The sequence below is a fragment of the Melanotaenia boesemani genome, chromosome 17 (genome assembly GCF_017639745.1).
Source record: "Melanotaenia boesemani isolate fMelBoe1 chromosome 17, fMelBoe1.pri, whole genome shotgun sequence".
Classification (NCBI taxonomy): domain Eukaryota; kingdom Metazoa; phylum Chordata; class Actinopteri; order Atheriniformes; family Melanotaeniidae; genus Melanotaenia; species Melanotaenia boesemani.
This window is the reverse complement of record NC_055698.1, coordinates 5,618,900-5,690,988: the sequence shown is the minus strand read 5'-3', so window position 1 is coordinate 5,690,988 and position 72,089 is coordinate 5,618,900. Positions and strand designations below refer to the sequence as shown.

Sequence of the window (72,089 nt, the reverse complement as noted above, 5' to 3'; positions counted from 1 at the left end):
TATTAGCGAGATTTGCGCCAGTGCTGTCTTGACTAATTTTACTGTTGCCATGTACATTGTTGCATATATTTCTAACAGAGCACTTCACTCTCAGACTGCAGGTTTGCTTGTTGTTCCTAGAATTTCTAAGAGTAAAACAGGGGGCAGACCCTTCGGCTATCAGGCCTTTCTCTTACGGAACCAGCTCCCAGTTTTGGTTCGTGAAGCAGACACTGTCTCTACCTTTAACATCAGGCTTAAAACCATCCTTTTAGATAAATCTTATATTTAGAGGTGGTTGGCCATCCCTTAGTTATGCCACCATGGGCTTAGACTGCTGATGGACGGCTTACGATGCACTGAACATTTCCCTTTCATCTCTCTGCTCCTTATCTTCCCTCTAAGAATGAATATTTTCATCATTAACATATTTCTCCTCTCTCAGCAGGTCTCTCTTGCTAAAAATTGGTCTCCCTGTTGGTCTCTCTTTCCTGTTCTCTCCACCCAACTGATAGAGGCAGATGGCCTCCCTCCCTGGGCCGGGTTGCACCAGTGGTTTTTCCTTCCTGTTAAAAGGGAGTTTTTCCTTTCCACTGTCGCCTCTTGCATGCTCAGGATGGGGGACTGGATCGAAGTCCAGATTCGATGCAATCTATTGGTTTTCCTTAACTAGTCTATTATTTATTATAAACCGGCTTGAATTTATTGTCTGTAAAATGCCCTAAGATGACGTTCTTGTGAATTGGCGCTATACAAATAAAGCTGATTTAAAGTTAATTAAATTGAATTGAAGGGAAGATAGACATTTACACCAAACCAAGGAGATAGTGATGTACAGTTTGATGTTGTACTCCAGAAACTCTGGTTTTCCAGTCCACACATAAACATTACAGTTGGAGTCAATGGAAGTCTTCCCCCAGGAAGGAGTTTCCACATTTAACTGTTTAAAGGGGCAATTGGGGGAAATTCACCATTTTCAAAGTGAAAAGGAGGGGAGTAGATCAAAATGATCACCTGCAGACGACTTGAAGCCAACATTACCTCTTAAAAGACAACAGTCATTGGCAAAAAAGTTGTTGGAGAAAGAAAGGGACAGAACCTCAGTTAACATTGACCTTGTATATCCAAGATGGAGAGCACTGTGAGAGCTAAAGGGGCTACAATTTAACTCAGAGTTAGCTTTTCTTCTCCTGGACAGGTAAGTAACAATATAAATGGTATAGGTTACTTCAACATGTTCCACAAAGTGGACATATTGTTTTGCTCAGTGTGTTTGCACTTCGCTTGTTCGTTCCCAGACGAGGCGATTGGGGATTGATGGAAAGAGGTAGAGTGAGGTGTGGCTCTTGACACACTTTGTTTTGGTCTAGAGGCAGTGCACAAAAGCAAACCTTGTGGTAAAAAAATTTCACTTGCACCTTTAAGGACCAACAAATTTCTTTGTATGTGCAATCTGGGAACAAACATACAGCAAAATCTGCAGTTGTCGAGATATGTGTCTGTGTACAAGATCTTGAGAGAAAAATAAATTAATTAGACTGAGCTCATTCATTTTTGATGAGTGCGCTGATTTAATTGGTAAAATCAGGGGTTGGATTGGGATTTGCTATGAGAAGGGCTCTGATGCAGGTGGTGGGTGTGCAGAGAAACAATTTACAGACTATTAGATACAAAAACAATTTCTTTGCAGTAACAATACTGACAAAGATGATCATTTGTTATTTCTAATTGATACAGTTTATGTTTTGTGATTGCAAAAGATGCCAACATGCAAGAGAATGCGGCAGGTAATGTATTTTTTTATGTTTTTCTATATGAAGTTCAACATCAACACAAGGATATTTTTTATCATGACGCAGTAATTACGCTGTATCATGTCACTATCTACTTAGGTGATAATATTTGTCTGTACAAAGTATTTACATCTTATGAAAACGATGTAACGTCATACAAAAACTGCCATGGATCCATGCTTTAATTTTGTTTCCACCAAATTCTGAGCCTGCCATCTGAATATTGCAACTGAAAAGGGAGACTCATCAGACCAGGCAACGTTTTTCCATCTTCTATTGCCCAGTATTGGTGAGTCTGTGTGAACTGTAGCCTCAGCTTGCTATTCTTAGCTGACAGGAGTGGTCTTCTGCGCTGTAGCCCATCTGCTTGTTGGAACCATAGACTAAAAGATGGACGGAGCCTCCGTGACATCACCCGTAGGTTTCTGAAGAGATGAGCTGAAGGTCATTGGGCAGTTTCCAACATCACCATCTTGGCAGTGTCCCGTGTGTTGTCATTCCTAGAAAATCCAAAAATGGGCAAAGAGGTGGAGTTGAGAGGGGGACTTTGAAGGTGGAGGTGGATGATTGACACCCACCAAACACCGAATTGCCTGTAGCTAAGAGCTAACTGAGCTAACCCAGAGCTAACAGTAGCTAACCAGTTAACGGAGGTAGGCAGGCTAAAGCTAAGGTGCACTGTTAGCCGGCGAAAAACCGTGTTTGTACTACTCCCTGCACATATTGGATACCTGTCAATCAAAACGATACACCCCTAATTATGCCGAATTTCAAGATTAAATAACATTTAAAACAGATGAGTTAGAAAAAATTCACCCCCCTCAGAGTTGTCATGAAGGTGAACTTGATCTATTAATCCTAAAATGTTTTTTGTACCAGGCTTTAAACATGTTTTTTTCTTATGTCTATGGGGATTGACTCTGTTTTAGAGCCAGCCTGTAGCAGATAAGGGGTGAACTGCAATTTTTTGCACTTCCGCATTGGAACCAGTGCTTATTTCACTTCCTGTTTCCTTTCCATCATCTCCAACCAGTCTGCCCATTCTCCTCTGACCTCTGATATTAACAAGACATTTTGGTCCAGACAACTGCTGCTCACTGGATTATTTAAGAATTTCAAACCATTCTCCACAGAGATTAAACCACAGTGATGGTTGTTTGTGAAAATCCCAGCAGATCAGCAGTTTCTGAAATACTAGGACCATCCCATGTGGTACCAACAACTATGCCATGTTTAAAGTCACTTCCCTCTTCATTCTGATGCTCAGTTTGAAATTTAGCAAGTTGTCTTGACCATGTCAACATAACTAAATGCACTGTGTTGCTGTTATTTGATTGGCTGTTTGTATTAACAACCAATTGAACAGCTGGACCTGATAAAGTGGCAGGTGAATATAGGCTTCCGACTTCATGAAATTAAAGATGCGCCAATCCACTGTTTGAGGGTCACGATCCGATTCCGATATATCTGCCCCTGCCAATATTTTCCGATACCAAATCAGTTTATGTGAATTTTATTGTGATTATAATCATTATTGTCTTTGTTGTTATTGTGTACAATTTCATCAAGCTGTAGTAAACTACACATCACTTCCTAATAAGAGAGAAACAGATCAACAAATCAATCCAATTTACATGCTGTCGAAAATTATTTATATAAAAAAAAACCTTCTTAAGTAAAACACAGGCAATGTCTGTTGTTGCTTCATAATCTCAATAAAAATTAAATCTGAATATATGTGAATATTCTGGTAACACTAGTGAGTCTGACAGCATTGCAAGACTTCTGATCATTGAAGCTTATTGAAGCCACGAACCTGGGTTTTCCAGACCCAAGTCCACCTCCAGACTACCATTCCATTAAAATCAGGTCACTGTCGAAGCTCAATACAGATATTGGATTGGTGTCTGTCCCAGCTCAACATAAAATCAAAGCTAATAACGTGTTTATTATTAGGAGTCGTGTTTCCCTTCAACTGTTGGCCACCACATTCTGTAGTAATCGCTGTAATTCCATCCCTTCCTGCTGTGTTTGCTTCCAGAGTTAGCATCTGTGGGTGTTTACAACACAAGGCATTTACTACAAGACAGTGTTTCAGAAGAAGGCTCATCATTTTTATTCAAGTGTGTTATGGCTTCGCCCAGGCCGTTTAACCCAGTGAGTCATCCACACCAAATCATGCACACACACCCATAAAATAATAATAATAAAAAAAGGACAGAAAAAAAAGGAAGAAAAAAAAAACATACAAATGTAAAATGTTTTTCGAAAATGTTCAATCCATTCTGAACAAATCTGAACAATCTCTGGCCAACCCATACTGGAGTGAACTGTACAGACATCATTTTCAAAATTTTGACAGAGGATGCAAGCTGGCCCAACATTACCATCAAACTTCATGGATGCCAACAAGATGGAATATAGTGACCTGTATGGCATATGGTACATGGTATTATTTGTTCATCAGACCTACAGAACCTATTGCAAAAGTATATTTTACAAAGAGAATCAATAAAACAGCTTTCCTATTATATTGTTTTACACAGATAGTAGTGCAATTTGTTTGTCTGTCCGTGTCATAGGAAAACATGGCACTGTTGACAGAGAGATGGCCTGCGCATACTGCCGCATGCAGTAAATGATGCCTGGAAGTCAAGCATGGCTACGTACGAAACATTGCAAAGCAACAACTGCAAGTAACCAAGAGGAATCAATTCACTTTTGTGTTATCCGACGTCACGTAGCAGAGCACACAATGCAGCACTGTTCGTCTGTTGTGTGTCTGACTCTATTTGCTCTTAATGTTGGAGAGCAGCCTTCAGTTAGACAGGCATTGGTATGACGTGGCATGATTGCCGACAGATCTGAGTAATATGTACTCGTGGGAGAGGTATGAAAAACCATCTGGCTAGCAGATAAAGAAGAGTTCCTTTGTTTGCCTCTATTGGAGATATTTTGAAAAAAAAAAAAAGAATAACAATGAGAAGATCAGTTATGGCTGATACATTCCACCAAAATACAGCTTGGAAAGTGTCACTGTGAAGTGAGTTGAAAGCAGATAATATTTATTACATATTGCTAAAACAAAACAGCTACTCAACTTTATCAATCTTGTTTAAAGTATAATTTCAGTTAATCACAACTTGGTACTTTCATCTCACATTTTTAATATTATTAACGTACAACCTCGAGATGTGGCAATGTTAAAACATCACAGATTACAACAGTGTGGCATGAAATGAACAACCAGATGACTGGAGGAACCAGCTTTATGAACCAATTACTTTTTAAAAGAGATTAGACAAAATTAGGCATTTTTTAATGGATAAGTATTTTCATATTGGCAAAAAATCCCATGTGGAGATTAAAACTTCCTTTCTTTTAAATGAATTGACGTAATATGACGCTAAAATAAACTGGACTAATGTGAATGATATAATCAAGTTGATGTAAATGTTTAAAGCTTGGCCCAAGAAAAAACAGGCTGAAAATATTTGAGTATTTAACAAAATGTTACATAAATTTAAAATAAACATAAACTTGCATATATGTACCGATTATTACCATGTGATTTGTCAGAATAAATATAGTGCAAACTGTATTTATTAGGGGGCAGCAATCAAGTACCAGATTGTATGTAACAGGCTTTAAGCAAACATTTACCATAAAGTGATGCAATATGTCTCAGAAAGACTACTTATCAAATATAATAAGGTGTTGAAGGGTAATTGAATAATATTTTTACAATGAATTAGTTTCTGCTGACTTATACTTGGATTGGATGGCATCCTTTAAGTTCCTTGTGGTAAATTTGTCATAAATCGGTGCTACACAAATAAAGCTAATTTGATATTCGGTGTTTTCTGATTTCTGAACACTGAAAATGAGCCCATTTATAACCTAAATATTAATTGCTGAAAGTTGTTTCCTAGTTCTTTTCTGTTCAAGTGCTGGAAATAAGTTGAGTTTTTTGTGTTTTATTTAGTTTATGTTAAGTTTAGGCATCAACAATTAAGTTTATATTTTAGTGTTTAAATATTGGTTAAGGTCAGGTATTTAAAGTTTTTTGGTCAGTGTTTGTGTAAAATAGATATGCTTGTAATGTACTAGATTAAAATCCTGCTTTTCTCACTGTATCTACAAAAACAGAAAACATGAAAATGAAATAATCAAAACTGCCAGACTTACAATAGTGTAAAAATCACAATTTGCACAATTTAAATTAGTAGAAATATTTTAATTAAAATTTTTTTAGGTTATTTACATAAATAAAAACTTCGGAGGCCAAGAGCTTCGATTTCCATAATTATTTATTTTTCATGGCCAATCACCAATTTCTTTTAATGCAATCCAGACTGCAAGGTGATCAAAGTGACCTCAAAAATGAGCCATTAGCATCTTGTTTACTTGGTAATTGTTGCAAAGGGTCATAATCTGTAACAGTAAATTGAGGCAAGCATGTTCTCTGTTCACTTCCTGTCAATGATTTTCCTCAATTTTAACAAAAAAAGATCTAATTTCTACATTCATTATATTTTAAAAAAATAATAAATCTGTTATCTCAAGATAACAACAAATTATTGTGCTAACTTATGAAAAACAGTGCTTGTTATCTCAAGATAACAAATTACTTAACAGCAGGTAGCTCAATGCTTTTTTTTTATTTGCAGGCAATGCAGATCAAATAATCACATCTGATTTGTATGTTCATTTATCAAACCAGCATAAATTGCAGTTACAGTTGTGTATGTGGCTAACTACCTTGCAACACCAGGTGCATTTCAGCAGTACAAAGGTATCCCTCTCAAGTACCAGCCCAGTTTAGTTTGGCATCTCTTCATCGATGCCTATTATCTATGTTATCTTCCATAGTGATCTGCTGGAATCGTGGCAGCATTAACGGCAGAGCAGAACTCTGGCTGTGATATTGGTCTTCCATGTCATTTTGCAAACATACTGAAATGCATTTGCAATAATCAAACTGAGTGAAATGGAATCGCCCTGTCTTGTAGGGATGGGCGTATTAATATTCTGGAAACAATACTTTGATATCTGATAGTCAAAATATTGGATTCAATATGTTTTTCTCGATACTGCTGTGTTAATACAAAATGTGCAATTTGTTTTTACTTTTTAAGACTTTTTAAGTATAAAAAAAGTTACACGTGAAACTCGACGGTGAATTTGTTCTGTTTTCCATGTCACATGATTATGTTGGCCTATCAAATGTCATGATAATGAAAACGTTATTGTTAATGACACTGTGTTTTAATATTTTGCTTGTTTCATGCTGGTTCTTACATGTTATGTTTTATTTTACTTGTGATATTACTATTATATTATATTACAATAAATTATTTCATAGTTTTAAAAAGTAGTTTTCATCCTATTTTATTAAATATATTTATGAAAATATTTGATTATAACTTCAATAACTGTTCATGAGTTTTATTCATGCTTCATATTGCTCTTGCAACAGAGATATTAATGCACATTGTACAGTAGTCTGGGCCAATAAGTATTGCATTGATATTGATGGAAAAGTACCACAAACCAATGGTATCATATTGACAGGAAAAATTATATCAATACCTACTGTGTGGTTTGGATCCTATTTGCAGAAAATCACATTCTGTGCTGTGATTTTTAAAGTTTTGTTGTGCATACTCTTCAAACCGAATGCAATTTAGATTTATTCATAAAGTTTGGGAAAAAGTTTATGACAAGCAACTGGACACAGCAAAGCAATTAGCGACTCTAATATTGGTCTCAGTAAATGGTGACTTCTGTTAGTGTGTGTTTTCACGCATGGGTTCATTCTGGGTATTCTGGCTTCCTCCCACAACTCAAAACCACCCACATTAGTTTAAATAGTGATTCTTAGTTGATGCAAGGAATAAGTGTAAAAATGCATGATTTTTGTTGTTTTTTTTTTGTTTGTTTTTTTTTGTAATAGAAAGTACCCTGTCTGGAGCTAGGAATACTTTCAGCTCCTCTGTGACCAGAAAAAGAATGACGTTAAGGACTATCATCAGGTAGGTACAATAATTAATTGTTGTGCTCTATTAATAAAAATAGGAGTATAATAACATGAATTGCCTAATTATTTAGTTTTACGTGGAACTTGTTGCCTAGTTTTAGTCTTTTCATGGGATTTGTTGTCGTAATACTGCATGACTTACCTTTTACACCAGCCTAATAATCTGACTGCTTCTCTTTCTTCTACTGTTGGACTTCATGGTAAATTGAGGTTGTGGCTCCTCCATAGTTTACCAGTCACCACTGCAGGTACAATTTTGTTTTCCCAGTCCAAACTATGAAAAAAATACCCAAGTTGTTATAAACTGGAATTATATTTTGGGCTACCATGACATAGTATAAAAACATAAGATCATAAGATAAATTTACTGAATATCATTTAAAATAAAGTGATTCCATCTGCTTCTACACTGGGTGTGTAGACTGCTGTAGAAGGTAGAAGACTGTATGTTGAGTTTCATGATGTATTTTGAGCTTGTTTAACAGGACTTTTATCTCACTGTCCATGTGTTTACCACATCTCCTCCATTGTTAGCCCCCCCCCGAAAAAAGCCACCTAGCATAGGTTTTCAAAATCACAGATGGACCTGCAGCCATCATATTTAAATGTGCCCACTTCACTAGAAACACTGTTTCTTCAAGGCACATATGCTAATGTGTAAAAATACATATGCATTTCAGCCATGAAAAGGCCTTTTTATTCCAAAGGTTGTTATAAACATATTGTACAGGATATCTAAGATAAGCCAGTATAGTTCCGATAATGAAACAATGCCTTTAGGGCTTATCTGGGACTGCACACCAGGTTATATTTGTCACAACTGAGTGGGATTCGTGGCATTTCACCATTTGCACAAAACAGAGTGCCATTCAACTTGTGCAGCGTGCTCATCGAACCAGGAAATTAATGAATGCCTGTTAAACAATAGGCTGCAAAGAATACTGTAGATAACACTTTGACTTAAAAGTTGATTTCCAGATGGTCACTTCCCTAAAACCAAACTAGTTTTTCCAGAACAAATTATTATTTTTTAAAGATAAAACTTGCATTTTCAAGTAACTATTAAAAGACACTTTCCTTATACCCCAAGTCCTTATTAGTATATAGTTTGAAAGAGTTTTGGAAATCATTGTTTTTATCATTTCATTCATTTAGGTGGTAAAAGTTTTGGTAACTGTTACCAGGTAAATGTGGATCTAATTGTATAGTTTAATTGATGAGCTTTGAACAAACAGGACTGTGTTCCATATTGGAGCAAACCAAGAAAAAGGTGTTTCATTCAAACCTGAGGACATTATTGTACATTAAGTTTGAATGGAAAATCAAAAAAAAAAAAAAGGTAGGTACACAATTCCTGGACTTTGGCAAATGGAACAGCTAATATTGTAAATCATTCTGAACTGTTTGCCATTAAGAAACTTATTTATAATGACATTATTTCCCCCTTCAACATATTAAGTTCATGCACTTTCATCTCTTTCAAACATAAAAGAACTACCCATGTCCCTTATCTTCTTCTGATATTTTACTGAAACTAACAGGATCATCCTGATGTTATTAACTTTTCCTTATCTGTAATCTTCAGCCATCCCCTCATATTAACTCACACACAACTTTAGCTTGTTTCAGTGTTGACGTGTTTATCACGTTTCCCTAAAGGCTCTAAAGAGCATCCAGACGTTTAGCTGTCAGCTCGTATCTGCATGCTTCCCCTTCGCTGCCAACAGCTCTGCTGTTAGCACAGTGTGGTTAGATATGAGCAGGTTTCAGCAGAAGACTTCAGGTCACTTCCTCCAGAGGGAGGTTGTGTGATTAAAGCTTAAACTGCTTTTAAACACATTTGGAGAGATGTAATTGCACTTTGGTATGAAAAGAGTTTGATCTCCCTTCAAAGACTTTACAGCATGACACCCTGATCTCCTTTGCATTAACTTGAGTGAGTTTATTTTCCATGAACATGTATATTCACATCCCTTCAGCCGTGCTCTTTGACCTCAATTAGCTGGTGCTGGCCAAAATTTTGCAATTACATTTCAGTTTACATCATAGATTTATTAAAACTCTGCTGATGTCAGTGATGTCATCCGCGTTAAGTTTCCTTGAACTTCAAACTTAACATTTTAAACAAAAACCTTCAGCAAGATTTCTGCATTTAGATTTCCATCAGTACATTTAGCTCTCATTTTAAAGTCAAGACAGGGATGAGAACAGCAAATTTTGAAAAGTACTTTCTTAAATTTAGCAAAAATCATGATCTTTTTAACAAAAGATTGTATGTGTAATGAATAATGTGTTACATGTGACCCAGACCAGCCATTTAAAATACCTGCTTTTCCACTAGGTTTTGCTGGTAAGTGATTTCTGTTTATTGCAGCCATGTGTGCCATAGCTGATGCTACTTTTCATTTGAAATCATGATCTCGTAATTATATTACTATTATAGAAAAAAAAAGCCTGTCTCTAGCTCTACAAAACAGCACCAGCACCTGGGTCCAACTGGACTCACAGCAGTCTGACTACCACTTAATGATGACGTCCCCTCCTGTTTGAATTCTTTCTTGTGTTGTTCTTACTCTCAGATGTAAGTCGCTTTGGAGAAAAGCGTCTGCTAAATGACTGTAGGATTTGCATCTGAAGTCAGAACTCGTTGCCAGGAAGGACGTCACACGTGAGCGGAACATATTCCAGTTGTAAATTGAATTACCAGTAAAATTCACTGCTTTGCAAATTGCCTGCAAGACCAGCCACTGCTAGCAAAACAAGCTAGGATTAGCTATCAAAACAAAGCACTACATTCTCTTGTGCACATATAAACACAGTTAGCAATATGTTCACTGAAGGAGGCTTAATACTATGTGTGCAACTGATTTAACTAAAAGCCGACAGATATGTAAAAAGTTTGAGTCTGAGCTCAGGTTTAGTGAGCTTTTTGAATGCATAAATTAGACTTAAAAGGCTTTCTAAGTGACTTTTGTTAGTACACTGTCCTCTACTGACACAATGCAGCTTAGCTAGCTAAGCTAGGTTAGCTTAGAACCATGTCTAGTGTGTCTCTGCAATCATGTTTACTTTAAAAAGTTAACTTAAAATTAAAACTAAAATCTGCTTTGATCCTGAGTTCAATTTCCCTTAGGGGAATTATAGACATACTTTTAATTCAATTTAATTTCAAACTAAGTTACTGTTGGTTTAATTAAAGACACTTTAGCCTTCTAGAAATTGAAGGACTCAGTTGTTTCTCATAACTAATCTAGAGTAGAGACTAAAATTCAACCAATATTCACCTCTTTATTAACTGTTTCTATCCCCCCCCAAAGTTTACTAAAAGTAAATCATGGATGTTTGCTGCAGCATCAGCTGCACTGCAGTTTGTTCATTTTCCTGTCACCAGATTTATCCTTTGACAGCTGAATATCTCTTTAAAGAAAACATGTACACTTTATTTAAATTCCAATCCAATTTGAAAGAATATACAATAAACCTATTGTAATGGTTTGTAATGAAAAATCTTTTGTAATTGGGTAGCGTAGTGTAGTGTATGCTTGAATTAAGCATAAAATGAAAGCTTTTGCAACCAAACTGGATCCTTCTTAATGAGCAGGAATTACCAATAACATCAGAATGATCCTTTGAATCAAAGACAAATAGAAACTTATACATCTGCTATAAAAAACAGAGTAAACAAAATCACAAAACCATGGCATACTAGTAAATGACATCTAATTCACATGCTAATATTGGCAGCAACATTTTGGCTTATGTGAGGTGAAACCTTTGAAATTAATGATTGCTTATAGAAAACAATACCTGATGCTTTAAGTCATTTTAAACTCTCTGCAGTGAGGCAATGGAATAATATCTAATAATAAATGCTTCTTCAAGTTCAGGTGAAACGAGCATACCCTCTTTTAAAAATAGCATATCTTCCAGTGTGCATCATTTAGTATGAAACCAAAGTTAATATATCAATTTTGTAGTGTAAATCTGTAATAAGGAAGTTTTGTAGTACGTAGTTTTTTAATGGAGCAATCCCTTGAAAAAATAGACATCCATGCTTCATGCTTTGCATCTCATTGTGTCCTTGCTTGCTGTTCTCTAAATGTTCATCATGGGTTCCCAGAAATACTTATATTACAACCAAACTGCGAAAAAAACAAGTGCTAAAATAAAATCTAGTGAGGAGCAGCATTGAAACTGTTTGACCTTGTATATAAAACATGAAAACTCATTTGTCCTGTGAATGTTTTAGATTGATTTCCTTCTCCTCATGAGCTGGTGATTGTCTGTGAAGCTGTGAAGGCCTGGAGACACCGAGCTGATGGGCGAAGGAAAGAAGCTGTTTTTTAAGGTGCTGGGTGAGATCTCCTCGATCCTGTAGGAAACCGAATGAAAGTACTGATTGGGGTTTAACTGTGAGCTGAACGAGTTCTGATGGGAGAAGGCACAGCCCAGGCCTCCGATCCCTGCAACGGAGCTGCCGTAGTCGTGCGAGTGATAGTGCATGCAGGAGCACACCGACTGGAGGTCAGTCACCTCTGGCCTGTAGGGCTCCCGCCGCCGTCGACCTCGCTGCAGCGATTCATCCTGGATGTGGATAATCATGCTGTTCCGATTGCCAGCGAGTGAGGCTCGTTCCTCTGCATCCCGCCGCTCATCTTCGCTGTTCATAGTCAGGAAGCGGAGCACCACCAGGTTGAGGAAGGCCCCGATAACCGTCAAGCCCACCAGGATATACATGAAGCTAAATGCCACATACAGGGGCTTCTTCTGGAGGGCTCGGTTATTTTGTAGGGCCACAAAGTCCCCAAAGCCTATAGTTGTTAATGTGATGAAGCAGTAATAGTAAGACTGGAAGAAGCTCCACTCCTCACAATGGGAGAAGGCAGCTGCCCCGATACACAGCGTGCCAATGCAAGAGAAAAACCCCACGGTCACCATGTTCTCCATGGACACGTCAGTTATGCTCATGCCGCAGCACTTCTTGATGCGTTTCAGGAGGTACTTGACGAAAGTGTTCATCCTCTCACCCAGACTCTGGAACATGACGAGAGTCAAAGGAATTCCCAGGACGGCATAAAACATGCAGAAGGCCTTTCCTGCATCAGTTCCTGGTGCTGCATGGCCATAGCCTGAGAAGAGAAGACAGACAGCAAAAATCAGTTATGCAGAAAGATTTCCCTGAAGTGCTTGTGAAGCGCCAGCTGCCGCTAGCACTACAGTAACTGCTGCTTAAAAAAAAGCCCAAGATCAGCTTTTGTTTACAAACATGACCAAGCAAGAAATCTCACTAAGAGTCTGCGACTGCTGCCAAAAGAGGTATTGAATAGGTGCATGCCACAGAAATGTGCCTGCTCATTAATCTTATTTGGTCTCAAAGATTATGGCAGGAGGGGCTTCCAATTAGTCAGAAGTTTCCGGTGAGGTAAAGGAGTTTGGAGGAGGGATTGGAGTTATGTGGGAGCCAGTGAAGCTTTTAGCTTAATTGGACTTTATCTTTAGACTACAAGCTGCTGACTCACACAAAAAAAAACATACTTTTAAAAATCAACCTGTAACAATCAACCTGTCCTAACAATAGGATCCAAACTATGAACCAAGATTCATTTTTTAAATGTTGTGTGAATGTCCTTATGTGCATTGCATTATATTTTCTAAAGTTACTTAAGATTTTTAAACATGAATGAAGCTGACTGCTCCAGAGCATGCAGGGGCTTAAAACGGAGAGTCATATTGATTATCTCTCCTCTCAAACAGGCCATAGCTACAAGTATTAAAAGCCAAATCATAGCCAAGAAACACCCACCATCAGTTTGCAAAGCATCAATTCAGAAACTGCCCTCCAAAGGAGACATCATATATTTGGTGTAAAAAAAAAAAAAAAATTACTCATTTATTCATATGGCCTGAATAAGTTGTGTTTTTCACTCTCAAATATTGATTCTGTCTTTTCCCATTTGGCTTTCCGCCCACTCAAGCATGTATTTTAGTTATGCCCTTAAAAGAAAAAAAAAAGACCTGGGTTGAGGAGCACTGGGAAAAGAACACATGTATTTGCATGTGCACTACATGAATCTGAAGCTTCATTAGTGGAATTAATCGGTAATGTAAACACTTGCATAGTTAAGTTTTAAATTCAGATTAGATTTAAATGGTCTGAATTTTTTGCATGTTTGTTGACATGCATACAGTATGTTATCAGACATTACAGTATTTGTTAAACAAATCCACTATATTGGTAAGAGGCACCTGAATAAGCCAATAAAATAAAAATGTAATACGTGACCCTCAATTTTCCTGAGTAAAGGGATCCATTATTACATATTATTAAGCCTGTTTACATGTACACCAATAATGTGATAATTATCTGATTTCTGGAGTTATCAAATTATTCAAGTGACCATATAAGCAACATAATGTAATGCTTTGTCAGGCAATTTAACAGTAGTTACGTGATTATGAGAAATGAGATTGGCACACCTCGATTTTTCCCCAGTAATCTGATGTCTTCTTGCATCAGATTTCTTTCTCGTGCAATGTATACAATGGTTTTTCGAATATTGAAATTCTGTAGTCCATGAAAAGTTTACGCGCAGATCAGATTATTGGAATTATTTAATAACTCAAAATGTGTTTCTTTTGAACAACACTCTGATGTTGTTTGAATTTCCACACAAGAACTTTGAACCTTAACCTGGTTCATAAATTGCCTGTTTTTGGAGTTAGAAAGTGATTGCTGTTTTGCTGTATGACCAACTTTCAGACAGATGTTCTAACATTTACTGGTGCAATTTGATAAAAGAAGAATTTATGTTCCGTCAATGTCCTGGCCCAGATGTGGCTAAAAGGAGCCCAAATCATGATACTTCCACCACCACATTTTATGAATTGAAAAGGGTTATTATGGAGCAATGTACTTTTTATTGACAGAATTTACAAACTATTGTCCTTGAGTTGATGTTTGTTGGTTGACCACTCATGTGGCAGTCAATAAAAGTCTTGAATCCATTTAAATACAAGCTGTGGGACTGGATTGGTAAGGACCAACTTTTTTTTCTTTTTCCTTCAGCCTTACGAGAATCTATTCATCCATACATTGTATATGTCTACTTATTTCATTGCATGGTCATAGTCAGACTGGAGACTGACAGACTATCTCAGGAGTCATTGGACTAGAAATATGGTACAGCCTGGGCAATTCATCCATACAGTCCATTACAGACCTAACACAAAAACCAATGATGCCATGACACTCCCATTCCTTGGATCAATTTAGAATCATGAGATATCCTAATCATTTATTTTGGATGATTGGTGGTAGTCAGAATACCCAAAGAAAACAAACTATGGCAAGAAAAGAATATGTAACTTCAAAGAGAAAGGTCCTAGTCAGAATTTAAACTGGGATTTTCCACAAGCTGTCATGACTTTGAACACTGCACTTTGAAATGCCTTAGACATGCATTTTACTGTTTTAGTTATTTTTACTGCTATTTATTTATACAGCGTTTTATACAGTGTTTTTTTTTATTATTAATTTAGTGTTTTTATTGTTCTTAGTATTATGCGTTTTAGGATGTGTCTATGTGTTGTATTCTTAGGCTTGTGGTCGTTTGTTGTTTTGTCTGTTAAATGTGACAATGCACTTTGAGTTCCTTGCTGTTTTTTTCCAACATGGTTTCCTTCTGCAAATGGCAAATAAACTAAACTTGAAACTTGAAACTACTTCTAACCACCGTGCTACAATGCATCCCAAGTCAAGAAATTGATTCTTTACATACAACAGGAATCTCACTCACATCCATTTGTCATTACATCAACTAATAATGTTCATATACTTTTACCATTTACAGATACTTCATATCATATTATAACCATCATTCATTGAGTCAGTAGTTTCTTATTTTTTGCGGTAGTAAACCCTTAATATCTTGTACGTGCAGGTTCTCATCGTACCATGTCACCTATTTGACAATGTTTTAGCTTGTTTTACCATAAGTGGATTTGGTTTAGGTATTCAATACAAAGACTTTGATCAATTAAACCAAAATAGTGCTAATATGTGGATGGACAAAGTCAAAAACGTTAAGAACCCTGGTTGCATATTAAACATCAATGCTGTTTTTCTTCTTTTTTTTTTAGCAAAGAAGTTCACATTAATAGTTCACTTTTTCTTTTTTTTTTCTTTTTTTTTTTGCATAGGTAGCTTGAAGCAGTGCCAGACCTTTCTATGATACAATCAAAACAGAAAAACCAACATGAGAATTAGTTTGCTCTACAGCCTTCTCCAGGAAAAAGACAATTACAATTACAGATCATATCTTAGCCTGAGCTTTGGTATTGCTTGTTTACTACTAAGAGAATAAATGAAAATGGCAGAAAAATCAAACCCTTATCTCCATGACAGAACAAGTTGATAGTAATCTTGCTCATGCTGTTTGCACTGAACTTGATTTGACTCAAAATGAACAATGCAAAATGTTAATGACAGTCCTTAAACCTGAATTCCTTGTCTCGATTTCCCATAGATCATTATTTAGGGATCCAAGCCTCCGGGAGCAGCACACAGCAGTTTCCAGCACTCCAGCGTGCTGGAATCCTAATGTATTACACACACACAGGCAGGTCTCACACACAGTCTTGCCCACAATATGTTCATCAAAGCATCAGTGTACAAGATTTTTTTTCAATTTTGCCATAAACCGCAAATTACACGTAATAATTTTAGCAGAAATCAATCTGAGGCTCATCCAAAAAGCCACAGCATTTGGAACGGTGGGTATCATTTGTGAATATTTTCTAGTAATTTTGATAAACTTTGTATTTTTCATGAATATTTATTTACATTCAAAATGGCATTTTTTGAAATCAAGTTTCTTTCTTACGAAGTCATACCTGGGATGAGGGCCGCATGGGGCGATGGCGGTCAGAGACAGCCGGGGGAAGCGAGTGCTTCGGGGGCTTAGACCCGGTTATAACTGCTTGCAGTTCTAGTTTTATTTGTGTTTCTTTGGAACAACTTCTCTTTTTGGTACTGCACAGTGTTTTTACCAAGCTAGACAAGTACTGCAACAGCTTGGTTGTGTTTGTTTCTGTCTTCAATAGAGTGCAAAAAATCAGTTTTCCTTCAAATTCTGCAATGAGGCATATTTTATTAACAACTGTATTTTAACAGATTCCTTTGCTTTTTCATACTTCTGCTTTTGTTTTAGTTTTTTTGTTTGTTTTGGCTGTTTTTTTTTTGTTTGTTTGTTTTTTTTTTTTTTCAAAATACAAAAAAAAAAAAGAAAAAAAAAACCCACAGTGGACAAAAAATTTGAAACTGCTGAAACTGGACCCATGTACCCATTAAGGTGAAAACTGCAGTACGGAACTAAAGTAATGTTTTATCATGATTAATAATTTTTTGCCCTGGATATTTCGTAGATTGGTTCCTTGTAGTTTCCACTGGGTACGAAATCTCCTGCAAACATCAACGCTGTGTGACACTGGACCATCTTTTGAAAAAAAAAAAAAAATGATACCATCCCACAAATCTTTATGGCTACAGCTTTCAAAGCAGTGCTTGATTATATTCAACCAATTCATGTTTTTTTCTTTCCATTCTTAGACCCACACTGCAGTCAAGAGCAGGGATCGCCAACTCAGGACCCATTAGGCCAGTGTCCTGCAGGTTTTAGATGCAACGCACCTGATTCAAATTAAATGGATTGACAATAGTTTGTTAAGTTCTGCACAAGCCTCTTAATAACCCATTCATTTGAATAAGGTGTGATTTAGCAGAATTGGTGACCCCTGACAATTGACAATTTGCAGCTGGATAGTATATTCCAGGATATAAATGCCTGGAAAACCTCTGTAGATCACATAAAGCACAAGCTATCCATCACAATTTACACCACCGTTACACACTACCGTTCCTGATAAATTGTTGACAATATTAGCGATAGCACCAGAGATCTAGCGACATTTTAAATGTTATATCATGTAGATTTAAAGATGCTGATCTTTAAGTTTGCAGGAAATGTTTCAAATGGCTGCTGAAAACAGATAAAATCATTTCATTCCTTTAATCAGTTGAATTTTGCACACTATTTAGTTATGCAAGGCAGAAAATAATTTATCTTCAAGCTGAGGTTTTACATATTGGGACATTATACCAAAAATAAAAATAAAAATCATCTGATCCTTACCACATCTTAATATTAAAATCTAAGTATTCTCCATGATTCAACAGCTTGTAGAACTACTTTCAGCTGACTCTTGCATCATTTGAGGGGGAATTTTAGCCACATTTATAAATATTGTTTCAATTTCTCAAGGTTTGCAGACTTGTGTCTTTGCAGCCTTGATTCAGTCATCGTGTATAGATGTGCGGCTGTGTTTGGGATGATTGTCCTGCTCTATGAACCAGTTTCAGACAAGTTTTAGCTGTCAGACAAATAGCCACACATTTGACTTTGGAATGTTGGGCAATCAGAGGAGTTCATGATTAAGTTGTCTGGAAGGTGTTTGATGGAAAAATCTTGTAAATTGAATCTAGTCATTTAATGATTGTGACCAGAACTGTTTTCACAGGACAGTTATCTTTTGTGGCCCTGGGAGTGAAAACAATAGTAAAACACACCTTATTGCCATCTCCTGTCAACGTGAACCTCACTCCAGGGGTTCGGTACCAGTGGAAGAAAGACAACTTTCCCAGTGGGGATGGGGTATGTAAAGAAGTGTCCTGAGTTAGGAGCTAGTTTCAACATTGTCGGCTAGCCTGTGTTCAACTTGTCTGCTGGCAGTGTTGTGAACTCCAGCAATTGCAGTAAACAGCTGTGTCTCCTCCCCGATCTGAGTGTCTGTCGTTCATTGAGAATTTTTCTAACAGTGTTCAATTTATGTCTGTAAAATGTTAGTCCTCATCCGTCCACTGCAGTGCTTGACTGTTAGTGTGCGATCTTCGTGCTGATGTAATGCCCAATTTTAAAAGTTGGTAAGAATTAGATTATTTTGCTTTTTTTTCTTTATGTTTTGAGACATTAAACTTTAGAATTTTGATAAAGTAGCATGCCTGCACAGAGAATCATTAACAGAAATGTCCAACCTTATAGGAAGAGTTAAACCTACAAATATCTGCTGCTAATGCAACACAAACAGACTATTTATAGATTTTATAGAAATCAGATAAATATGCTGCGCTCTGGTACTAGAGGCTCAGTGGTAGCTGCAAATATCACTGAAATCCCTCTTACACATTTCCACAGATTTTCTTCTAATTTATGCATTAAAAAAGTATCTTAAGAAAAAAGTAAATATAATTATAAAAAATATTTGTGGTAAAACTTGCTTTAGGCTTTTTGAAAGGCAGACATAATCACATGTACAAACAAATTTGTATAATGAGCCGTCTGTCTTCTTCCCATTTTTCTCCAAATTAGCAAATTAATTGATATAGATGCTTATTGCCTGAATTATTTTCCAGGAGAGTAATTAGAACATAATGAATTACTGTGGCAGCTGTAAAGAGATGAGAGCTGTCACTTGATTGGTGCTACGACTCAACTCTGTGGACAAATTATCGCTGATTTAGTCAGCAAATCTTCCCGTGTCAAGTTTCCCTATTCAAAAACATTACACTAAGAAATTCTGGATATTTGAGCCTCGTCTCAGCAGGCCTAGAGTGTACGGCAACGACTCAGATACAGTGAGAAGCATCACTTCCACATGCAGGCATCTTTAAAACTGGACAGGGGATTCCTCAAGCCTGGTAAACACATAAGGATTTTTTAAATCTGATGAGATTTCTTATCTGTCCGAGACTTGACACGTGCAGATAAAAAGTCAGGCATTTAACAGTTTTGATTGTACTGTGTGTGGTGTGCTCCGATGATGTCATCACAGAATAACACACACAATCCTGTCCTGCAACCAATCTAGAATCTAGTCCTCCAAGCCAGAAGTCACACGTAAACAAACATGATATAATAAAAACGAAGAAGAAACATAGCAGCAACTAGAAAAACGAAGAAAAACAACCATGGCAACAACTGGAAAACACAACACCCAGCATGGAAGAGGACAAGATGGGGGAATGATGGTGGTCTTGTGACTACTATTAACAGAAAAAGACAGAACTGAAAAAACAACAGACTGGAGACTTCATGAACACGGACTTTATGTCCTTCCTTGCTCCCCTGTCAGCTCGCTCTCTGATTGGCTACATTCCGTTCCATGTCACCATCTACACAGTCACAACTCAGGAGTCGCTGGTTTTCCACACACACATGAAGTTTTTTGGTCGTAAATATTGAACATGTCCAATAATTCCGATTGTCGGCCACGACCCGTTTCAGAGCCAGTTGTCGGAACGAAGTCGCTCCTAACACACCTCAGACCAAATGATATGTTACAAATGGCATTAAATCTTATAAGACTTAAGATAATCGGGTTTTTGCCATCCTTGCTCGGAAAAATCGGGACAAAAACAGCCCGATAATCTTTATGTGTACCAGCTTTAGTTGTCTGTCATTGTGAAGTCCTAAGTCTTTATCTGTATGTGATAAGACACACGAAGTCATAAAAACACTACAGTACATTACAAGGAGAAAAAAAAGGTCTCACCTTGTCAGTCTGACCTTTCATGCGCCAACTTTTGACCTTACGTTTCCAGACCAGATAATACCAGATAATTACAGCGGCTGTTTGGGGACTCAGACAGATGACCGGCAGAGTCATCAACGGTGACATTTATGGAATCGAACAATGTCCACTTGGGTGCTGTCTGTTATCAATCTAACAGACTTAAAAATATAGCATGTTCACAAAGCTTCTGTTTATTTTTCTTTATCTAGGGAGACAAAAACCATCTACTAAAGAAATTCTGGTGCATTTTAACAATATCTTCAAGAAAAATCATTTTCATTGTCACCAAAAAATATAGTCTTTTTTAATTTAATTTGTCTTTCTTTGATGTTATTGATGGGATGCGTTTGTGCCACAGCGCTGAACTGTGTCATCTGTTTGCCTTGTTATTAATGCCTCTATTATCTGCTGTTGTCTTGGGAACAGACATATTTGCACCTCCACACAGAGCCCTGCCACACACAGGTGTGTGCACAGGCGAATGCTAGTGTTTGTGTGCCACAGCACAAAGAGAATTACACTCATTAATGAATGATAATAGCACAAGAAAGGTCCGGTCACTTAAGACACATTTTGAAAATGGAGGGTCATGTTCTGCGGGAATCTCGAAGGGTGTGTGTGTGTGTGTGTGTGTGGTGGGGGGGGCTTCTACAAACAGACTGCAGCAGTCTGTAAAACGCTGCTTGTAAAACACACCAGTCTTATCAGCTAGAAACACAAAGTATGTCTGTGAAAGAAATGAGCTCACACCTTATTACTTGTGGAAATTTTACTTATATTTGACTTATATGCCCAAATAAAAATCTGATGTAAGTGGGTTCACAGAAGTTTTTGAGACTTTAACTCCTAAGCAGCTCCTGGAAAAGTTTTCATTTTATATCATTGTAGGCACAAATTTAGTGCAACAGCTTCTCCCACAGATATTCCACTGTGACCAAGTTTAGCTTTTCAGTGCAGATTTGTTGAGTCATTCTTCATATATTTGAAAAACCATAGTAGGAAGTGGGATAACATGGTGACTCAAAGATGGTCCCTGACAAAAATGCTTACACAGCCCATAAATGTTGACTTATGAGCTTTCTGGTGGTACTGTAAGAAGTTAAGGAGCATTGCAAGTATTTCCTCTAATGTTTTGAACTGGTTTCATTGTGAGTTCATATCTGCTTTGAGATATCATTGTGATATCCTGAAGCCCTGGGAGTCGGTGAGGTGTCCTGATAGGAGGTGCATTTCTCAAGTTGTCTGTTGGTGGGGATGGGGAAGTGAAGCCTCATGAAGATTTGATGTTTTCTTCTTAAATGTGCTGGGAAAAGTGTGAAGCTTCAGGGCTTCAGTTAAACTACCAATGGTGACATCTGAGGGAAGTCAAAGCAAATTAACAGCAATTTGCTGTTTTTAAATAATGTCAGCAATAACAGTTAAAAAAAAGGCTATGACCAATGTCCTGGTTATAGAAGAATGTTGTTGTTAATCTATTCTGGCAAAAGAATTTGTAAATAAAGATTTGTTTTATGAAAAAAGTTACAACTGTGTTGGCTAGGTTGTGTATGGTATTTATTAAAGGATTGCTTGTGCACAAGCAAAAGTAACAAGGGACAAACAAGTTTTATTCTAACATATTATTTATATGTGTGTGTGTGTATATCACATTTACATGCGTGTCATTTCTTTAATCCGGTTAAAATTCTGATCAGACCTACACTGTTAACATGACCCTGAAAACGTTATTCCAATCATGACGTGTTTTCATGCATCAAATGTTTAAACAGAATAAATGTTTTTGATATGCGTAGGATAACCTTTTTGGAAACAGCAGTAGAAGAAACAAAGATTTCCGTTGTAAAGAAAGAAGTACGAGATGACGTTGCGTTGACCTACAGCTGATGTAAGAGGCATGTTCAGTACGATAATTTCTACCTGAATTTCAGAATCTTCTGATTATGTTTATATAAAGCATTTTTATTCCTGTCAGTCTTTTCATTGGAAAACTTGTCCATGTAAGCATACTGACGCTTCTCATATTCGATTTCGAACCACCCAGACATATTGTGGATGGCTGTGAATCAGCTGAGGTAGCAGTGACATATGAAGCTTTGAAGGTCATGGGTAGCATGACATTTGCAGATATACCAGCTCCAACCCTTTGATGCGAAGCAGTGTCCTTCAGGAAAGTTGACAAACTTCAAAGCTTTAATATCATCTGCTCATCTCTTATTAGGGTGCTCTGCCAGTTCCTAACACACCTTTGAATTAGTAGAGATAACTTAAATTAACTTTAAGACAAACCTTTTAGCGAATCCTACCTTCTGAAACTAAAACCTTCTACTTCTAAACCACAGCCATGTTTGTTGTCCTGGGAATCCAGGGGCAGGGTTGCTGAGCTGGATGATGTGGGAGCACTACCAGGCTGAAGCTGCCAGAGTAAATGGAGTTCAAGTTCAGGTTGATCAAACTATTGTTCCCTTCATGAAACCAGTCTTATTCACCTTTGCTATGTTTCCTTCTGTTTACAGGAAGGTTGAAGCATCACAGTTACAGTAGTGAGCTGTGCCACGTGATATCAGTACACTGTGGTATCTGGCAAAATGCTGTCAGTAACAGATATTTTAAGTCATGTGACCTGTAAGATGGAACCTCTTTGGATCTAACTTGTTTGTCTAGTACATCCCAGAGATGCTTGAATAGATCAAGATCTGATGGAGAACTGATTTTCTGTCCATGATGCCAAGATGTTCTGGCCCAAATGCAGCAAAATAAGCCCAAACCATAATACATCCACCTCAAACTTGCTGTGTTTCTTTATTCCTGTGGCAGGATAGGACACATTGTCCTGCTGAAAGAGGTCGTGAACATTAGAGAATATATCTCCATGAAGGGCTGAATTTTACCTGCAACGTTTTTTCACACGTGACTTTCAGCTGTGAATGATGCACGTGCTCTAGGCAATGTGTAGAAAGTAGCTCTAGATCCTTTTTTCATTGCAGTTGTATGTGGTCTTTGTATTTGATGTTTTCTGTTCCCACCGCAGCTGATAAAAGCTGATATTTTTTAAGATTCTGTGTATATGGAATTTACTAATTGAATGAAATGCGTTTTGTTTTGTGGGCTGCTCATCTTTTGCAGTTTTATTGGTCTAGTCTTGAATGAAATAAAGCACAAAACATTTGATTGATCCCCGAGCGATAATCATTCCCAGAAGTTTATCTTTATTTTGTGTGAAGTCATTTGAATTTTTGGTTTTTCAATTAAATTTGGGGGATTTTTATTGGTTGGTTTACAGTTATGAGAATTGTCTGCCTGATGAAGGTATTGTGTTGAGATCAGATGGTTTTAGTAATTCGGAACAGTGAGTAGGAGTCCTTTTTGCTTACTTTGAGGGAAATTTGTGCTTTCAAAGTTTCATAAATGTGTCCTCTTTATTGAACTGTTTTCCCTTTAAAATATAACCTGGAGCTTTATATTAAAAAATTACAGCTCTATTTGCAATTGGATTGCAAGCATAAAATAAAACATACATGTGAAAGAGTTTATAATATTAGTACAGTTAAATAATACAAGTGATAAATGAAAATAGACCCATTGTTCAAATCATTTCATTCTTTATATACTCACTTAACTAACATTCTCATATCACACACTGAAGCAGCAGCATAATGGAAAGCTCCAAATGTGCCTAATTTAATTTCTACATTTGCAATTTGCATCATCCATAATTCATAACCCTATCAACGTAGTTCCTCATTAGCACCACACACAGACTGAACGTTACTCAAGTGTTGAGCAGTTGCTTAAACTGACGCCTTTGCTTGTTTGATCCGCAGGTTAATCTGCCTGTCAGGGGCCCCGGTGGCAAAAACTGCCACAGGTCAAGGCATTTTAATGAAGGTTTGTTAGAACAGGCAGTACAGAGGTGAAAACACCTTGTCTGACTGAGTCTCAATCCCATCAACAAGGGTTTCATGTGTCTGGAAAAGGGAAAAAAAAACAAAAACAAAACACATGTTTACCTACAGGGAACTGTTTGCTACCATTGCTTCTTTAAACACTAAATCTATTCTTTGCTATGGTACAATGACGGTCTTTAAGCTGCTAGTTATTTTAACTCCTCTGTTAAAGGAAAAATGTCAAAGGCACAAGTGTATTCTGACAATAAGACAATTCCAACATCAGAGCTGCCTGCCAGCATTGTAGAAAGATCACATTTACATTTTAAGTGTTTTACCTATTGCTTTTATTCATACACTCGTGATAAGTGACTGGCATAGCAGGATTCCACAGAATAACTTAAAACATGCAGGCAAAAAAGCTTCATTCAGGTTTGCATATGTCTTATGTTTCATACAGGAATGTTTGTTTGACTCCTGGTAGAAAACAGCAGATTTCCTGTTTTCCTGCTTGTTATGAGTGAAAGTATTTTCCAGAATCAAAAGTTTATTAGGACCAAACGAAAGCTATGAAATCATAACTTGCAGAATGATGCAAAAAGGCCAATTATTGCCTGACTGCTCTGATGCAACAAGACTTCTGCTGAAGGTCCATTTAACTACATTTTGAAACCAATATTATGTTATTGCAGACATACATATATGTTTAACCCCTTAACACCTGGTGTTGCAAATTTGCATCAAATCACTTCTGGCTTTTGTTTATTTTATTTTGTTTATTTTATTTCTCTATATCTAGTTATCGGTGTTGGGAATAAGGCGTTACAAAGTAACGCGTTACAGTACCGATATTACTTTTTTGGGTAACAAAGTAAAGTAGTGCGTTACACTTAAAATTTTGGTAATGAAATTACTGGACTACAGTAACGTGTTTTTCTGCGTTACTCGAGCCGTGTTTATGTGTAAAGTTCTGAGTGGTACACGCATGCTGCCTGTGTGTGTACTTGCCTGGACACGTTGCCATAGAGATCGATTTGCATGACGTAGCTGATTGTGCGCCAGCTAAGGAGAAAAATGGAGCTGAAGTCGAAGATACGGGCTTTTGGTTAGTGGCGATATTCGCATTATTTTCAGTTCAGTCCCGTTTAAGTCCAAAATTGTGGAGAAAGATCCTGCTCGCCGGTCAGTGGAAGTAGTCCTTCAGCAGCCGACCCGCCTAAACAAGCAGCCGACCCGCCTACAGAAGCTAAGCTTTTTTCAACATTTCCTGGAGCGCAGCAGCCGGTAAGACAAAAGCTAGTTGCAGGGTTCACTGTAGGAGACATGCTCCCCCTGTCGACTACTGAATTGCCCACGTTTAGAAAAATACTGGATAAAATGATTATGAGACAAGTGTGTCCATTTCTTCCCACAGACAGGGATGTTGTTCTTCTGGTTTCAAAGCCATTTCTTTTCAAATTTACAGTAACAACACTACGCAGACAGGCAGTAAGATTCAGCTATGACGTTTGACCATGTCCACGCGGTGAATTAAGAAATGGTAAAGTGATAAGTAGTGAAGCTACTTTTCAAATGCAGTAACAAGTCATTTCATTACAATTTACAGAAGTAAAGAGTAAGTAGTACCTAATTACTTTAGAGTAACTACCCCAACACTGTTAATTATTCTATTTATTTGTGTATTTGCTTTTATTCACTATTATTCATGTATTTATTTCTATATTATTTATTTATATCCAGTATTTATTCATTTATTTATTTATTTATAAGAGCTCAATGATAACGATGATTGTAATTTAATTCATCCAGGTTGTAGATAAAACCTGAACTGTTGCTTTTTCCCTTCAGATCCTGCAATTTGGATCAGTTTACCTCACAGCTGATCTGTTTGAAAAACTAGCTTGCTAGCTTGTTTTGCTCCTGTTAATGACCATTTAAATAAAGAAATTAAAGCACAACTGAACTAGTAAGCTAGCAGTTTATATGTGTTGTGCTAGCTACCATTTGTGCCACACTCACCATTCCGTATTTCTTCTGAAACAGTTCTGATATAATATCAAGGTCACTATGTTAGCAGGCATGGAGCTACCAGCAATGACAAATGAAAAAGGAGAATATCTTGATGTCAGTTCTTTTTTTTTTTTTTTTTTTTTTTTGTCTAGTGAGCAGAAAGTGTAAAACCTGCTGGATTTATAAATTTAAGTGGAACCTTGCAAAGTCAGCTTTTAGTAAGGACGGTCCTGCTTCGAATTTGTAGCCCTTGAATCATCTCTTTAGGTGAGGCAAGATAAACATGATATAAAAAGGGTGTGTGAGCAAGAGGCTGAGCAGCCTAAACAATAAAGCCAGTAATCCCAAAGGATGCATGTCGAAGTTAAATGCTGAAGCTCCCCAGAGAATTTGAGATTCCCTAAATCTCAAGGTAGCCTATGTAAGTCCAATTTTCTGTCCTAAATATAATTCTGTCACTGAGCACATCAGCGGAGCTCTTCTGTATTCCATGAATTGTTATACTGTCATTTTTGTTAAGTAGTCTCCTCCTATAAGTGTTTTTCCTGATAAATTTGAGCAGGAATGCAGTATGTTCTTCAAGAAGCCCAGCAAACCCCCCTGAAGCCATTTGGAACAGAAGCCAACAAACACACATAGCTAACATATGGGATACACCACATGTGCAAATTGAGATATGCTACTGCCAAGTTTGGTAATGAGGGAGAGGCTGAAGAAGCTGGTATGACAGAGGGAGGATTGTTGGATGGAATTAAGCAACTAGCAGGTGAACATACTGGGAAATTTAGCAGCTAATGAGCCACATGCTTATCTCAGGAGTTGGCTGAGATCAAAATAAAGTCAGCTTGCAGGTTGGAATTTTTTTACCAAATATATCTATATCTATCTATATATATATCTATATATATATATATATATGTGTGTGTGTATATATAATATATATACATATATATATACAGAAAATGTTCCCATGTAAAAATCACTGCTTGAGGTAAAATAGTTCATGAACAAGGTGCAAGGTGCTCCATCATGCTGGAAAACGCAACATTTGTCACCCTGCTGTTCTTAGACAGTTGGGAGAAGTTGTCTGAGGATTATCTGGTATCATTCTTTATTCATGGCTGTGTTCTTTGGCAGAATTGTGAGCCCACTCCCTTGGCTGAAAACCCCTCACATGATTGGTCTCAGGATGCTTTCCTGTTGGCATGACAGTGGATTGATGGTAGCGCTCACCTTGTCTTCTCCAAACAAGCATTCCAAACATTCGGAAAGGGGATTCATCAGTTCTCCAGCCTTGTCCTCATCAACACTCACACCTGTGTCAATTGTATGTGTGTGTGTGTGTGTGTGTGTGTGTGTGGGGGGGGGGGGGGGGGGGGGGGGGGGTCTAAGAGGGACTGACTGAATTTGCAGGACTGAATCCCTTCAATTAGAAAATTTATCATTTTAAACAAAAAGGTGTGTATTTAGTTTTACATATAATTCTAAAAATGTTATTGTTCAGTTTGCAGCCCTGATTCATTGTTACTGAAATAAACGACCACACCTGATTCCAGGTTAGAGCTTACAAAGTGAACAACTTATTTTTAGCTCATTAATGATAAAGGGTTAGTTTAATTCCTTTATTATGATAATTACAAGTTTTTACATCTTTGATGCCATTTATAAAGTAGGTATTATTTCTGTGTCATTCCCACTTTTATGTCAGCCTGCTGCCAGCGGAGCTACCACCAGAGACAATTATATCAGTACTTACTTGTAATTACCTGCTTATTTCATTGTTGTTATAAGCCCACTACACAACTATTAGCATCTTATTAGCTAAGACGTAAACTGCTACAATTATACTTCTCTTACATTATTATGTTGGTTGTTTTCTATGTACTTTAATGAATCAACTCACTGTTGACTAGAGAGCTTTTGGGAATATTTCAAAGCTAAAATAAATGCCTTAAGTAGAGTTTTAAATTGAGAGATGAAGTGTTGTGTTAAGAACTTTAGTGATGTTGGGTTTCTTTCCTTTACTAAATGACATATATCATGCTCCATATTTCCTATAAAATATACAGTAACATATTAGCCAACAGTATCTGTCCGAGGTCAGACAGAACCTGCACAGCTGGGTGATTTCACTATTACATTATAACACCTTGCTCAGACCGATAATTACCCACAACTGCTGCTTGTTTTTACCTAGATCCACAGAGCAGGAATCTTCACTTATTGCTCAGACTCAGTGATATGCAGCTGTTCTGACTGAAATATTGATTGTTCTTTCTTTCTTTTGTTATGTTAGGTTTTTCTCTGGTGAGTGACCCATTGGCTCAGCAGAGGTCTGCGCTCTGAGTGCTTCTAGTTACTGATTTCTTTCTTCCTTGGCACACAGAGTTCATAGTGACAGGTTGAGCAAATAACAGATAGTAGCAGAAACACAGACTTAGTTCAGAGCAAATCACATGCAGAGATTAAAAAAGAGGCAAAAGAAAAGCACATTAGCTTACATCCAGACATCATCAGGGCTCCTCACACAGACCCACGAAACCTGAAGCTGCCTCAGCTGTGACAGTCTGACTGAACCCGAAATTAAGGAATATCTCTATATATTCCCTCTCTTCCTGAAGTTGCAACCAGAATCTTCCAGCGATAACAAATCCACCACTACAATTAAAATAGAGAAACAATAAAACCCTTAAATGTCCTCCATGTAATCGACTTTTGAGGGGTCAAAATCTACGTAGGCTGCTAGCAGAGACTGATGGACTTTTACACAAAATGAAGGTTTTTTTTACAAATTCTACTTGGGTTCAAAACTGTGCCCACTTTTTCTATCAAAGAACGTTAAGTCTGTTGATGTTTTTGTCAAATAACTTATATCAGTATGGATATTATATTATGGCTATTATATATTAATATCATTGTTAGATAAGTTTTATCTTTATCTGGGAAAAACAAGGATTTTAACAAGGATTTTTTTATCTTCAGATGTCAAAAAATATGTATTCGTCTTCCTCAAGATATGCTATGTTTAGTACTTTTAGAAAAGTATAAAAAAGAAAGAGGATTTTATATGTCAGAGTTTAGTAAAGCCATTTCCAGGAAGCAGAATAACACACTTTTTGTGCTTCAAGTGCTCCCGAAGCTCCCAAATTATGTGTCTCTTACTAATTATGACATATATGTCCCCCCAGGGTTACCATAGTATTCACGCTGTGGCCCATTTTTGTGAAATTTGTAGTTGTTTTTGTTTGTTTTGTTTTGTTTTTGGTTGTTGTTGTTTTATGTAGGGAACAATAAAGCAGCAGAAATGCTGTTGAATGATGTACTTTCCTTGACATGGAGTTAACACCCACGTGAATTCTTCTGACAATCAAACTGGTAAAGCTCCTGCGTTTATAGAGTTGCTCAGACTGATGTTGATCAGTTAATCCAGTGGATAGGTCGGACTTACTTTCCCATACAAGCTTCTGCATTCAGGCTCAGTTTTGTTAAATAAATAATGTCAGTTTAACAGAATCATTTTAAGACATGGTCCTAATTAAAAATATACCAAGAAGATAGTTGCTGCAGGAAAGATTGTCTGAAATTCATCAGACAGAAGTGTTTCAATATAGTCTTGCATTTCCAGTTAGGGAGATGATTGTTCCCTCTGTGAAGTCTACATCCACTTGAACTTGAAAAAGTTTTGATAGTAACTGCAGCATAGACTGATTTATTTCTGATACTTTGCAACCAAACTCCTAAATCTTGAGATTGGTTGCAATAACAGAGTATCTAAGATAAATCAGAGTAAACCACGCTGTCTGTCTCATATGCATTCACACACACACACGCATACTTTTACAGACCCAGAGGCCATCCCTTCCCTTGAAAACTACTAATCAACAATGAGTCATCCAGCAGCTTATCAGGTAGTCTTTGTAGCACTGCTGTTCAGTCTTTTGTTTTTCACTTCATCTCCCAGCACAGCTCTGCCTGGGAATAGCTTCAATGATAAAACACCCTGGAGGAGATAAGTATTAACAAAGGTGACTCATGTTTCTGCAACCTTCAAGGCAAATCAAAATTGAGTATTTCATTTGAAAGGATGTTTCACTAATTTCTTCCTGTTTAACTCCATCAGCTGTCTGTGAAGTTCCTCCTCTGATGATTGCCTTGTTCCCTGCCAGCAATCTCACACTTAGGATGAGGAGCAGCAACAATGATAAACACAAACTCACAGAAGTGAAAGTATTTATTTTTAGTAGTATTACTCAGACCAAATTTGTATCTTTTTCCCCAAATCATGGATTTGGGGATGAAACTATTTAACATGAGGGAGCTGGTGCGATCAACTACTGTCAGCCTGAAGTTGTTTTCTCACTTTATGTGCAAAGTTCTCATAAAAATAAAATGAAGTAATATTGTGTCAAACAAACAAAAAACACTCTGCTGTCCTGCAAAGTTTGCAATCAATATTTTTTTTCTCTTAATAATAAATATGGTGCTGCGAGGTGGTGCGCTGGTTAGCGCCATCACCTCGCAGCAGGAAGGTTCCTGGTTCAGGCCTCTGCTGGGGTCTTTCTGTGTGGAGGTTGCATGTGTTTTCCAAGTACTTTGGCTTCCTGCTAGAGTTCAAAAACATTCACTGATGATTCTAAATTTGACCCGTGAGATCTTTGTGTAGATCCTGTGATGGACTGATGGCCTGTCTAGGGTGTATGTTGGATGGGCTCCAGCCATCCCTTGTGGAACTGGCCCAGTGTGAACTCTCTGTATTTGGTATATTTGGTGCATAGGTGCAGTGCTTAAAGTAATACTAGACAAGTTTCCAACTATAAAGGTACAGTGAGTCAGAATTACTGACACCTTGTGGTAAAGATGAGCAGAGAAATTAACTTAAATTCCAAGAACAGGTTTGAATGTACAGTGGCCAAAGTCTTTCCACACGTTTTCATCTGTGAGTGGATCCAGTGGCCTCAGGTGCAGCAACGCCTGAACTACATGCAAATACTTCAGCATTACTTCCGTGTACATGTGTACTGTCTTCATCTATTTGCCTTTTAAGGCCATGCTTATGCCATCAAAACTAAACAAAGCTGGCACTGCAATTTTGAAGCTCAGAGGTTCTCACTTCACACACTATGGCAGCTTCCATGTATGTGCACAAGTAGAGATAAATGTTTCATTCAATAACAACATAACTGTTATTTTAGTAAGTAATAACATACCAACAAAAACAGTTTTTAGTGATATATACCATTTTTCTGTCAATGACCTTTAATTTTGTTACATGCTGCACTTTTAAAACTCTGTTTCTGACTCATTTTGGAACCAATCCTGCCCTGCAGCGATTTTGAATGCGCATCAAGGCTGATTCCGCAAAAAAAAAAAAAAAAAGAAAAAAAAGAGGGGAGTATTGGAAGAAGAGAAAAAAAGAAAGACAAATTTGCAGAGCAAGAGATGAGACAACATCAAACTGACTTTTACTGGCTGGAAAGAGCTCAGAAAAGACAGGATGCAAGGTGGATGCATTTGTTAAGGGGCATGAAAGTCTGAAAATCTGCCAAAGTTTTACTACTTTAATGGGCACAGGCTCAAAATGGATATTTTATTTAGGGTCCACCTTGGTTAATCACATGGTTGAACCCAGGTGAGCTTCTAATGTGGGTCCTAACTGGATCAGTAATGGAAAAATTTGTTTAAAAATTGATAGGGTAGCACATGTTGGGGCCATCCTGACTCCAGTGAAACTGGGAGGCCTTAAAGAGTTAATACATCATTAACAGAATTTTGAATCAGATGTATTAGAGCAAGGAAACATCTAAGGCCTGCAGGATAGTGGCCCTTGAGGACCGGAACTGCACTTACCATTAGGGCAGTACAGAACAGTCACATATCAGGCTATGTTTTCAAGCCTCTTCATATAGTCCTCCACTTATGTTTCTGGGTAAACGTTTAGCATCATAAAAGGCAGGTAAAAAGAACAGAAAAACAGCAGCATCTGTGATGGGATGTGGGGGTATCAGTGCCCCCTGGATGTGTGACTTGCATATGTATAAAAGTACTGTTGATTCAGGGGCATATGTCTGAATTTTATAAAAGGTAGCATCTTTAGGGTTATGTCTTCCCATCTCCCAACTAATTTCATTCATCAAACTGTCTGGTAAATAAAGATTCAAGCAAGTTTGTGTTCAAACTTCCAGTTCTTATGGAAATGATATTTGTAAATCAAGAATTTTAGATTACAAGAAAAGATAGAAAATATCATTGCACCATCTAATGCTCTGTGTAAATCCAGCCTCTTCTATTGTTTTATGTTATTTTTAGCTCTGTTTAGTGTTGATGGCTGTCATTACTTCAGAACATAATCTTCTTGTGCCTCCCATGAAATGTCAATTAAACATCTGCAGAGAGCATTACTGTGAATGCGTTCAGCAGCAGCCGGAGCCCACTGTGATCATCACAGTCCCCCCAGAGCAGAATCATTACAATTTCTCCAGACATTTAAAGTCGTGTCGCAGCTACATCCTGCAGCCGGCTTCTGGCAGAGCTCTGAGTTGTCCCAGGTGTCGCTCCACATCCCCCTGTCAGGCGTCTCATAATGAAGTTCACTGCCCGGCATCGGGAAACAGGGCTACTGAGTGCTGCTAAGCAACAGGCGCCCGTGCTGTGCTCACTTAAACCTCCTCCCCAGAGAAACTGGCACCACTTGGCCTGCTGTGGCCCTGCTGCCTCACTGCCCACAGACTTGTAACATGGATGTGTTTTCGCATAGACAGAAGGTCACCTCAAATTGATGTCTCCAGGATTTTTTATTTTCTTTTGTCTTTTGTTTTGCTTTTTGTAAAAAGGAGACATGATGTTCGTCCCAGTAGGTTTGTGATTATGTTGAACTGCAGAAGCCAGACAAACTTCACTAACGATCAGTCGGTCGCCTCTTGTCTCCATATTACAGTTTGTCTCTCATGTGGCTGAAACACAGTGCTCCATGCTGCTTTCCAGCTTTTCCTGTTTTTCCACCTTTATTTCTGTTTGAAGATTTTATGTTTGATTCCCAAAAACTTTCTGAGAATTTATTCTGTTTATCATGATTGTGCACAATTAAAATATCAAATACCATGATGTACTATAGTCAGATAAACAAAGGAGTTCAGATTGGTCCTGGATTTATTCTGTGAAATAATAAGGGGGCCAAGCTTTCAGATTTTTACATGAAATCAGCTACAGAAGCCTGAAGGAGTCAGTTGGCCGTAACATGAAGAGACTCTGTGCTGATGTTCACACTCAGCATCAGTTTAGGATAATCAATAATTATTCAGATTTAAATAAAAATAAAAAGAAAGTACACACAGTGGTCACTGCAGTGGACAGCAATTCAAACTGCATAAAAACATCCTCTTTCAATTCCGGTGCCCAAAATGTTTTTTGTTGTTGTTTGTTTGTTTGTTTGTTTGATTTTTCGCTGTAGGTTAAGTGAACAATTTTGATTAAAGTTGTTTTAATCGCAATCATTTAATCTTCAATATGTTAATAAAAAGAAAAACTAAAAAACATGTAAAAATGAATTGTTTCTTCTTCAAAATGCAATGGGAAAAAAATAAAAATAAAACAATAATAAACTGTAAAATTGAAAAAGCAGTTTCTGATTGTACCAGAGATAAGAATAGTAAAGAAAAATTATAACTGAATGTCAAATTACTGCAAATTTATTTAATACTGACCACCAGTTAAAAACAAACAAGCCCACAGTTTTACATTTCTCATGAGTCAAGTCAAATGACTTAAAGAAAAAAAATTATATGCACTGCCTCTAGCACTAAATGACAGCATCTGGGTCCAACTGGACTCAAAGCGGTCTGACTATCACTTAATCATGACATCCCATCTTGTTTGAATTCATGCTTGTGTTGTTCTTACTCGCAAATGTAAGTCGCTTTGGATAAAAGCGTCTGCTAAATGACTGTAGAATAGAATAGAATAGGTTGCTGTTGCAGCTGTAAATCAAGATCTTTGACCTCGAGTGTAAAAAGCCTTCAATGTCTTTAGAGAACATTTGGGGGAAAATATGAGACCACGAGCAAAATGCACAAACTTCTTAGTAGCTTCATGACTGAATGTGTAAGTGTGCAACATAATTGTTCTTGTTGATCGGACAATAAACTGCGTAAAGTGAGGCAGACAGGACTTTGCCGCATGTGAGCTGGCGGGTGCTTGTTGCTACTGTGCTAAAGTGTTAGCTAAAGTCAGCAGGTCATGTGGTACAGCAGTTTGTTTATTTTCTGCTCTGCGTTGTCTGACTCCCCAGATAGAGGATTATATACCTAAAGTGAAATGAAAAATTGAAAACAAACATACAGGTGAAATAAGACAGATCAATAAAGATTTTCTTCTCTGGCTATCATCTCTTTAGAGAGATCTTTTCGTGGAGCATAGACTTCATATACAAATACAGGTAAGGCCACAAATGAATGTCTTCATTTTAAAAGATAGATAAAATAAAACGAATATTTAAAAACTAAAACGTGACCTTATGTAAATTATTCTGCTTTTTCTACTTATCCTCTTCATGAGGAACCTGTAAACTTGATGAAATCACCAGATTTTCAAGTTTTAAAAACAACTGAATTTAACTGAGGATCAAGATTGAATTTGTGTTCACATCTCTATATTTTAATTTCTTTAGAATGAATATAAAATGTTTAGAACATAAAAAGGGAGCAAATTTGCTCTATTCATCGTCTTTCTAGATCAAATATGTTCCTGTGTGTGTGTTTGTGTTGGTGTGAGATCGAGGAATGCTGATGAGATATGCAACATTACCAGTGGTCAATATGTTGCCAGTTGAATAGATATTAAGTTCTTACCATTGTAAATCAGAGTCTAAGGAAGTCAGTGCCTCACCAGCCATGAGACTCATCACACGTCACTTTCACACTGAACGAAAGAGAGAACAGCTGAACCAAATATGACATTTGCTTGAATTTGTAACAAAAAATTAAATTAAGTTTATCCAGCTATTAGGTTCTTATCCAGCATTATTTCTACACCCAGTGAAACACATGCCAGATGGTGGTGGTGCTGGAAGAAGTTCTTGTTCCCAAGATGCAATGTGCACTATAAAAACATACAAGTCAAACTATTGTGAAAAGTTAAAACGGAAAATTCCTTCAAATTTTTGAGTGTAGAAAAACTAAGCTGAGCCGACCTAGACTGAACCAGAATAGCTCCAAATACAAGGAATACAAATAAACACACAGAAACACAGAAAATAAAACAAAAGCAGACTGGCAATCAGCAGAGCTGCCCGGTTTTTGCTGTGACGCTGCTCACTGAAGTGTGCCTTACCTGTTAAAACAAAAGTATTATTGTGTTTATATTGCGTCTAAGGTTATTAATTAAGGTTAATGCACTTGTTCATTTCTTGAGCAAATGGAAATTCATTTAATTTAATTGTGCTGTTAAGTGATAAAAAAATCATTCTGTATCGTTCAAAATGTGTAAGGAAAAACTAAATCTAGAGTTGCAGATATTCTTGTTGGGAATTATACCAAAAACTGTGTTAATCAAAAATAAGAAAATAATTCAAATACTGATTACAATTGCAAAAACATTCATAACAGTCTCTTGGCTAAAACCACAATCCCCCAGCAAAGATCTTTGGTGGGAAAGGGTGAAAGATGTGATGGGAATGGAAAAAATAACAGCAAAATTACAGTTTAAAGATAAAACATTTCAAGAGACATGGGCACTAGTACTTCAGGAAATAGAAAATTTGTTGTTTATGTAAATAAATAAATAAATGTTATGTTCTGAAAATTAAATAAAACGAAATTGAAGAAAAACACTTGTTTACATTACTTTTGTTTTTATAGAACAGTAATTTTACTGTACACTACACTGTCACTTTAATTTCTTTTGCTTTATTTTTTCTTTTCCTGTACATATATATATTAATACAAGGCACCTGTCTAATGTGTGTTTTCTTAATTATTGCAACTACCTCTACCTCCCTAGTCGAGTCAAGTATCTTCTGATTGAGGCCAAGAATAAATCTAAGTTCCCATTGTAAGCGCTAACCATATTACTGCACTTACCCATTGCATGTAGGACTGGGGAACATGCGCTATAGAAGCATGAATTCATCCGATTTATAAAACTATGTGTTCCTTATTAAACATCAGGCACCTGTTTTCCATTCCCAACCAATGCTATGAATAGATGTAGACATTCCCCAAATTAATCATTTGAACATAAAAACAGGTTCTTCCTCAGCTAAAAGACATGACCGTAGAAGCAACAACAAAGAAGAGGTGCAGTTTTACCAAATGAAGAAAAAATACAATGTTCATCTTTAGTCACAACCAGAAAAAAAACAGCATGAAAAAGTAACAAAAACAGCAAACTTTAAGCCCAGAGCAAAGCATCCTGCAGAGTTAAAAGAGTTGCCCACAATACAAACGAGGCAAGAAACAAAAACAAAACATCAGCTCACATCCAGACATCACGAACTCTCACACAGACCTACGAAACCTGAAGCTGCACCAGCCATTTATAGTGTGATTGATCAAGAAATAAGAAACATTTCTGAGTATCCTGAAGTCCCAAAAAGTTTCCAGTGATAACAAATCCGCCATCCTGACACACAACCATAACTCAGCTGCAGTTATTTCTACAACCTACAATTAAATTAGAGAAACAATAATCCCGAAAACATCCTGCAAGTAAAGGACTTTTGCATGAAAGAGGTCAAAATCTGAGTAATTTCAGTAGGCTGATGTCAGAGACTGATGAACTTTTACACAAAACGCAAACAAGAAGTTATTTCTGCCAATTCTACTGGGGCTCAAGGGTGTGCCCACTTTTTCTATCAAAAAACATTAAATCTATTGATGTTTTTGTCAAATAAATGATATAATATCAGTATGGATACACAGTTTCAAAGAGGATCAACAAGGTTTTTCAGAAATGCCAAACTACAGAAACCAAACATTCATTTAAATGTCATTTTCTCCAGATAACGAGTTAAATACAGAACGTTGTTAACTCAACATGACAAGGATTGTTTCCTAAAAGCCTGGTACACACATAATGATATTTGGACTGTTTTTGTCCCGATTTTGCCTCATCCCGACCTCGGACAGCAAAATGCCCTATCATCGTGAGATTTCCCTGTCCAGTCATCATGGTCTGTGGTGTGTTACGAGCTGATTTGTCCCGATAATCCGCTCCGAAATGGGTTGTAGCCGACAATTAGGAACACTGAACATGTTTAATATTTCAGTGCCGATTTCTGAGGAACGCCGACGACTTGTGTATTCTGACTGCGTGAATGGTGACGTGGTACGAAATGTAGCCAATCAGAGATCGAGCTGGCTGGGGAACAAGGAAGTAAATAAAGTCCGTGTTTACGCCATCTCCAGTCTGTTATTTTTTTCAGTTCTGGCTTTTTCTGTTAACAATAATCCCAAGACCACCATCATTCCCTCGTCCTATAAATCCCCTTCCATGATGTGTTGTGTTTTCCGATTGTTACTATGATTCTTCTTCTTCGTTTTTTGCCGGTTGTTGCTATGGCTCTTCTACGTTTCGACGTTTGTCTGGCTCGTAGGAATAGATTGTAGTTGTTGGACAGCATCGTTATGTGTGTGTTGTTCTGTGATTACATTTTCGGAGCACACCACACACAGTACGATCAAAACTGACTTTTTTATCTCCACATGTGAGGTCTCGACCAGATAAAAAAATCTCATAAGGTTAAAAAAATCCTTGTGTGCGTACCAGGCCTAAGACGGTTCTGTATCTGTTTCTCTTTACCTTTAATTATTTCACATCTACAAAAAAGAAAAAGGTTTTTCTTTGTTGGAGTTTAGTAAAATCTTTTACAGGAAGCAAACAGAACAGCCCATGCATGCTTTAACTTTATGTTGTAGATGTGACATTTATCTATTAAATGAGGTTCAAACCTAAAGAATCTGTCTGGTGACATCGACTGAAAATATGTCAACCTACACAATGTTCGCATAATGATTTTGTTTAAAACCATGTACCTTAAGCCACCTAATAAAGTGTCTTTTACTAATTATTATGCATATGTCCCTCTAGTGTTACTAAAGAGAATCCAGACTGCCTGTTTTGAGGGAGTTCGTAGTTCTTGGGAGACAATAAAACGGAGAAGCTACCATTGGATAGTTCATCTCTCTGGGAACAGTCTCCTCAAGATTGTTGCACTGAAAGAACGAGATTGCAGATAGAAGCGGCCGAAGTGAGTTTCCTTGGCAGGGTGTCTGAGCTTTCTCCTACGCTGGGCTCACATCAGACGACTGAAAAGATTTGCAGAAGACTCTAGAAAACTACCAGCTCACACCTGCTCACATCTAAAGACTAATGTTCAGAGTTTTAAGTCTTAGTCGCAGACTGAGATTTGAGAAAGACTGTGAATCACTATTTACAAGACTACTAGTAGATCCTTGGATAGTTGATACTAAACAGGGCTAATCTGCCCACAGCAAAGCAAACAAAGGGAGAGTTTTCCTCCAGGATCAATGGGGAATTACACATCATATTTATTTCAGTAAGTGTGCCTTTGCATTTCCACCAGGTGTTACACTGACTCATCAGAAACTGGAGGGATGAATAAGTTTTTATTCTTCTTTCATTTGTTATTTCATGATACTGTAACACGTAAATGATCCACAGCAGACATTTACATCTTAATAACCATCCGCTCCTCTTTTTGGACGGTCCACCTACGTTTCATCACCGCTTCTTGTTCGTCTATTTTCTTTCTTTTTTTCCATCCGTTTTTGCCGTTGTTCTGATTGTCAGGATTCCTGTTTCTGCTTTTGTCAGAGCTCATCTATTGGTTATTGATCATGTTACATCACTGCAACTTGCGATAATATCAAACACATTTGATAGTATCACAGACCCAGGACTAGGGAAAGACTGACATGAAACAGCGCAGATCTTAAACCTAACGATCGAGATGACGGGAGCGCTGTGACTCCAGTAAGACTCCAAAGATTTCCTAAAGACCGTTTTTAGTCTGTGACTGTGAAAATCGTTTGGTGTGAGCCCAGGATTAGAAACAGGGTGAGAAGCTCGGTATCCTGGAGGAACTCAGAGTAGAATCGCTGCTCCTCCATGGCTCAGATATCTGGTTTGGATGCTTCCTAGACAAACAAAGGGAGGTTTCCTGAAAATGAAAATGGAACAATACTACCAAAAATCATGGGGGCAGTGCTAAGCAGAATAGCTGACGTGCAACCAGCAAAAGAAACAAACCAGAGAAGAAGAAGAGGACCAAGAAGAATAATTTTTTTAATGGTGCATAACTGCTGCCAACTGGTGTCTAAAACTGCCGGTGAATTGTGGGAGTGAACTCTGAACTGAGCACTTCCCACCATGGCATCATAAGAGTAACATGGAAGTATGAGGATGACAACGAATGAGAAGATTTGATCATCATGGATGGATGGATGGATGGATGGATGGATGGAGGTACTTAATTCTGGTTTAAGGCACACTTTTTGAAATGATAACAATGAGTGGACATTGGATAAGTTTTCAATATTTTAGCAACACACGATAACACATTAGTTATCACAAGAGTACGCAGTAAAATTTATTTTCTTCCAGCAGACAGTTACCCTTCTAACGACTCATTTTCAGGCTCACTTTTGTCATCTTGTAATCTTTAAAAAATCAGAACTTATGACCATTTGATAACAAGTTACAATCTTTAGCAAACAAAAGCCAGATTTCTTAAGATAATGAGTTAAATTAACTTGTTATGTAAAAACAAGCTATGTGATCTCAAGATAACATTAATTAACAGAACAGTTGATGGAATTGCAGACATGGCTGCTTTCAGCTTTCATACAAAACAACTAACAATATCTTTAAAATTTTTTAAAATATTTAGTTTTTTTTCACATTCTCAACAGAAGAACTGCACTCTGCATCCAGTGAAGCATGTTGCAGATCATGTTTGACAAAAATAACTCAGCAGCGGCTGATTAATCGCACAACTACAAGCAAACCGCAGGTGAAGCAGGGAGAGTTGAAGCCCACGTCATGCTGGTTTATTTGGATTTTTTGCCTGACTGTTGTTCTGCTGTCACTGTGCTATCCCACTGTATTTATTTTTCACCCTCCGGAGGTACAGCATTTAGTATCAGAGACCCTTCTTGTGTATCAGAAACACTGTCGGACCACACACTGTGCACAAGCCGCCGACGCTGATTTCATGCTGCTGTTCTGTGGCAATAACTCATACAGGAGACCACACACTCCCACTCCTTCTACAGATGGAATAAAGTGCTACTGATAAGACCGTGTGGGAGTGTATTACAGAGCAGAGCTACAGAGACAAGATGACTCTCAGCATCCAGCAGGAGAGAATTAGCAGCAGGTGGTAGCAGAGCGGTAGCATCGGTCATCAGTGCAGAGAAATTGCATAAATGACCCCAGAGTGTTTTAAGGGGTAAAAAATAGGTTGAATCTGACATCCCAGAAATTCTGTGTGTGGACAAAAAAATGAGATGAAATGTGAATCCTACTTGTGTTTGAGCTGCTAGCAGGAACTCCCAGCAGTTTGGCAGCTGGGTACTGTGTCATGCTGACTCACAGGCTTGAGCGTTCGTAGGGGATCAAAATGCAACTCACATCCAAAGGATGACGTGAGGTTAATGTTGCACAATCCTGCTTCATCCCCAGACTGCTGGGAAATCTTCATTCAATGAAGTTCAAACGGCTTTAAGGTTTGAAGGAACACACAATGTAATGAATCCTTACAATGTAAGATACTTAAAAATGGGTAACATCTGACAATTTCTTTGTTTTGTGAATTAAGATGGAGCCTCGATAAGAACCACTAAAGGAGAGATTTGTTCCTCAAAAGGATGAGATAAAACTCTCATTTTGGAAAACAGATGTATCAACCAATAATGTAGTAATGGCCAATAACGTCATAATTTTGGTCATTTAAAATGTAATAAAGCCATTTTTTGATGAGCAGACTGCACTAAACTGCTGAAAAAATATTTTATTCCTGAGAAATGCAATCTTATTTATGCATTATTAGATTATCACCTGCACTTGTTACACATTCAAAGGAATTTTTCTCATGTTCGGCAAGTTCATTCATTCTCTGTACTGCTTTATCCAGTACGGGTCGCAGGTAAGCTGGAGCCTATCCTAGCATTTTAGTAGGTACACCCTGGACAGGTCACCAGTCCATCACAGGGCATGTTCATCTGAGGTTGCAACTTCTTAATTTCAAGACAGGTAAGAACCAAATCATTGTTTTTTATTGTTTTTTTAATATCTTTAGGAAGAAAAAAAAAAAAGCAATAAAAAAATAAAATAATTAATAAACTTTTTCAGATTGCACCAATCAACTTACTAGGCTGTAATGTTGTTGGAATCAATATCAAAAATTGAACCCTATTTTGAAAATCTAAAACCCTCTAAGGTTTGGATAGGGACAGACAGGAAATTAGACACAGTAGCAGTATAAAGGCTTTCGGTAAATTTCAAAATAAAAGCCCACATGCAGATTTCTGCTCACTGAACCATGTAAACATTACGTCATTAATCGGTTAGAGTGTCTCTGCGTTTAACCTGGAAATGGAGAATCACATCATTCTCCAGTTCTCCTGTGATTTCGTGATCTTGCTATCCGGGGATCATCTAGGCAGACTCAACCTGACAGGCTCCCGGATTGAACTGACGCGCCATGGAGGTCTAAACAAAACCAAACCGTAACGCAGCACACACACACCGGGTGAAAATGAGGGTTTCACACAATCTGCCATCTGAGTTCAAAACTATCAAAATCTGCTAAAGTACTATCTCTGATAGAACTGAGCATATATGCTGGTAGATAACAATATTTCAAAGAAAGAACTGCATTCATATTTCTGTATAATTAATAACTCCATTGGATGAAACGTGATGGCAGTCATCTTACCATCTGGCAAACTAAGGCTGTAAGTGTAAAGTATTTATGTAGGGGCAAAAGGTTATTAAATTATTAAATGTGTTTTATTAAATGCAAAGTGAAGGAGCTGGTGCTGCAGTTCGATTGGACAATAACATGGTATTTTCTGCATTTGAACATTTTTTGTGACCAGCAGGAATTTCAGACCAGAAGTTGCCAGATTTCTCCCTCTAGCTTCTTCTTCTCAGCCATATTCTCTCAGTATCTTTCAGAGTTCAGCCAATATGGCTTCACTCTGCAGTGTAGCTCTCAAAGTATAAAGTGTCTCCTCTCACCCTGAACTACCCAGATGAACATTCTGTGTCTTAGCTTCGATGGAGCAACCAGTCACCCCCACTTCAATCTTCTAAGAAACTTTAAGAGACAGAGGGAACCTTCCAAACTGCAGGCAAGCAGGTCTCCATGTTGGAGGTGTCTCTATTTACACAGATGAGAAGATAACTCTAACACACTGGCCAAATGTCACTGATAATGTGATATGGATGAAATCGGTGAGACTGTTTGGAGCAGGTTCACCCACCACAGTGTAAGGGGCAATCATTTCTGTTATATTTCCATCCTGGGAGAAGGAGAGAATATAGTGGAGGATAGGGATGTGAAAATTACTTGTGGTATACAACATCATTAGTCTTAAAGATCTCTCAGTACCATTACTTTCCATCAAGGATTATGTCTGAACCATAAGACAGATCAGCACAACTCAGAAAGAAAAAAAGTTCAACAACATCCGCCTGTTACCACTTCTGTTGCTTTGTCTGCTTTCAGTTGCAGAAGAGTGTTAGACTGGCAGAGGAAGGGTTTTCCCATCCAAACAAAGGATTAAATAGTTGTTGTGGAAAGTTTTTGGTAGTAGAAACAAATAGATCAAGGTGTCATTATGGAGGATGGCTAAAACAGCCATAAAAACAGTTGCAGTGAAAGAAGGAAATACGTGGAATACGTACCCCAAAGTAGGAAGAAGCTAAAAGGAGCGTTTATGTGATTTTACACATTCATAGTATTGTGAAATTAGTGCATAATAATGATGGTAATCATAAAATTGAAGCATTTTCTGTGCAGCATTTTGCATAAAAGCAGAATGCTGCATAGAAAACGTGCAGAAAGCTGAACATAATGAATAATTCCTCACACACTCCTCATGCGTTCAGTCAGAGGCTTCTTCATGTCTGCTGCTGTACAGAACATTACAGGAGGTCATTCCTGCTAACAGCAATAGCCATTCCTAACAAAAACTTACATATTGACTACTGATGACTTAATTCCACCAAAACCTACTAGAACATTAGAATTTACATCTGGGTATTTTTTTTTCCAATTTAATAAGAGCTGGACCGTCCCATTCAATTCAGTTAATCTTTATTACCATCACTTGTTGGGGACAGGCCAGTGAATCTGCCATCAGACCTGTGGAACCACTATAAAAACAAGCTTTAAAAATCTTTGATTAAACGCCCTTCCAGTACCATCATTGCATGATTCTCCAGAAACATAACCTGTTGACTTTTGAAAAGTTTAGACTTTTGTTTAAACTTGTTTCATATGAAATCCTAAATGTTCTGGCCCGTGCATGTTTACTTGATTTTGTCTGCCATTGCTCTGCTAGTTCTGTAAGATCCACCAGTTTAGCTTCCATCTGTAACTGTAATTACCTTTCTGCCGCACAACGTTTGGACAATAATCTGTTTTTCTCACAAAGCCTCTACACAGTGGAAAGCACTAAGTGACAATATAAAAAGCTGCAGATCTGTAAACTGTTTCAAATCTCAACTCAGACTGATTTTTTAAAGCACGCAAATGTGTAACCACTGACTTATGTCACTGTAAATTTCAACCCTTTGTATTTTCTTATGGGGCTGACAAAATGTGTGTTTGTGTCTATGTGTTGGGGTTGTAGCCCTGTGGTATGTCTATGCTTTTTAGTGTGCCCTGACAAGGGACTGCAGCTGTAAAATAACCTAAGACTAATGCATCAAATGGCAACTAACATGTTTGAAACTGTACATGGTTCCTTATAAATAAAATAAAATAAACATAAAATTGTCTTTGCACAAACACAATGAAAGTTGCTGGACATCCACGATAGTAACACTTAAAAATGATAAAAGGAAAGCACATAAGATATTATAAATACAAATAAAATGAAGTATAAAATAGGATAAAGTATTCTAAGATGGCAGACAGTTGCCCTGCAGCTCAATATGCTGAAAAGAGAATCCATTCTGTCCTGTTTTTATTTCAGATTACCGACTTTTTCAAGCTGCTTCTTCATCTTTCACTGTATCCCTGTGGAAGCTGCTCAGCTGAACCGGAGGCCAGCTGCTAAAGCAAACAGCTCTTTGAGACGACGACTGACAAACACTAAGCTGGGAATTAGAAAATCGTGAGCAAAGCAAAACTTACAAATCCATGTTTTAAAGATAGATTAACAGATATACATAATGTGCAAAAGTTTCGAGTCACCCCTTGTTTATTTGAATGCTATAAAAATGGTAAATAGATGCAGTCATTTTCTGAAACGTGTAAATGTAAATTTAGGATTTAAAATAAAAACAAATCTTCTTTGTTTCTACAAGTACAAGAGTCCTTTTGTTTGACCTTTTTTTCTTTAACCCTGTGAGCCCTCTTCTTTTAATTTCTTTAAGTAGTTTTCAGGAATAGTTATCTGGGCTTCTCGAAGGACTTTCCAAAGCTCTTCTTTGGATGTTTTTGCCTTTTGTTCCTTTTTCTGTCCAGATGATCCCACACTGCTTGACTAATGTTGAGGTCTGGGCTCTGGGGAGGATCCATCCCTCCATCAGACCTGTTAAGACTAAAGTTCAGTCCAGTTCTTGTTTCATACCTCAGCCTTTTCTCCCTGTATGTCTTCTTTAAGATGACTTCTTGACATTCATCCTTCAATGGAGACCATTTCTGATGAGCAGAAATACATCATTTCTAGACTGAAGGAATTAAAAAACTGCCTATGTGAAGAACTCGAGGTATAATTTTATCTGTGGTATAGCGTGACGTCACACACACCATCTGATCTCCAGCCCCGTGTTTACCAGCCGGTTCATGTACATTCATGTAAATCACCTCCTCTTCCCTCTCGGAGCCCTCAGCCCTCCCTCCCTCTAAAGGCTTCAGCCAGCGAGCAATGGCAGCACGTAGTTTCGAAACAAAAGGAGGCTGATAAACAGGCTGATCGGCCATCTTATTTCTGTCCATCTTTGTAGCCTGATTTCTTGTTGAGAACAGATTATGTGGGGATCATGTTTGTACATATTTTTAATGGATATACTTGTTCTTTATAATCTGCTGTGATCCATCAGGTGTGCAGATCTACTTGTTTTGTTCTACATCTACTATCCAGTGAATTTTTATCCAGTGAAGACACAACAGGCTGCTGTGGTGTTGTTATAATATAAAAGACTTTCAGCTGTGAATTGGCTGCTGTGAGCCTGACTGAAGGAAATAATCTGATGATGATGTTGGGCTATTTGATCTTCTTATGATCTTTTCTTTTTTGATCTTTTCAGAGCCACACATATAAATTTGAGTTATTTTTACAGGCCGAACAGAACTTTCAACAAGTGATAAGATAAAACAAATAAAAACCAGTGGCTCCTAAATGATGAGGAACGTCAAACAAATTAAGCGCTTTCATTTTATTTTCTCTTTGTGTTTTTTTTTTTTTGGAGGGGGGGGGGGGGGGGGGGGTTGTTTTTTTGTTTTTTTTTTTTGTAAAGCCATAAGGCCAAACTATGCTGCCCAGAGGGACCTTGTGGGCCCAGTTTGCCATATGATGGTTGAAACAGACCAGCCGGCTCCAGAGACAGCGACTATCACAGAGAGCATCAGCACCACAGGAACACATTGTCATCGATCTGTGTGGAGACCTCCATCAAGCTCCCGACTGGACTCTGCAAAGTGAACATAATCTACTAGCTACAAAGTGCAGCCAGGGTGAACATTTCAAATCATTTTTCAATAAGCTGGCAGACAGTACATTAGGAACTTTCTCGTTTGCAGAAGAAAGACAAGTACAAATTTAGGCAACATGATGAGGAATTACAGCTTAACAGCCGCCAAACCCAAGGGTATTAATTTACAGCAACAGATTTGATCTCACAAAGTGGGGACATGGAAATAAGATCTCAAGTGAGCAAAACCACTAAGCACTCCATTAATCATTGACAGAACCTGCTGCATACATTCAGGTAATGTAACAGTGGTGCTGAAGGGATAGCAACAGAGGAATCTTCACTTATTGAGCAAATAGCTCTTCTTGTTTTGATCGATTACAGCGTGTAAGTCAAACAGGGAAAAACCCAAATGCTATTATTTTAAAACTTTTGTGCTAAATACAAAAGGCTAAAAACATAGAAAATGTTTTTTCAGATGCTTTTTTTATTTTGATTTGGTTTGAACACCTCATGAGTACAGGTTGGACTTTTTTACCTTCAGAACTGCTTTAATTCTTGGTGTCATAGACTGAACAAAGTGTTGAAAATAATCCTCAGAGATTTTGTTCCATATTAACTTGATAGCATCACACAGTTGCTGCAGATTTATCCTGATGGAAGTAGACATCAGAAGATGGCACACTGTGATCACAAAGGGATGGAAATGTTAAGCAACAATACTCAGGAAGTCTCTGGTAGTTAAAACAGGCCACGTTGGTACTAAGGGGCCCAAAGTGTGCTAAGAAAATATCCTCTACACCATCATACCAGCATCACCAGCTTGAAGCGTTGGATGGATCCAGTTGTTTCCTCCAAATTCTGACTCTACCATCTCAATGTGGAGCTGAAATTGAGACTCATCAGACCAATCAATATTTTCCATCTTCTATTGTGTGAATTGTAGCTTCAGTTTCCTGTTCTTAGCTGATCTCTTGTTCGTCTGATCTCTGACATCAACAAAACATTTTGGTCCAGACAACTGCTTCTCACTGGATATTTTCTCTTCTTTAGACCTTTTTTTGTAAAACACAGAGGTGCCATGTCCAAAGTTCCTTAAATCCCCTTTCTTCTCCACTCTGATGCTCATTTTTATCTTCATAACTCATATTGACCATGTATACATGACTAAATGCACTGAATTGCTGTCATTTGATTGGCTGATTACATATGAATAGGTAAGTGGCTGGAGAGTGCATACAGTATGTATTTGTGTGATGACACACAGTTTGACCATAAACCTAAACATTGCCAAAATTTAAATGACAACAAAAGAATCAGAAATGTTACAGGGAAGTAACACGATGCTGTAGCAACCCTTAAATCACCAAGAATAGGAAGTCACTGATTCAGTAACACAATAAAGTCACACAGCCCCTCCCCCAAATTTACAGAATGAGTCCAAGTTAACCAAGTTAACTATGTGAAAAGGGAGTGATGAGAGTTACCACTGAGTCAGAACCATTTCAGATAAGTCCTCAGGAGGAGAAGGATATGTGAGTATCTGCTAATGACCATAGAACCAAAGATTAAAGAGATATTCTTCTTTATCTTTTGAAGTGAGTTTGTGTGCACAACCTGCAGCAGAGAGTGGTCAGAGAGCTCTCAGTTTGGAGAATCTAAACCAAACCTAGAAGCTTCACTGAAGGGAGACATGAGGGGAGTTAATTTCCACCAGGGTTCGAATTACAGGGGAGCTAAGGGGAGCTCGTCTCCCCTGTAGGAGCTCCCCTAAAGACATTCAGCTAATACTTTAAGGGGAGCCCTAAAAACAGTCAATTTTCAGGTTACATTTAACTTTTCAATAAGGTTCCTGATGTTTCTTGAAAAAATTGCATTACTTTGTCAGCGTTGTGTTTATTCATTTATTAAATTTAATGAATTAAATCTTCCAAACGGCACAAGTGATCAGAACAGATCACCTGCGTCTGGAAATAAGGCTCGCCTAAAAGCTCTGGTGTAATTCAAGCCCTGCTTTTCACCACCTGTATCTGGAATTTTCCATCATGTCACTTATGCACCAGAAAGTGAAGGAAGTCCCTGCTCTGCATCGCTACACACAAACTCTTCAATGAGAAAATTCCACTAAATAAATAACTGATGCAAACATGACGCAGCATAAAAATCCACTGTCACATGTCACTATTACATCTGTAAGGTTTGAGTTGTTTTAGATGGTGAAAACGTCCCTCATCCATGGCCCCTGTCTGCGTCCTTTTACCTTGAATGTTTCTCTTTTCTGATTCTTCAAACTGCAAATGTTCCAGCTGATGTCTGCTGCAGGTAAGATCACACAACACGAATCTTTATCTGGGCAAGTCAGACAAGTTTCAGGTTTTTTTGTTTCTGCTACTTTTTGGATTGTGATTGTGTACATGTGGTTTGCATGTCCCTCTGACCAATGACATCCCAGTTTTGGTTCACAACCCAGACAGGAAACTTATTTTAACTGTCTGAAATATGTGTTTGAAGATTTTCCAACATAGCTGTTGGGTGACAGTGAGGAGACCAGGTTCAAACTGGCAAAAAAGAGGTTATTTTGTCAAACCATGCACATGAAAAAATAAATAAAACACACTAGAAAGCTAAATAGCCATGACTACTGGGAGAGTTTGTAAAAGCAATAAAGAAAAAAGCAACCAGCCAATAAACAGTGAGGAGGCAATAAAGTAAAAAAAAAAAAAAGGTGTACACAATACGGAATAATAAGAGGTTCAGAAAGACTAAATGTATCTAAATAAAATAAAAAATGACAAACAATAAAATAAACAAATAAATCCATCCATGAAGCTGTAATATCCCACTAAGCAGAAAAAACATGAAGTTTAATATAAATATCAGACAAATAAATCAACTCAGAAACACCAACAACAAAACTTTACAACATTTAGTAATAAACTGGTAATACGAGTTGGGATTTTAGTCAAACTATTGAAAGCTTTGCTCACATGAACATGGGATATTCTTACAAAGATTTTTCTTTGTTGTAGTTTTGTTTGTTTATTTGTTTGTGTGTGTTTTTTACCACCTGAAAATGAATAATTTTAACATATTTTTTTAAAGAATAAAAGCAAAATGACACAGTACCCAGCAGTGCAGGTTTGTTTTTGGCTCTGCTTTCACGGATATTTTTATTTCACTAATTCTGCTCTCAGCTTTTCAGTCATATGATTAAAACACAGTCAGATGCTGCTTATTTTCCTGACACAATAAAAAAAATGTTGACAAATGTAACAGACAAACTAATGCTTTGACAATTTGGGCTCTTGGAAACACTGTTGTCAATACTAAGAAAAGTAGCTATTGGCTCTTCTAAAAGTTGCTAAAAGTCATTAAATTACATCATCAACTAATTTGCATGATTAGCCTGGTACATACAGCTGTAATGGATTCTACCGTGAAAAGGGACGTCAGGAGAAAGGCAAAAATTGATAAAAAGACAACCTAAACATGTTTAAAACAGCACACAAATAAATAAAAAGAAATTGTTTGGACAATATTTTCTTTGTTTTTTAGTTTAATTTTATTAAGTGTACTTTGTTTTTTAAAGAGTTTGCAACATTTCACACAACACAACATTTCACTAAATCCTCCTCACTCCTCATTAATAGGCATGACGGTAAGCCAGCGCTGGATCATCCAGCAGCAGCTTTGTACGTTTCATTTTCAGCCTGGTCATGAAACAGCGACGATCATCTCCTTCTCTGAATGCAGCTGGAGCTGCTGATGCTGATGCTGCGTGAGGACCAAGCCACTTCTCAGTGCTTTTGGACGAGGGGAAAGGTCTGCACAGCACCCACTCCTAATTGAGAAGAGTAAACTACAGCAGCATTTCCTTAAAATATATTTAGGGACTACTTTGTATTACAGTTTAGTTTAGTTAAAGAAGGCCTAAACTCTTCATTTGGTTTGCTTGATGTCTCCAAAACTTCACCCAGTCAGTTAAAACCTTATTTACAAATTGCTTATTCTTTTACAGCAGTTTTAATAGGACCATAAAAATCATGACGATAAGACATTAATTATAAAAACACCTGTTACACAGTTCAGTGTGGCGTGTTGTGAGAAAACCAGCAGTGTTTAAAATTAGGCTGAATAATTTCATCTGTAATCCATACTGAACCATGTGACACGCAGTGCGTGAGCAGCTTTTATTGGGTTGTGCTTTGTTGATGAGCGCATGAAAAAATCAAAACCAGCACAGCTGGAGGGAATGAAGGAGTACTGCCACCCTCCAGGAAAAGCTAAGTAGAAAATCACCTGTAACAGGGGTGATGTGGCTCGTCAAGCAGTTCGATCAAACACTGTCCAGATGCAGAACTGAGGTACAATGTGCTCCTCTGACTGCAGCCATGCTCCAGCCCACCTCGCTTACTTTCAAACATACACTACAAGCACACGGCAATCACTGTCCACATCCTTCACATTTCCAGGATTTCACCAGACCACCCTGTCAGGATCACAGTGGTTATGATCCGACCAGGCAACGACAGCTGGGTGGAGGCAAAGTGAAGTGAGGCAAAGTGAAGCTTTTTACAGCCTCAGCCTGCAGGAAGGATCACATCTATTTATGCAAACACCTAAAAGCCTGGAAAAAACGTGTCCAGGAGCTGGGTATGGCATTTAAATCACATACGAAATGTTTTTCTGTTACAGTTTTTTCATATTTCATGAATATAAATCATATTCAGTTTAATATATAAGAGAGTTTTACAGGAAAAAAAGCCACAACTGATGTTACCGTATGTGGTAGAAGTACTAATAAAAATAACTAACTGGATGTTATTGTTTACCCACCTGCTTGTCCAGCACTTTATAATTTATATGTAAATGATAAGAATTTCTAATGAACTCTGATTAGAGCTGTCTCGCTGCTGCATAAACCGGATTCAGTTTGTGAATGCCCACCTGCAGTAAGACCAGTTGCTGCACAGCATAATGGAAAAGCTGCAACAAAGAGTCGATGTCTGACTCACCTTCACAAAGTGCTTTCATTAGAGAGGACGGGTGATGAATTCAACTCTGAGAACACTTCTCACAGAAGAATAAATACTTACTTTTATGAAAATATGTGTTTTCAAGCTGTTGCTGTGAGGTAAGTTAGAGTTTCCTGGATGTCTGAGAAGTTCAACCAGGCTTTCTGTTCTCACAGTTTGCACTCATGCACTTAAAAGCTGCATTTATTAACTTTATTTTAGTAAAATAATGACTTTATTTTCATAAAATTATAACTTTTTTCTCATAATATTATGACTTTTTTCTTGTAATATTACAAATATTTCTTGTACAATTGCAACTTTATTGTCATATTACAAATTTATTCTTAAAGCTTATGAAAAAATAGTTTTCTAAATGTGGCCCTAACACTCCGTCATCCATTGTTTTAAAAAATGCAGCTGAAGTAATTATATGTATCTTCTTGTAATACCACTTTCTACCACTAGATGGGACTTGAGTCAATCTTGAGCTCTCAAGGAATACGTAGAAGATGAAGAGGGCACAGTAGCCCGATGCTGGACATAGCAAACAAAAAAATTATAGGCTAACAGAGCATAGAGATGAAGAGAAGTTACTGAAGCACGTAGTTACTACAATAGTGGAAGCTTTTGGTAAACAAACAATACCTTTACCACCATCCCGTTTTCAGGGTTTTTAAAGTTATTATAGATGACTTTTTAGTTCAAATTAATAGACTTTGTTGTGAATTGATCACATAACCTGTGATAACCTGATTGGCTAACATAAAAATAATACTGTAAAGAAAAAGACTTGTAAACAAGTAAATTCCTTAAATGGGAATGTTCAGTAAAACTTTGCCCCCTTGTGGTGATCCTTTTTGAAGATGCCACAGTTCACCTTTAGTTGTGAGATGGTAATGTATCTGTAGGCTGTCCTGTTCTGTACGGCAGTGACAAAAATCATTTATCTTAAACTATTTTGAATTTTGTGACATGCAAACTTCAGGTGCTTTCACACCTAAAAGTCCACCAGACTTGGTTCAAGTGGGGGTTGCAACCTTGTTTTGGTCCGAGTTTGCTTTCACACACTTAGTCAAATAAATAAAACTAAAAATGAACCACCTCTAGAAACTAGATCGAGAATTACAAAAGGCAAAGACAAGATAAAAAACAAAAATGAAAACTCGCTTATCTTTTTGTTAATGTAGGACAACTTCTGTTTCTACCACATTAGAGTGAAACATGGTCTGGTGTTGACCTTGTTTCTATCAGAGCTTTCACTTCGTACTAACTCCACGTCTCACTGCAGGATATTTCTTCCTGCTATCGTACCAAACACAGGTATGATTTAGTTGTGTTCACCCACAATGCCCTGCACTGTGGTCTGCTTCCTGCAGTTACTTGAAGCGAACAGAGACCCACGTTTGTAGGCAGAGCAGAGTTGATTTACACCTTCCCAAACGTACCAGAACTTCTGAGCAAATAAACTATGATTGGAAGCAGAAGGACTGGTGTGAATAAACCATTAATTGTGTTCATTAAATCAAACTTGAGTAGAAAAGTACAGAAACTTTTCTCAAAAAGTCTCAAAGCAGCTTCTGCCTGCATAGTAATCCCCAGAGGTCCATAATCAGGGCCCTCTGTTGTCCCTTCCTTTCTTTATAATTATTTGTGGTCAAATGAACATTAACGTGGAAAGCAGATGGACGCCTGCCTGGTTTAATGCAGACATTTGTATCACAAGTGGATGCAGGGTTATAATAAATACACGTTATCCTTAAACTTAACTTTAATCAGAGCTCTTCTTGTACTTCTTTCTAGCATTATCCTGAGATCATTATCAACAACCTCTAATGAAAAAATAATTAAATAAATAACAACTTACTAAATTGAAATGTTTTTTAAAGGTTTATGACAAATATTTCCTGTGTTTATATTGGTATCTAATCACTTTACAAAAAAAAAGCTGTTATGTGTTTATTCTGTTAGAATGAAAGCTTTATATACACTTTCCGTGGGCAGCTAACATATTTGTGCCACCATTTTTGCTACGGTGTTTCTGAATGGACAAACAGCTCTGTGTGTGAAGTAAGAGCATCTGGGCTATAAACCTGCCGTAGCGACTTTGTTGGTTAGATGCTAGAAACTCCTTCCGGGATAAGTAGCACCTTAAAAGACACCTTAAAAGATAAAATAAGACAGTACACATGTACACAAGGCTTAAGTAGTTAGTTGTAGTGAAGCCAGCGTTGGATGTCCTCATAAAATTCTCTGCTGTATTTCAAACATCAGGCTTTATAGGGTTAAAATCTCAAGTGAGTTTTAATTAAAAGAATACATCTTATTTAATTATTGTTAATAGAATAAACACTTGATTTATAGGCAGTTACTTTCTACTGTTAAATTGACATGATTAAAGCTTATCTGGGTTTTTGGTGATGCATTAAAAAAGAAAAAATAAATTCTTACTCGTTTTCAGACCAAAATTATTGATAAGCATTATTTAGTGTTTAAGAGCATCACTCATGTTAGTTCTTAGTCATGTCCTGAGCTCTACATACAGCATCTACGGTATATAAATGTGTTGATATTTCCAGACATTTAGCCGGGATGACTTTCACCTTTTAAGCTGTCTTTCGTCTCCCGGCAACACGGCTCAGTGTGGTGAGAAAGGCAGAGGTATACACACTCTATACAGACCTGTGGTTGCTTTTCTTCCTCTGAGCAAAGTTGCAGGGAGAACACCTTGCATTCACTGCATGCTTTCATCACTAATTGTCACATTTGGTGCAATTAGTCACGAGAAATAAATAGCGAGGACCCACAGGTCAGCCAGGATGGAGGGGACCTGGATTGGTTAATGGCAGCCGGTATCACCCTGCAGCACAGCAGGTCTGACATGTGCTTACATTATCACAGGTGGGTGCCGCTGTCAGACCTCTGCTTGTTTTTTTCTTGCTGTGCTGCAGTTGAAGCAGGCAGGAAGAGAGCGAGGATGACCTCCTGAGCACTGACACCCACCAGAACTTGTTCCAGATGTTTGAATTGTTTGGCCTGTAATCGGTAAGACAACAGTCAGGTTCATCCTCCTTCTGGAGAGGACAGATGTTTAATCCTCTGTGAGTGTGCAGCCCCAGGCCGGCAGCCTTTCTCGCAACTATTACCATAACAACCGCTTCACCTGCTGGTATTACAGTACTGAGACCTTTTATCTGACACTGGACTGGGAAATAAGTGTTTTCTTTCATACAAACATACATACATGCATACATCGTCTCTAACTTTAAGATCAGGCATCAAACTTTCCTTTTTGATGAAGCTTATCGTAAGTCTGGCTTGGTAACCGTTAGTCATCCCTTTAGTTATGCTGTTAATGGCCGAGGCTGCTGGGGGACGTGTCATGATGCACTTCCTTCCACTTTCCTCTTTTTGCTCTTTATTCTCCATGAATTAATAATACATGACATTATTATCATCACTAATGTGTTTCTTTTTCTTTATTTCTTTTTCAGTACCCCTGGCTTAGAGTTATCCTGCTTGTTGACCCCTCTGTCATGTCCTCCCCACCCTCAACTGGTTGATATCTGCCCTTCCTGACTCTGGTTTTGCTGGAGGCTTTTCTTCCTGTTAAAAAGGAAGTTTTTCTCTCCATTGTCACCCACCACCATGTGCATGCTCAGGATGGGGCACTGAATTGAAGAGAAGATGCAATTCTTTGCAATCCATTGGTTTCTTTAGCTAGGCAATTATTTTTTTAATAACTGGCTTAAATGAACTTGTTTTAAATTGGATTAATGTGGATAATATAATGGATTCTAACTGGTCTGAGGGCTGCACGATGGTGGGGTGGTTAGCACCGCAGCCTCACAGCAAGAAGGTTGCTGGATGGGGAGGGGGGTCATCTCCATGTATAAGTAGGTCCTCTCCGGGTACTCTGGCTTTATGTTAGGTTAATAGGTTGCTTTAACCTAGTGAGCGTGAGTGGTTGTTTGTCTCTTTGTGATGGCCCTGGCTACCGCTCCAGGTGTACCTGCTAATTACTGGGATAGGCTCAAGCTTCCCCGCGACCCTGAATTGGACGAAGCAGAACAGAAAATGAGTGAATAAATAATTTAACTGACCGATTAAAGAGCCACAGTTTTCACAAAGCTGCTTAAATGTACAGATCAAGTTTGAGTTTTTGCTGTTGTGTTGTTTTGTTTTTTTTTTTAAAGATCATATTGGTGCATGTAAATTTGACAGCTTTGTTTTGAGGGCTGTAAATGAGGATCTCTGGTTTTATCATCTTTTTTTCATAACTGAGTTTAATGAATCTTAACTCTAGCTAAAAGTGTTATTGTCTTCATTTTTGGATTACTCTTCTTTTTCATTATTTGTTTATGCGTCATAATGTGGCAGCTAATACTAATAATACTGCTGCTATCATTACTGTCACACCTGCTGATGTTGTCATTACTACAAAGCTACGAATTATTTAAGCATAAAAAACACCAAACTCAAGGGGTGAACGAACGTTGTGTCGACACACAGTGGACAACTTAGTAAGGAACGATTTTAAGCTTTTTCCACTCCAGTTGGCAGCTGTTGCAAACACACGTTTTCATTTCTTTGGTTGATTTAACCAGTAAAAATTTCAGGAAATCTGGAAAATGATTCCTGATGATTCTTTAAGGGAAAAACAGGAAAGTTTGTTTGAAAAGGTTCAGAGGGTGTTGAAGGATGAAGGTGGTCATCTCAAATATTGACTTTCAAGCTTATCAGAAAGGTAAAACAATCTGTTTCTGGCTTATACGCTGTAGTTCAGTTTGTTTGCATGTGTTTCAGAGAATTCATGCACATATTTTTGTGTTTCCTGGCAAGGCCAGATACTTCTGCACAGTACGGTACACAGTCTGAGTTTGTAAGTGAAATCCACCCACAGTTGCTGTATTTAGGTTCAGATAGTAATCAGATTCACATCCACTTCACCACATTTATAATAAACAGATTTTAATGGTAATCAGTTAAGAATTATCAGAATTAGAGTTTGTTTTGGAGACCTGGTGCATTGCAGCAACATGCCCCTGCAGCCAAAGAGGTCCGCAGGTTTTCCATCTGTACGTAAGGTGAGTGACGTGGGAGGCTGTATGGATTCACACTGGGAGGGAGTCTGTGGGAGTGATTGCCTAAAACACAAAACAATATCCATTTGTAGTACCTGCTTAATATAATTCAGGGTCACAAGCAGGGAGTCAGCCTGTCCCAGGTACCGGAAAGGTTGCCAGATAGGGTCAACACAGAGACACAGAGATATTTATGCATGTTTACAACTTGTATCAGTTTAGAGACAACAATTAACCCAACACACATGAAGAGAACATGCAGGTTCCACACAGAAAGCCTAGGGTTCAAACCAGAAACCTTCCTGCTAAATGACTACATGAAAATTAAAAGCCTATAAATTAACAAACATGGGGATGACTTTATGAACTGCTTCATATATGAAGTCTTTCCTGGTAGAACCAGAGACTATTATGGTTTGCTGCTGCTATGGCTACAACCAGGCTAACTTTTTGTGTAAGTTTATAAAAATGACATGATTGAAGTTTGATGTCTGGCCTCTCATCCATCGCTCCTTATGCATTTGTTTTCTCAATCTGATGTTGGCGTAACTGAAATGTAACCCAGAGCCTACAGGTGGATGTCAGGGTGGTGGAGGGGCTGAAAAGGCTGGCAACACATCATGTAGAGGGGCAGCAGCAGCAATCATGAAGCAAAGAGCAAGGCTGGATGGGTACGTTTGATATGCGGCATGTGGAGTGTGAAGCGGGTCACCTCTAACCCTAACCCTAAGCAACAGAGCAGCTCCAGGTCGTCTGAACCAGCTTGCGAGCATCCCTTCATTTATTAACAACACTGATATTATTATTTTTTAATTATCTTCATTGCTTTTTTCTAATGAGACCTTTACAGTAACATGAGCAGCCAGTATTACTACTAAAACTGCTAATGCAACTTACTAAGCGTTACTATTTCCTGCAACCACTAATTGCTATTATTGCCCTAAATTAGCTTTACAATCTATGACAGCAACCACTGCCACCACCACCTGTTTCCTTTTCTTTCTATTTCTAAGTGCAGCATCTATATTTTCCCATAATATCCTCTGATGTCATTTTCTCTCTGCTGTTCCTGCAGCTCTCAGGACCTTTTTTGGTTTTCCAAGAATCTTTTTATCCCTCTTTCTGGGAACAGAAATTGGTGCATTTTGGGGAATTTTCCATTCAGATAAACCAGCAGGAGAAAAAATCAAATGCAACAGAGAAAACTAAGATATGTCGCAACAGGGATGTAAACAAACTCACATACACATTCTTACACATTCGTACAGATCTGCATACACACACACATTCGGTCAAATTCAAATTAAATTCCATATAGACATACAAATATGTAAAACATGGAGCTGAATAAACATCTAAATGTCTCTGAGGAAGTTACAGATGCTCTTTTACATGTAGGATTTTGAAGAGGAATAAGGTTGTTGCTGATGTGAAGTGTGCAGCATCCTGCATCATGAAGATGTCAATACAAAATCTCTACTCTGAGCTCTCATTCATATTCATCAAACTACTCCTGGTTGTGTTATTAGTGTATGATGTAGCTACCCTCGGGGTGTCCTGTGTGTTATAACGATGGAAAACCCTGTGACATTCATGAAAAGAGCTCTTCAGATTCATAGTCAACATGACAAACCTGTCGCGTTCCCGTGGTGGACCATGATGTCAAAGCCATCTATGATTACTTTCTGTAAATACACACATCCAGACCTGCGAGTGTGCAATGTCACTTATCTTAACGCACATCTTTGTTCTTTATTTTCACAGTCGCACATGATGGCATTGAGTTTAATTAGCTTCCTCAAGCATCTCACGGTTGACACGCCTCAGATTGTTTTCTTATCTCTGCAGCAGAGTTTCATTTCACATAAAGCTACTTTCACTTTTAGAGGTGGAAATAATGGCTGGCACGAAGCAGGAGAACAAACTGGGTTTCATTATTTCTTAGAGGAAAAATTCCCTCCTACTGCATTTACAGGTGAGAGCGGAGGGTGATAAATCTCAGCTGGATGTTGTGTTTGAGCGGGGCCTTCCAATTACAATGGGAACAGGTAAAAAAGAAAAAGAAAAGGAAATCAAAGCGCCTTCGCCTGAAGACACGGCTGGCTGTGTTACATATTACCTGAAAATAATTATTAGCTTTAACCTGCTTGGAGTAGCAGGTGAAACAGAACCATCTCATGAGGTCTGGAGCAGCAAGTCTCAACACTTAAAGTGATCAAACTGACTTGAAGAAACTATCCAGTGAGCGCTTTAACTTTCTGATTTAATTATTGCTCCTCAGGCACCAAAAAAATCTCATCTGACCAATGCTCCCAGTAATATCACTGACAGTTCTGAACACGTCGTCCTTACTGAAATATGATACATGCCTGTGAGGCATTTCATTAAATGATTTAGTCCATTTTGTCCATTCTCAGCTTTTCTTTCTCTCCTGGTCTGAGCTCTAATAGACAGTCGATCAGCTCATGTTGCAGATGGAGAAACATCAGATGTTGGGATTGGCTGAAAATTTGTGGAGGAACAGGACACGTCAATCTAATATTTACATCAGATGTGGAGAGAAAAGGAAAAAATGCATCAATAGATTTGTCTTTGAAGATCGAAGCAGATATAAAGCCATTAACCCTCAGTGGAGGGAATTTAGTTAACTATCTTTTTTTCATATGAAGGTTAGTTTTAGTAGGTCAGATGAAACATTTTCAGAGCATTTCTTTCTTTTTTAAAGTCACTGAACACTAACCTTTAAATCATTCAAACTGAAAAAGCTTCTGACTTAAGAGATGAATCAATCTTGTGTCGACACATAACAGATAATTTAGCAAAGACCTCATTTTTATCATGAGGCTGATTGTTAGCAGTGGTTTGTTGCACAGACTCATTGAAGATTACACACTTTTTTGAGCAAGGTGACTCACAAAGAACTATTGGCTGAAAATGTGGCATAAATCAGCATAATGTGCAGTGTCCTTAAAAACAAACGAGGAAACTACAAGTAGAGCACAAAAGAAGTAACGTAAGGGCTGGGATGTGCTTGCTATTAGCGACGAGTCTGCATATGTCTCATGGCTGCCATGCGTTCCTAGCATTCGTTAGGCACATAAGCCACTTGTGTTGATGCGAGGTAACGTGTTGTGGGCGCGAGTTGCAATACTGACTTGAACGCTAGAGTTGCTCATAAGAACAAGAGCGTGAACATGACAGGTCCGAAGTAAACACAATGGCGGATAGTTTTGAAGACCGTCTCTCAGACCTTGTCCGCAACTGTCTGTATGATTATTTTCCTCCCCGTTGCATAGTGACAAACACTCGTTTGTTGCCAACAAATTAAAAGTGTTCTGGAGGTTGATGCCCCGGAAATAAAATGTGACTGGGAAATTGTCCTTTTCAGAGTCCAAGTGCTGCCAGATGTACTGTGTACTGCCCCTTGTGGTGACCTCCAGTGTTGAGCGTTTTAACTGTATCGTGCTTCCATTGTTTGCAGCAAGTATATGATGTAGCACAGCGTTGACATGTCCACTTAACAGCAATAATTTCCCAGCCCAAAGACCCAAAGACCTAAACAAACAGCAGATGAACAGGATCTAGAAGAGGTCTTTAACCCTTTAACGTCCTGTTCTATGGTTTGGTAAAGCAAGTCTTTTAGTGACTATAATGAATAAAAAAAACTGTGGAAATAAACCGACCTGAGCCATCTGTGTATGTTATCAAAATTGTGCTTCAAATTTGGACAATTTCACTGTTGTTACAATATTATTAACAGTTATCTTAATGTTAAAACTGTGATTCTTATTGCTATTGTCCCAAAGAAAACCAAAAATGCAAAGATCTATCTGCGGTTGCTGAAGTTTTGTCTGAAATAGAAGAGTGGCTGTCAAGAAGCCATACTGAAGGAAGTCAAACAGAGAGAAAAGACTGAGGCATGGAACATGACACACGAACTGGACTGAAAATCAGTGACAACAGGTCAGAGTGATGAATCCTCCCCAGAGCCTGGACTTCAACATTATAGAAGCAGTGTGGGATCAGCTGGACAGAGAATGGAACAAAAGACAGAAACATCCAAAGAAGAGCTTTGGAAAGTCCTTTAAGAAGTCTGGAGAACTCTTTGTCAAGACTACAGAAAAAAATTATGAAAAAAAACAGCTTGTCTAATGGGGATCAGAGTGTGTTGAACAATAAAATTGGCCACACTAATATATTGACTTTAAAGCTTATTATAATCATACAAACTGTAATTTTCTTATTTTCGTACGCATTTCAATAAATTGTTGCACCTACTTCCTGGTAACACAAACAAGGAGTCGTACATTGCTGTATGTTGCTAAACCACCAGAATTAACATGGTTTCACATTCCTGTTTTCAGACAGGGTTTGCAAAATGAAATTTATTCGGGCTTGAAGCATGGAAATAAAAGCTGCATCCTACAGCAGGAAAAACATCATGATGTCACACCTGTCCTGAACAACTGGAACCACTTAACGACCCCCCCCTTAAATATCGTGCATCATCATGGGGAAGTTAACCTGCTGCATATGTTGGAGGAAAAGTCTGAATATCTCCTCAGCTGCTCGGCTGACAGACAGAACGGCCTTTTTCCTGCAGAGGAGACACAGCCTGCTGCAGTAAATGTAACCACTTCACACAACATGAATATTACAATGACATTCAACACTGTAGCCTAGAAACAACAGCAGGTCCACCTTCCCTGCGCTGTGCAGTCGGCCCTGTTAAGTGTTGCCTGGCAAACAGGACATAGAAGCACAGGCATGGTGCATTAGTAACCCCCCCACCCCTTCTTCCAAGCTGAAAGTCCTGAACAAACAGGGGGTGTATCACCTGAGACATTATCCAAACTTTGCTGATTAGAAAAGGCGATTTTGTTTGTTTTCATTTTTGTTTTCTTATTGAGATTAAAATGCAAAAAATATGATACTGGCTTGAATATAATACTGGTGTCAATGTTTACTATGCACCAAAGTGATGTAATGTATACTGCATTTCATAAAAATAAATCTATTTGTTGTTTGTTTGTTTGCTGCACAGTAAAATTAGACTCGTTTTATTTGCTGCCACAAACACAAATATGATCATAATCTCTCCTTTATAATCTAGAAAATGCTCCATTAACAGGAAAAAGTGAGGGCGATGAGCAGAAGTAAGGTCAGGTTTCGGTAGCTGAACTGTCTCGCCGGAGGAGCTGTCCATTCAGTACCAGCAGCTCCCTCCAGCTTTTCCACGTCTTTACCCCCCAAACTCGCGCCTCTCCGGCGGACTTTCTGCTGCAGGCTGCTGGTGACGCACCGTCCAAAGTTGAGTTTAACAGCTGCTCTGAGGAAAATGATTTCACGAGTGCTCTTCAGCCTATTTTTACTCTTATTACTCTTATGTTTAGAAGAATAAAATCGAAATATTCTCACAAGCTTTCACGATGCTCATCATAAACTGAGCTGCAGACTGAGTGCTGCAACATGTTGCTTACAAACTTTATCAACAGACTTGTTGTCCATTTATGAATCGCGCTGCTCTCTTCTTGTGTCTCCTCCGAATAACAACCTACAAATTGTCTTGTTTCCTTAAAACATACTTGCATGATAATAAACAGCGTAATTTTTGCTGGTTTTGCGGGCTTTGACTCACCAAGCAGACTGAGGCTTACCTATCGTGGTTATAACCGTTATGGCAAAGTAAAAGGACCCAGCGAACTTCCACTGCACCCCGGCTCTGTGGGGCTCAGCCTCCATGATGATGCTCTCCAGTTTGCGGTAATCGTCCTCGCTGATGTTATATTTCCCCTGGAGACGTTTCTCCTCTGCTTCCAGCTGCTCCTTTTCGCGCATCTCGAAGTCGGACTCCAGGGCGTCAAAGACCGCAGCCCCTACGAGCAGGTATGTGAACGTGCAAATGATCAGGGATAAGGTCCGCACGTTTTGCCGCTTCATGGCCAACAGGAACCGGCGACCGAGGGGTTCATGTCCCCTCGGATTCCCCGGGAAGGCGCAGCAAGCGTGATAAAAGCCGTGCGGACAGCGCCTGGAGGCGGAGGCGCAGAAAGGTGCGCTCTGGGGACGATGAGCGCCGGAGACGGAGCACCGGTGGAAGTCTCCCGCCTTGTAATGATCCTGGTGACAGATCCCCAGATCCTGCTCCTGGTTAGCGGAGAGACACAAGAGGCTGCTGGATCGCCTGGACCAGGAGCCCTGCAGCCGAGAGACCCTGCGCAAGACCTGCCCAAACCAAGTCCTCCCTGTGCGCAGTGCCATCAACAAGCTGCTTCCAAGATCGCCTGTTGGTCTTATCTCTCCCAAACCAGCTAGAACTGAAAAAATAGATGCGTAAAACCAAATAAATCAGTGCTGAGAGAAAGTTTTTTTGTTTTGTTTTTGTTTTTTGTTTTTTAAATCCCTTTCTGTCTTTGAAGCTCCGCTCGAACTTTGTGTTGTGGATAAAATGTCCTACAACTGGGCATCTTTCCGCATGTCTTTAAGTTTCAGCTAAAAAGCAACCTGTTCACTGCAACCTCATCAGCATTCAGGCTATTTTTAGAAGCCATTCTCCAAAAACAGCAAAGAAGGAGGAGAAAAAAAAATCAATTTACTGTCTGTGAAATCCGCGAATCTTCCCCGTAAAGATCGAGCATCCCCATCAGAAATGTGCTGAGTCGTCCGGAAGATGGGAGGGTCAGAGGAGCAGCAAAGTGTGAAGATTTATGGGTCTTCAAGAAACATAAAATCAGGGATTATTTCTTCCCCCATTTTTCTCTCTTTCTCTCGCTTTATTCAAGCATCAGCTGACCAAGCAGAAAAATTCTCCAACAAATCTGCTCTTTGACAACTGGTTCCAGCGCGAGCAAGTTTCCTCAAATGTAGATATTTTTTTTTTTCTTCTTTTTTTTTTTCTTTTTCCTCAGGCTGCTGCACCTGAAGGGAAACTTTAAAGCTGGAATGGAGGAGATGAGATGACAGATCACGGCGTGCTCAGCAGTCCGCAGTGGCACACATGCTCTGTTGCGCACATCCAAGCGCACTCCAAAGCTCCCGGTCCTGGTCCGGATTGTCGGCTCATCACTTCGAGCTCATTAGTGAAAAAAATGTTTGTGTCCTTGTCGCGTTTTTCAGTTATCCACGCGTGTCACGAACTGCTCGTCTTTGAAAGTCTCTACATTTTATGTCTCCACACACTCCTTACAGTAATCGGTGGGCGTTGCTCCTCCTGTCTGTTTTTCTCTTTTTCCAAGTGTCACGATTCACCCGGGCTTCTGGCCTGAGTTTCTGTCTGTACTTGGACGCCTGATCCCCGCGGGTGCAACTGACTGCGACCCCCTCTACTCCTCCCCTTTCACCTCTCCCACGACGACCACTCCCACTCATCATATGTACAGAGCTTTAACTTTAAACTCAGTGTTTTTTATGTGACATTTCAACAGCCGCCAGAAATCCACTCACCGTGTCAGTGCGCTGTCCACGGTGCTGAAATCATAACGGACTGGGATTTCTAAAACCTCCCGTTGGCCAAGTTTAAATAAGCTCAGAAATATATTCAGAACATTATCAACTAACGTGAAGCAACAGGACGTTTCAAGGAATCTTTGCAGCTTTAACAGTTTGAGGATGAAGGAAGCTAAAAATACCAGGTCACTTTCTCTCTGCTGGGCACGCGTGCATGACTCTGTCTTTTTTTAAAAACTCAGGTGAGGTTTCATCAAATATGTTTAATTAGTTGTTGTCAGTTTGTTTTACATTATGCCCTTATAATGGATTATAAAACTATTTTCTACAGTCACATGAGGCAAGGCTAATTTATTTGTACATGTACAAGACATTTCAAAGTGCTTTACACAAAACCTAAAAACATTACAGCAAGGTGCAGAAAAACAAAGATTAAAAAAGCTAAAATTGATTTCATCAAAACAGAAAGAAAAAGCTCAGATTAAGAAAAAACGTTAAAATTTCATTGTAAAAGAACCAGTTGCAGATCTGGAGTCCTGGTAAGAACTAATGAAATGCAGCAGAGAACAGGTGGATCTTCAACCTGGATTTAAATAAACTGAGTGTTTCAGCTGAGCTGAGGCTTTCTGGGAGTTTGTTCCAGACATGTGGAGCATAGAAGCTGAATGCAGCTTTTCCATGTCTGGTTCTGACTCTGGAAACTGATAAGAAAAATGATCCAGATGACCTGAAGGTTCTGGTTGGATCCTACTGGGCTAAGCGGTCACTGATGTGAGCTCATCTGTGGAGATTTTTTCCAATGAAGGACAATAACTATATCCGTAATAACAACCGCAAAGTTATCACTGGTGCAGTTATTTGCTCATTTTGTAAATTGCTGATAAGTTTAAAAGATTTTTGGTCCACGTGTCTGTTGTTGATGTTCAGGAAGGCCTACATATAATAACACAATGTGCAAAAAGAAGTTAAGGTAACTGAATCACAGATGCTCACAATCTCTAAATTTGTGACCATGCGGGTGAAAAGGGAAAAAGAAAAATACAATCTGTCAATAAGAGAAAGGTTTGTTCCACAGCTCATTATAAAACATACATTGCTCTAGAGTAAGGTCATTTTCTCCAGGCTCCCCAGTCCTGACACCCTCACCAGCCACTGATCAAGCTGCTGAATGAAGAATCTTCCAGAAAGCCATTTCTCCCTTTATTTTATCAATCTTTTGGTTTTTATTTCCCTCTTTCCCAAAACTTTTACAATGTTGCTGCATACATTTTAAATATAATGAGATATATTGATGAAAACACTGAAAATCTTTTTTTTGTTGTTTTTTTTTTTGTTTGTTTGTTTTTTGTTTTTTTTTTTGTTTGTTTGTTTGTTTTACCTTGTGTCAATAAAATGAAGGTTCATATAAATGAACCAATTACAGATCTAACTTGGAAATTGGAAACTTTATTCTCAAAATGGGGTTTGTACACAAAACACAAACTTCATCATCAAAAGAGTGAGAAAGAATATTTTGAGTTATATTATATTATTATAATATTTTATTATTCCAAAATATTCTGAATGTTTTGGTTTCACAAAAGTTTGATGAAAAAATATTCAGACAAGTTGATCCTGGCATTACTGGGAAGAAAACATAATAAGAAGAAATGTAAAGATAAAAAATGAAAGTAACGCCCATTAATGTCATGATCCGTAACGCTCCACCCTCTCTTTCCTCGTCAGACTGATGCAAACATCCTGCTGCTTCCCTCGTTTTGCAGATACTGACAGAATGTGTCCAACATAAGGAATTAAATTCTGGATGCATCTCATCCCCTTCCTGCACTCACATTGCTGCATATTGTGTACAATGTAGTTTCTGTTTGGAAAAGCACTGTATCCCATCTAATTTTTTATCCTCCACATAAAAGATTTATAAAATTTAACTGAACTTTACTGAATTCTACTTGCAGGCAGACCTGCTGTATTCTCAGGATGACACAAATAAAATGATTTTATTTTAATTTGATCATTTAATCATCTAAGTGAGGCTTGAAAATGACTTATTTTGTGTCATGCTTCATCTAAACTTGCTTTTTTTTACTGCAAAATGTCCAAAATGTAGGTGGAAAGAAACAAATTTTTTTTCCAAACTGAACTTGCTGACCAGAACAGGAAGAGTAAAAGCTTTTATAAAACACTGCATCACTAATGTTGGCTACATTTGTTTAATAGTGTTTCTTAATGCATCAACATCACTTCCTTTTCTGTTAGGCTTTTAAAGAGTTTACCACAAAGGTCCTTTATTATTCCTCCTTGTGACTAATTTTAGGGTTGTAATGAACCGCTGCAAAATAAGTATATAAGTATAATTTCCAGGAGAATGCACAGGAACATTTGTGAAGTCTCAGTGAGGAGTTGAGTGCACGCCGGAGCCGAGACAGCCACCACATTGTTTCTTAAATGCATCCCCAGACGAGATGAAACTGTTCTGGTAATCAGGAGCGTCTGGATCTGCGCTCGCTCTATATTTAGCTCCACGTTCTCACCTCTCAAGCACTTGCTCAGCCCACCTACAGAACTTCTAATGCATTTCTGGAAATTCTCAGACAGTAAGGTTTAATAATGGCAACTGTGCAGATTAATCTCCATGGTAATGACATCGAACTAACATTACAGCATCTCTGCTCATCACAAAAGACAAAAACGAAGTCTTCTCTGAAAGCAGCAGAGTTCCTGTAAACTGGCAGCAGAGCTTTAACAGGCAGGCGTGAGTAATGAAGGAGGATGGAGACTTAGTCTATCTCCACCTGTTTCCTGACTAGCTGAAAATTTCTCTCTTTGGGTTACACATGACCGAGATGAAAACACCAGCAGCTGCCTGCGGACACCTTTCAACTAATTACCTTCACCAAGGCGGAGGTCATGTGTTGAGCGGCGCTGGTTTGTCTGTCTGTCAACATAACTCATAAAGTTCTGAAAGGATTCTGATGATATTTTCAGGAAATCTTAGAAATGGAATAAAAATCATGTGATTAGATTTAGGGGGTGATCCGGATCACTGCCTGGATCCTGGAATGTTTTACAGGATTCTTTACCATGGGGAGATAACGATAATTTAGCAATTAGAGCTTCTAACACAAACCTAATGCTCTCAATCTCTGGCATAAAAAATGAAAATGGCTTGACGGAGGTCAGCGCTCTGCTTCCAGTTAAACATGCTGCTACAACATAAACACTTTAAAAGCACCAGCACTTTCGCTTTTAAAGCTTCTATTGCACTAATAACACATTTAAAAGATTTTTATTGACTTGTGAGCTGATTCAGAGTTTTGAATTTTTATTCTGCTCAATGCTCATTTTGTACACATTGTGTTCTGTTAGGAATAACAACTTTCTACTACACTGAAACTCAGAGTTTAAATATATACAAATAAAAAAACGTTCAGCAAATGTTAAGGACGAAATAAAATAAACCATAATGTATTAATTTTCTTTAGATATCACAGTAACTTTTTTATCATGACTTCAAATTCGGTGGTCATCCAATAACTGGAAGGTTGACGGTTCGAATCCTGCTCCCAGTCAATCTGTTATTGTGTGCTTGGGTAAGACGCTTCACTCCTTGCCTGCAGTGTTGGTGTTGCTGGTGTATGAATGTTTGGTGAATGTCGGAGAATCTGATATTGTGACATAATCTTGACCAACATTGTGACAGTAAAAACACATGAAGAGACAACTGGCCACACAAGAGACAGCGTTGATCTCAAATTAAAATAACAAAATGATATTTAGTCCACCCCGAAGGCTGAAAAAGAAACATAGCTTGAAAAAGTTATTTTTTCTTTCATGGGAACTAATTGAGGAAGGTTCTTTTTAGAAGCTGTGGCTTCATATCCATACATTAGAGCTCAGGTTGGATTTATTTCGCTTGTGTGCTGCGGCAGATAGCACATTAATTAAGTCTGAAAGTCATATTGGATCAGAATACATGCAGTGGATGTCAGGTTCTCTGTGCTGGAGGTTCTCTGCTCCTCTCCCCACATAATTTACATATCAAGATTGTAGGTACATATGAATGGGCAGAACTTATCATTCTGTACTGAAGGGAAAGAAAAGGGGATTTGACTGAACGCCGGTTTCTTGGAAATTCATTTGCATGAAAATTTTATGCAGACTGACACCACACTGTCTTCAATGCAGCTTTAGGGGATTTCTTTGGTTTAAAATACAAGGTCTGTTCTGCCTTCAAACAACACATTTTCATCCCTGTTGTAAATATCTGACATCAGGCTGGGAGGGAATGCATCACTGCAGATTGATGGATGGTTGTTAAGCTGATTACAATCAGAATTACGGGTGAACCACAAGGTAATGAAGCTTGGTGTCTAATAACACATTCTGATATCTGATATGAAATCTCATTTAAACTCAAAAGTAGATGCTTTAAGTCTGCATCCTGCTCTGGGAAAGTCAGCATATTGTTTAGATTGATGGTGGTGAATTAAAAAAAAATACAAATAATACATTTTACTGGTTATCATTAGACTTACAAAGTTGGCATTTCGATAATTCCAAGGCTTAAGTTAATTTACCTCCTCATTACAAAGCCATTTTGTAGAGAGGGCAGAATGAGCTCCGCCTTGTACGCAAGACCATTGCACATGATAGAAACCACCAATCCTAACGTTCTGATAACTCAAAACCATGTTGTAATACCTTTTCTCCTCAAAGGATTAAGAGCTTTTTAGAAATTGCGTGGGACCAGAAAGTAGCTAATGCCAGCTAAAACTCACTTGGCATCCAAGAACAGTGTTTTGCTTAAGGAACCCCAAAATAATATGTTAGTCACACAGTTAGGTTTTTGTTCACAATGCATCACATGTGTGTTGAAAGCTAGCAACTACTAGCATGGATGCTAAAGAATATTAGCTTTGAACATGAATCTGTTACTAAGTCTATTTTTAACTTTTGGAGCTTAATACCAAGAGAACAAACCAAATTCAGCATATTTTTTCCTATCCATTTTCTTCTGATCATCCAAGTTTGGGCCGTTAACTGGTTCAGATGGGAAAATTGGACATTTCTTTTCTTATCAGCACTCTCCGCCACCTTCTTAGTTATCCCAAGGTGTTTCCAGGCCAGTAGGGATAATGTTGTGGGTCTCTCTTAAGGTCTTGTCCTTTAAGCAAAGCAAGTTTAATTGTATAACACATTCCATGTACAAGACAATTCAAAGTGCTTTACATAAAACATTAAAAGCATTACTGTTGGTGCAAAGAAACCATTAAAATGTAATAAAAGGCAGAAACAAATAGCAAAAATCACAATAAAATCATGAATTACATTAAAACGATTAAAAGCAAGTTAAAAGTTACTGTGCAGATTTCAAGCATAGGCGCATAAGAAAATAAATGTTTTTAACCTGGATTTAGTGAAAGTTTAATCTTAACTGGCAGTTTGTTCCTCTTGTTTGCAGCATAACAGCTAAATGCTGCTTCTCCATGTTTAGTCTGGACTCTGGTCTGGACTGGCTGACCAGAGTCTTTGGATCTAAGAGCTCTGCTAGGTTTATATTCTCTGAACATATAACAGATGTAATCTGGGCCTAAGGTGTTCTCGGGTTTATAAACAATCAGAAGGGTTTTAAAATCTATTCTGTGACTGACTGGAAGCCAGTGTAAAGATTTCAAAACTGGTGTGATGTGTTCAGATCTCTTAGTCCTGGTTAAAACTCTAGCAGCAGCATTCTGGATGAGCTGCAGATGTTTAATGCTCTTTTAGGAAGTTCTGTTAAAAGACCATTACACTAATCCAGCCTACTGGAGATGAATGCATGGATGAGTTTCTCCTGGTCGTTCTGGGAGACTAAACTTTTAATTCTGTTGATGTTTCTGAGCTGGTAAAAAGCTTCTTAGAGACAGCTGTGATGTGGCTGCTGAAAGTCAGATCTGAGTCTATCAACACTCCAAGGTTACAAACTTGGTCAGTGATTTTAAGAGCCCGTCTTTTATTTAGATGTTAAAAAAAATAAAATTAAATAAATTAAAAATAAAGAATAATACTTAAACCATCAACCGTCAAATTTGTTTGGCACAACACGACAGCCAGACCACCATTCTGCTTGTTATGATGCTGGACAGGACAAGGCTATTCTGCAGTGACTAACATAAGTGATCATTGTTTTATTACCTGCATTCCTAAAGACCAGTCTATTAAATCCCCAGGATGCATCACTCAAAAGTGGAGTATGAAAAATTTTGACACTCAAGCATTCTTGCATAATCTGGCTGAAGTTGGCTGGTAGGGTTGTTCTTATTCGCTCTGTCAGTGAAACAAGGTCATCGTTTAGAGATTATTGGAGTTTAGAGAGTGATCGACTTTCTTTATCATCAAATCCACAATCAGTGCGTAAATCAAAGTCCTGTTATTTTAAGGATAAATTTACACAAAATGCATCAACTCCAAAGCTGTTTAGGAAAACTTAAGGTAGTTACAAAATTAATTTTCTGGCTTTCCTTTGTCAATTATAAAAGACAATATTGTAGATACTGTTAAGAAAAACATGGCTGACTTCATTTATAGTTATTTTATTAAATCTGGCATGGTCTCTTTCATTAATTCGAGCTGCCAAAATAATGCGCAGTCATCACTCAAACCTGCCCTCTTGCCACCCATCTTGTACACCTTTGCTCACAAATTTCTTTTAAACCTATTACCAGCGAAGAAGTTATAAAGGAATTGTTGTTTCTGGACCATAAAAGCCTGCTGGGTCAGAGGAGATTGCTCCATTCTCTTTTAAATTAGCAGCTTCAAGTATTGCTGCTCCATTAGCAACAATTTATAATCTTTTTCTTTTCACAGCTGAAATCCTGGCCGAAAGGAAGGCTGCCATTGCTCATCCTCTTTTTAAGGGTAGCGGCTAGAGTGACCTGAACTGCTACATGCATATATCCATTTTACCACGTGCATCCAAGGTTCTTGAAAAACTTGTAAACCATCATCTACGTCAATATTTACAAGAATAAAACATATTATGAACTTCTCAATCCCATTTCTGCTCAGGTCATGGATGTGTCTTTGCTGTTTTAAAAGTCATGAATGATATTACATCTGCTTTAGATTCTAGTCACCACTGTGCAGCAATATTCGTTGACCTAGCAAAAGCCTTTGACTGAATGGATCTTTCAGTCTTATTACAAAGACTAGACTGTATTGGATTACCTGGCCGGTCAGTTATTGTCATGGTTTAGCTAGATCTCTATATTTCTCAGTGTCTCCATATGCCATAAAGTGTGCTCCAGGAGTTAATTATTGGTCCTACATTCTTTTCTATATGCATTAATAATGTCCCTCAAGCTGTTAGCAAAACCTCTATTAACTTATATGCTGATGACATACTCTTATACTCTTCTGGTCATTTTTAAGTCTCTTAAACAAAATCTTTATGAAATACAGCAGGCCTTTTTCAACAGAAATTTGTTCCTAAATGCGAAAAAGAATATCTAAAGTTATGTGGTTCGGCCTTGTAGCAGGGCTACAACACATGGCACCATCATTGAACAGGTTACAGTTTACAAATATTTGGGAATCTAGCTTGATAAGACTGTCTTTTTCACATCATATAAATTTGTTGCAATCAAAGATTGAGAAATCTTTTCTCATTCACATCTGAGGCCAAACATATGGTTGTTGAAAAGATCAATCTCCCCTTATTTCTATGATGATAGAATCTACTGACAAGCTTGCAAAGGACCTCTTCAAAAACTTGACACAATCTACCACGCTGCTATTCCACTAGTAGCAAATACTTCTTTCAGAACTCATCACTGTTTGCTTTACTCTCAGGTTAAATGGCCTTCCTTACATACTCGTGGCAATATTCATTGGTTCACTCTCATCTATAAACACTTCAAGGTCATTCACCTCTATATCTAACACAGCTTCTGCAACCAGTATCAGCAGCCAAGTACAATACATGGTCTTCCAGTTGTTTCATATCACACATTCCCAAAACTAAGTCTCGCTTTGGTAAAATGTCTCTTTCATTTGATGCATTAAGCGATTGGAAATGGTTACAAAAAAACTCTGAAACTAAATGCTTTTATTTCTGTCTCAGTTTTTAAACACCATCTAAATGGGATTTGTAATGACAACTGTTTGTTTATTGAAATGTACGTGTACTATTGTTTCTTTTTTCTGTCATAAAAGTGTTTTTTAACACTTGCCAGGCCAAAATTGTAAATAAGAATTTGTTCTTAATATTTTGCAAAGTACAATAAAGGTTAAATTAATTTTAACTTAAGTTTTCTTGTCTTGTTTTTAAAGAACAAAGTTTTACAGTG

The 72,089-nt window shown here is 38.0% G+C and overlaps 1 protein-coding gene across 1 annotated transcript; it reads right to left on the bottom strand.

Annotated features, from left to right (window-relative positions):
* Positions 1 to 11,755: 11,755 nt before the first annotated feature.
* Positions 11,756 to 63,561, bottom strand: kcnk9 (potassium channel, subfamily K, member 9). The gene is made up of 2 exons (XM_042012418.1): positions 61,974 to 63,561; positions 11,756 to 12,941 (listed from the first exon to the last, which is right to left on the bottom strand). The coding sequence occupies exons 1-2, from the start codon at positions 62,575 to 62,577 to the stop codon at positions 12,058 to 12,060; spliced, it is 1,488 nt and encodes a 495-aa protein (XP_041868352.1). The 5' UTR covers positions 62,578 to 63,561; the 3' UTR covers positions 11,756 to 12,057.
* Between the last annotated feature and the right edge of the window lie 8,528 nt (positions 63,562 to 72,089).

Coding starts and splice junctions, on each gene's coding strand:
- kcnk9 (XM_042012418.1), bottom strand. CDS start 62,577: ATGGCACTGCGCACAGGGAGGACTTGGTTTGGGCAGGTCTTGCGCAGG. Junction 12,942..61,973: donor AACGGTTATAACCACGATAG/GTAAGCCTCAGT, acceptor TTCTCTTCTCAG/GCTATGGCCATGCAGCACCA.